This window comes from Vicia villosa, linkage group LG6, assembly GCF_029867415.1.
Source record: "Vicia villosa cultivar HV-30 ecotype Madison, WI linkage group LG6, Vvil1.0, whole genome shotgun sequence".
Lineage (NCBI taxonomy): Eukaryota > Viridiplantae > Streptophyta > Magnoliopsida > Fabales > Fabaceae > Vicia > Vicia villosa.
Window position 1 is genome coordinate 37,353,494 of NC_081185.1, and position 72,089 is coordinate 37,425,582.

A 72,089-nucleotide genomic window follows, 5' to 3' on the forward strand; every position below is an offset into this window, starting at 1 on the left:
ACATGAAAACATATTTCAGAAGGGAGTAAAGTTTGAAGAACACCAACCTCTCCCTGTCCAAATTGGGGAAGCCCTTATCCCAGATATTTCAAGTCACCCCCATTTTGTGACGTTTTATGGTTATTATTTCTTCAGGTAGCTGAATGAATGCTTAGAATTAAATGTGATTTTCATGTAAACTAAGCATTTATCATAAGGTGGCTTAGTTTTGGTGGTAGATTAACTCTTTTGAAGTCCGTTCTAGGAAGCTTACTTATTTTTACCCTTTATTTTTATAAGACTCCGAAGAAGGTTATTCGCAAGATTAACAAGATTCAAAACAACTTTCTTTGGAGTGGGGTGGAGGATAAAAGGAGTATTCATTGGGTGTGTTGGGACGACTTGTGTCGGCCGGTTGAAGGGGGAAGTCTTGGATTAAGGAGGTTGGAGGATTTTAATTTGGCTCTTCTATTAAATTGGAGATGGAGGATTTTGGTAGGTTCAAACTATTTAGTATGATGTGTTGAAAGCGCGTTACAGAGATATAAAGCTTCGGGTAGCCGGTAAAGGAGGAAGTTTATCTATTCATAGTTCCAAGTCTATTTGGTGGTCGGACATTCTTTTTTTTAGAGAAGAGTATTCCAGAGGATTTTATTGATGATAATATTATTTTTCGTGTCGGTGATGGTTTCTCTATTTCATTTTGGCATTCTTTTTTGTTGATGGAGGGAATTATTAAGTCGTCGTTTCCTTCTCTTTTTGCTATTTCTTGTTTACAGGATGTCTCCATTGCCGGTATGGGAGGATGGATCGACAGGGTTTGGCATTGGAGCGATTTTGGTATTATGTTTTTGCCGGTTTCGAAACACGGGGCAGCAGTGCAGCTGCTGTTTTTGCTGCGGCAGTAGGCCGGCCCATCGCCTGGCCGTGTTCCCGACGTGCCTTTTTGGAAGCTTTCGGAGCAGAATTGCTTTATGATTTCTTCGTGTTACGAAGCTCTTTGTACAAGGTACGTTAACTACGGTCCTCCTAATCGCTTCGACTTTGTCTTGGACTTTATTTGGAAGATTGAAGTTTCATTAAAAATCAAAGCTTTTGGATGGAGGTGTTTCCTAACTAGAATTCCTACAAAAGATTTGCTTGCTTTTCGATGTATCTCTTTTTCTCCTCCAAATTTATGTTGTGTTTTCTGTGATGATTTTGGTGAATCTTCTACCCATTCTCTTCTTTTATATCGTATGGCGGATGAGGTTTGGATGGATATTGCTAGGTGGATAGGGATGTCGGATTACAAAGCGTGTGATTTTAAAGAAAGTTTTTGGAGATGGCATTCATTTTGTAATTATAAGAAAGTAAAAAAAGGGAAGTTGGGGTGTGTTTGGTTGACAACTCTTTGGAGTTTGTGGATGTATAGGAATGGTATTATTTTCAAGAGTTTTCTTTTGAACACCCGGGATGTGGTTTGGGGAGTTAAAGCGTTAGTTTGGAGGTGGGCGTTCATTGGGAATATTTCTCAGGTCAATTGTAACTTTTATGAGTTTGACAAAAACCCTTTGTTTTACTTAAGTTAGGTTTCAATTGATGGACAATTTTCCACCGCGGTTTGGGCCTTTTCTTTGTAATCTCAAATTGAGAACTTTTGTTCTATTAATATATCTTGCTTAAAAAAAAATTAAGGTTAGAGTCAACACACTCTACAAAGAAGCCAAATCTGCAAGTTAAAAGTTGGACGCGACATATTCCTAAATAAAGAGAAGATTTGCATACTAGTCACATAAGTAGTTGAAAGAGACAGCATTTTCTTTAAGCCACAATGTTATGGTTAGTAGGATAATTTTCTCATTAAATATCACATTTTAAAAATTTATTTTATACATCTAATAAATTAAAACTAACTTTATCTATTTTATTTTTCTTTATTTTTTATGTATTTTTTAAACTGGTAATTTTTTTTTTCAAAGAGGGCAGAGCCATATATATATATATATATATATATATATATATATATATATATATATATATATATATATATATATATATATATATATATATAAAAGAAAAAGGAAGAAGGTATAAAAATGAGGGGGCAAGAACCTGACCTCAAACCTATCTAATTCTGTAATTAGGTAAACCTAATTTGTTTCTATTGTAGTCCAGCTCAGCATCTTTGTGGACAACATTCCACCAAGTAAAACTAGAAACCTTTAAACCTAAGTTAGATAATTTATCTGCACAACGGTTACCTTCCCGAAAAATGTGAGAAGCAAAAAAAATTAAAACTGGTAATTCGACTTCTCGTATTCATATTTATTTTTTTTTAGAATAATTTAAAAAAAATGATAAAATCCTCTTAACCGAACTTTGATGATACGAGATAGTAGTAACAACAAAAAAGTGAAAATTAGCGTTTTAAATTAAAAAATGTAGGGTTAAGTATGATATTGGTCCCTATAAATATTTTAAATTTCATTTTTAATTCCTATTAAAAAATGACATATTTTGATTCCCACAAAATTATTATGTACGTAGTTTTAGTCCCTACTGTTAAACTGATGTGCATTTTTGAATGATTATTTTACAGACATGTTAAGAACATTATAAAAAGTTCCTCGAAAAAAAAAGAATTCGAAATTTGATTTCTAAGTCGAGATTTTTTCATTATTTGTATCATTATCTTTGAAATTTTAAAAAAATTTATATTTAATTTTTCTCATTTTAAAAAATTGTAAAATTTGGTAAAGAAATATTTTATAATATTTTAAACATTTATGAAAAAATTATTCAAAAACTTAAAATTTTAAAGGTAATTAAACAGTATTCAAAATTTTAAAAAATAGTTGATATTAAAATTGCATACATAAAATTTTTATAGGAACTAAAATCTGTTAATTTTTTTAATATGGATTAGAAACAAAATTTAAGATATTTATACGGATAATGTATAGGGTATGTTTTTGTAGGAAACAATTGTTATTTGACTTTGTTGTTGGTGTTTGAATATGTTTGGGCTGATTTTACTGCTTTCAAGTTGTTTTGCTGTCATTCTCAAGATGTGACTAGGGGTGGCAAAACGGGCCGCCCGCCCAGCCTTATGCTCGCCTAAAAACGAGCGGGGCGGGCATGCCCGCCAAGTAAAATGGGCATGAAAGTCATGCCCGCCCCGTCAAGATGGCAGGCTGGCAGGCGGCGGGCTTACCCGCCTATTTTTATTTATATATTTTTAATAGATTAATAGGTTTTTTTTACTTTTTAATTAAACTTTTCACTTATTTTTTAAAACAATTTTTTATAAAAGCAACTTTTTAACAAATTTACTTAAAAAAATATTACATATATTTATAAATAAATGTATAAAATAAACCATCAAAAATTAAAATTACTAGAATTAACTAAAAAAAGAGTGAGTTTTGGAGGAGAGGTGGGTTTTGGCGGGCGGCGGGCTTTGGCGAGGCGAGTATGGCGGGCGGCGGGTTTTTGCGGGGCGAGCTTTGGCGAGCGGCGGGCCTAAAATCCCAACCCAACCCGCCATTTTTTTGCGGGTGGCGGGCCGGCCCGGCGGTCCACGGCCCATTTTGCCACCCCTAGATGTGACACAATATTAGTTTAGGTGTTTTAGCTTTTGAACTGATTTTGACCCTGTTGGTAGATTGAGTATTGTATTTTCAGGCATGTCTTATGCCTTGTTTTTGATTTTATTAATTAATTTTTGCCTTTTGAAAAAAAACATTACGAAAACAACAATTTAGATTTAATTTGAATAAAAATAAAAGTTTTGTTAGCCTAAGTTTTAAGTCACATGTTTAGGAATCATCAAATAAAAACTACATCTCTTGAATTTGTCTTTTTTTAATTTATTTTTAACACGTGGATGACTGCTGCAGCAGAACATGGATTGAAGCACATTCACATCCACTTGTCTTGGATTTTCTATCAACTTGGTTTCATTTTTAGTTTAAGGCTAAAGTTTGAAGGACAAAGTGTATCGGTGAGGAGTTGGGATCCTGATTACAAATGTAGAAGCAGAAGCTTATCCAAGTTGGTTGGGGCAAACATTTCGAACTTAGATGATTTTAATATTTCTTTTGACGTCTTTTCAAGTGTTTGTGCTTAAAAGAGGTATGTATTTTTCTATTATCATACTTTAATATGTTTTCAAGATTGTTCTAAATTCGGTTGTACTAGTAGATGCAAATGCCACAATGATGACTTGTATGTTGCACGAACACATTTCAGCAAACGTGTGTCTGGTATCTGACATATGTCACTACACGACACGAACACACTTGATTACCTTTAATTTAATTTTGAACTGCCCATGGATCAATTTTTCGTCCGTTCATTTACTCTTTTTCCCTATTTCTTACATATTTTCCTGAAACATGCAGATGTATTCATCTTCCAGTATTTTCCAATTTAACTAGGGTTGAAGTTGTAACGGTTTATTGGAAGTTGGTATTTGGGGTGTTTGAGAATTTTCCCCAGCTTTAAGAATTGTTTCTTGGGAAGCTATAGATTTTAGTATCAGAAGACATTTTATGGTATTGTCCCAAGTGTTGTTCCTGAATGCCTTTCTTTACCGTTTAAAAAGTGCACTGTTATGACTTACATAGGTGAAAAATACGGAAAAAGAGTTTGTAAAATATATTGTGGAGAACTCAACATCTATACAGGAGATGGTAATGCACAGTTGCACACTCTGACTTCGTTGGATCCGCAAAGAAGGTATGAATTGCAAAACGAACTAGAAAATGATTGTAACAACAGTAGCTAGCAGTAGGCATAATCAGAAGCTTTAATGGTCAGTTTTTGTCGGATTTTCTTTCAATTCAAAGTTGCTAATCAAGCGACTGGCTAGTGCAAGTCTTAGATATACAATTCCCTCATACACTATTTCATGAAACATATAACCATGATAACAAAAATATAATACAAAAATATAATGCAAAAGCAGTGGTCTCTCTTAACTTGAAAGAAATTCAAAACAAGCTTCCGCGCAATTGCGATGAGAATGAAATTATGTGGACCTCTTACTACTTGAAGTTTGCCTGGCAAGTTACCAACAGTTGGATCCTGGGGAAAAAAATTATGAGGCAACAAAGGACTTATTTTGGAGATTGTATTGTAGTGACAGTTTGCCGTTAATCCAGCAACAGTTTTCTGGGTTTGCAATAGTTTGTCCTTTGTTGGAGCGGTTTCAACAAAGTTAGTTGGAGAGTTTGGTTAGCAGCGGTTTCTCTCTGGTTTGGAGATTTGCTCTGAGATAGGAGTATTTAACTCTAGGTTACCTCTTGCATTCTGTTATTTTCCATTGTATTGTAGTGCCTTTGTACTATCAAATATAATAAACTCACATAACAGTAGAAAATGAGCAAACAACCCAAATATATATTCTAAATGACAAGGTTAATGGTACTTAAAAAATATATATTCTAAATAAATATTTGAGGCACACAAACCATATAGATGCGCAAACAAACCAAAGATACTCCATAACAGTAGAAAATGCAGAAACAACCCAAGAACACTAACAAAATCAAACAAAACTCCAAAACACAAGACAACAAAGTTCTAGTTCAACCCACCTAATCTAACAGTTGCATGGTAAAAGCTTGCGAAATGACAGGAAGAATAGAGTAAATGCAACTTGCATGGAATAATAGAGTAACTAACTACAATTTACATGGAACATGATAAACTGTTAGTTTACACGTTGATGAAGCCCTTGGGCATGATTGTAATAGTCTTTCTATTTCAGGCTGTCCACCATTCCAGATTTTCATTGTTTGTAAAACTGCTGCATTCTTCAAAATATACTTTGCTAGCAAAAGCTCACCTTGTAGGCCTAAGAAGCTCAAAAGATGGCAAGTTTTAAGGTGCAACGAAAGGCACTGTGAAACAAAATCAGGGTCCACCCAATTTTCTCTGTCATCTTTTCTCGTCCATCTGTCCTTATCTTTGCCCGCCTGTTAATAATGCAAATAACATAAAATTATAAAGCATAAAGGTGTGCTATGAAAAGATAATTAAGATATGATCCGGAACAAACCTCGTTAAGTTTAAGTGTTTGAAGGTTAGGAGAGTGTTTGAGAAGTTGAATTAAGAAACGCCAACGGTAATTGAAGGAGTTAAGATCCAGGGAGGTCAAATTATGAAAGGTAGGAAGTACATGATTATTATAGGAATCCATCTAGAATAGGTAGAAAGCAAAATGTTAGAAATCATGGTAAGACTCCCTGAAGCAAAAACAATTAAACAAAGATGATATAATCAAACCTTAGCCATTGAAATGGAAAGAGAATGAACATTATGAAGTGGTTCCAATGGAAAGCGATAATTCGGCGAATCAAGACTTGCTCGGGTCAAGTTAGTTAAGGTAAGTCTTTTCCATTGTTCACTGTTTAGAGAGTCCTCAGAATTGAACCCCAATAAATAAGATACTAATAAATCCTCAAGATTGGGACATCCAGCTAGAAACATCATAAAACCATCATTTCTTGGGAAAAATATAAATCGTAAGTTAAGAGTTTTGAGCGAGGGAAGATCAACAGAAGGAAAAGTAAAGTTTATACTGAAAAAAAGAAGATGAAGAGAAACAAGAGTTTTGCAAGTAAGAATGGTATTAGGCAAATCAGGCACGCCCGGTGAGCTTAGCATTAGAAAGAGATCAAGATTCTCAACACCGCGTTCTACCAAAAAGTTGATCCATTTGTAAAAACTGTGAATGCCAAGATTGTTATCTTCATTATAATGGTATATAAGAGAGATTTTGAAAGCCTTAATGGGAAGTGCGGAAACTCGTGAGAGTAAAACGTAGTAGATGAAATCGGTAACGCGAAAATTGGCGTTTTGGTCTGTTAATACAGTGTTGGTGAAGTTCAAAACGGGAACAGAACGCCAGAGATGCTTCCACCTCGTTGAGAGAATGCTTGTGGCAACTGCGTCTTTGGTTTGGAGAAAGGAGAGAATGTGACATACAACTTCGTCTGGGAGAGCGCTTAGTATATCCGCCATTGAAGAAAAACGAAAAACAATGATCCTTAGAAAATAATAAGCACCGGAATTTATAGGTGTTGATACAAAATTAAATAACAATCATATCAATATCATTAAATTTAATAAATTATGATTTTATTTATATATAAGGAATAATCTGATATAAATTTAATAATATCATTAAATTTAATAAATTATTAGCTTATCCATTTCCTCAAATGACTAGGAAAGGAGCAGTCTGTAGTCTGTGACAGTGTATTAAATGGGGTAAATCTGTAATTAAGTTAATCAACTTTCAAATTCAATAAAATCAAAAAATAAACCGGAATAGTTAGGATATGTTTGCAGGAAAATTCTTAGGTACGTGGAATGAAGTTGAAGAATGTATGTTATCACAGGTGGATCCACATACTAGATGATGGGGCGCTGGCCCCCATTAGACTTTTGTTTTTATATGTATTGATTTTATTTATGCTTAGCATTTTAATTATTTAATAACTCCATTGCATTTAATTTATTAATTATACGACACAAATCAGATTTATATACGAAAGGTAGCTTACTAATATATAGATTCATATTTAAAAGATAATATATATTTTTGTCCTAGAAGTTCTTAATAAGTTAGTTAGGTTAAATATTATAAAATAATTATTTTCAAATATACATGTTTTTATTTTAACATATTTTTTATAGATTACTTAAAATAAAAAATATTTTTCTTTCAAATTTTAAAATCTCGAGTTATTCTTCATTTAAAAAAATGTGATTCTAAATATTTTATTATCAGATAAGGATGATGCATCTGATTCTAAATATTTTAATATTTCATAAAGACAAATGTATTTTTTAATAACCAAAGTGTTTACTCTCAATTTTAAACAAATTTTATTATTTTTTTAGTAAAATAAAATTTTGTTCTATTCACTTAAAGAATATTAAAAAATTTACAGTAATAATTATATTAATTAATTAAATTAAAAAGTAAAATAGATAAATAATCTCTCATTTTTAAGACTTTTTAATTAATTTTTTTTTTAATTTTTTTTTTGATTTTTTTAATTCACCACAAGATTATTATGTACTCATTATTAATTTTTTATTTTTTTAACATAGTTTATATATTATTTTGTACTATATTTTGAAATTAACTAATTTTATTATTTAGTTTAAGTGAATAGAATATAATTTAATTTAAAGAAAATAAAAATAAGAGTAAAATTTCTTTGGAAATAAAAATAAACTATTATTTTATTAAAGATTTGTAATTTTCTTAAGAAATATTTAGAATCTTGCTTTTATTATTAAAATGAAGAATTACTGGAGTTTTGAAAAAAATTTAAAAATATATTTTATTTTATGACAAGAAGGTATTATGATTTGATAAAATTAAAGTTATTTGTAACCAAAATTGGAAGAGACTATTTTTTAGGAAGAATCATGTTAATACATAGATTCTGGTTTAAATACATATCACATAAATGTAGACTTAACCATTGATTTTAAATCGTATGGTTGTTATTAAAAATTCTCAATTCTCATAATAACCAAAGTTCTCATTTGATACGTCCATATATATATATATATATATATATATATATATATATATATATATATATATATATATATATATATTTATTGGGGACGACTCAAATGAAAATACTTGGTTATTATGAGAAATGAGAATAATGAATCACGACCTTTAAATTTTGATTTGTTGATTTTAATGAACTGATTTGGTTTCTCTTTCTACGTTGATTTAAAATAAATATTAAGGTTCATAGAAAAAGAAACCAATCCAATTCATTAAAATCAACAAATCAAAATTTAATGGTCGTGATTCATTGTTCTCATTTCTCATAATAACCAAGTGTTCTCACTTGAGTCGTCCCCATATATATATTAGGGGTGATCGTATCCGAACCAATCCAAAAGCAAAACCGCAAATCGAACCAATCCAAACCGAAACCGCAAAAAACCGCGTTTGGTTTGGATGATTTTGGATGGTTTTTGGACTGAACCGCACGGTTTGGTTTGGTTTGCGGTTTTTATTTCACGAAACCGAACGGAACCGAACCAAACCGCATATTTAACTTAAGTTTTAAATTTTTATAATTAATTTATTATCTTTCCAAATTCAATTGAACATAGCCACATCTAACGTTTTGAATTTTAATAATTAATTTATTAACTTAAGTTTTGGCATAATCCACTTGGTTTTTGTATTTTATATATATATATATATATATATATATATATATATATATATATATATATATATATATATATATATATATATATATATATATATATATAATTCTCTCATGTCTAATATATGTATTTCATTTATAATGTATTTTTAGTTCTCTATTGTTCTTGTAATATAATTTCTTTTGTATGGTATAATATCATATATTATATTGACATTGAATTACTTTCCTTTTTCCTTTTATTTCAGTATATTTTTATTTTATAGTGTAAACCGCAGTCAACCGAACCGATCCTAACCGCATTGGTTTGGTTTGGTTTGGTTTGGATGACTTTTTAAAAATCAACCGAACCAAACCGAACCGCATGCATTTTTATCTCGTGGTTAGGATGACTTTTATGCCCAAAACCGAACCAAACCATACCGCGAACACCCCTAATATATATATATATATATATATATATATATATATATATATATATATATATATATATATATATATATATATATATAAGTTACACCAACAATTACACTACTTTTTAATTTTAATCTAACGATTAGAAACTCGCATGATTCTTACTGAAGATAACTTCCTCCACTGTTGATAATAAAATAAAAACACGATTCTTTTTAATATTTTTTAAGAAAACCTTATATATCTAAAAATTTCTCATAAATCTTAATGTAAAATAGCATAATTTTTATTAAAAATAGTTTATTCTTATTTATAAACAAACTTTAATTTTTTTCAATTTCCTTTATAAATAAATAACACAAGAGTCTACTCTTAAAAATGAATTTTAATATTATTTATAATTAGTTTAAGAACATCACAAAAAAATTAATTTTTTTATCCATAAACAGTTCTATTTTAGTTTTTAATTTTTAATTAGTTTTTTTCTTAAAGTTTAAACAAAGTCCTCATTATTTTCTTCAATTTTACTTAAATTTAGTTTTATATTTATAATGCTCGTTATTTTCATTATTTTAATTAGTTTCTTTTAGTTTTTAAACAAAGTATTCGTGTTTGGGATTAGGCTGACACTCGGCCTAAAACACAGTCTGACGCCCAATCCGAGGCTACTTGGCGAAAGGCCCAAATAGCACCTGCCAGAAGACAAGGCCAACAAGGTTATCCGAGCAGTAGTTGTCATGGGAAGGTGGTCCCTCGTGTAACACCCCATTAATACCCCAAAAGAAATAAGCATATAATCAGAGAATAAGCATGCATATAATTCAAAAGGGCGTCACATCGACATTTTCAAAAACTAAAAGCTTTTAAAAAAAACGACATCATTTATCCACAATATACAATACACCTGATCATTCCAAATAACACCTAAACATTTAATTACAATTCATATAGAATATGCATTCACAACGGAAAGTACTAAAAATACTCATGTATTTCATAAAATGATTCATGTCCCATACCATGATCATAACTCAATAACACTCTCAATATAAAATAAACCATAATCAGAATATTTGGCTTAAAGCCTCTCAAACAACAAGTAGCCAGATAAACAGGTTCACAAGTTGTAACATGATATATAACCAAATAGAAACATGAGTTCAACACGCCTAGTCTACCCAGTGTTACATGACCAGAGCATTGACTCGCTACTTAATCATCAAACAAACTCGGAAGCTCTCCGACTAAATCTCGTACGAACTACTAATCGCCAGAACCTGCATGTCGCCAAACGAGGGCAACATTAAAACAAAAGGGTAAGAATACGAATCACTATGAAGAAAATATAATAAGATACAATGATTCAATCAACAATTATAGGAATTCATCACACTTATATAACCATGTAAATCATACTAACCAACATTTATTTCACATGTTACAAGCATACATCAAAACTCAAGGAGTATAATATTAAATTCCAATACTATATTCCCAAATAATACACATAACTATAATTATCACATAATCATATATTTTACCAAGTCATGTGTCCAAACATCACCAAATCCAATTATCACATCTCATGTACACATAAAAATCACATAAATGCATATACTCAAACATCACATAACCTCAATGTGACTCAATGCAAAACATGTGACTCAATGCATGTGGTACCCAATGTGGACTCAAAGTTCCACCGCTTCCAATTCATATAGAATCTAGCCACGCTTCAGATCCGGACAAGATCGAAGCCACCAAATGTAACATATAGTTTACCGCTTTCCGAATTCACTCTAGAATCCAAGCCGCTTCCGATCCGGACAAGATCAAAGCCACTGCACATGTTTCCAATTAAGGATCAACGTAATCCACGTCTATTTCCATTCAAGGATCACCGTCTAATACCATGTGAACCCACAGTTTCACTGCTTCCACAATAAAGCCGACTATGCCATGAATGAATGTACAATTACCAACCAATTATATATGCAATTAAGATCATCTCTACCATCTTAACATTCCGCATATCACAATAATTCAACTCGATGAATTATCCACCAATTGTACACAACATTCACAACACATACATATCATTCACATATAAAAGGCCAATTAATCAATTACGATTCACAAAATCCAATTAACACTAGTATCCATACTATCTCATGTTAATTATCATTTTTGCCAATTATACATGAACAGACACTTTCCACATCAAGCAATTAATCATTAGAATTAATGCTATCCAACTACTCATAGAGAATCAATATTAGCACAACATCATGGCATATACATATATTCATTCTCAACATAAACATATTCAAGCCAAAACACAATTACGGACAAATTCCCAAAATACCATAATTTACCGATACACCGAATAATTTATCCAAGTCCAAGTATATTCCAATTAAATAGTCTTATCGAGATTAATTCAACTATTAATTTAATTAACCAATTAATAATCACACTATATTAATTTAATTCACTTCTATTTCTTCTCCATTTCCAATTTTTAGCATTCTATTGCTCAAGACCATTTTTTTTATTGAAAAGAATATCGTGCTAGCTTTCTAACGCTTCGAACGGAGACTCAAACGGAGTTACGGTTCAAAAGATATGAATTGTTAAAGTTTCAACAAAAAACAATACCGACATCATACACTGACAACTCTAAACATGTCAGAATAACACAAAACAATTAAAAGTATGACTCTTAATAACTCAACAACTCAGACAATTTATTGTCAACTCTAACAACTCTATTAACAACTCTATTGACAATTCTATTAAATTATTATAATTATTTATAAAGAATATTTAAATCAAACACAATTTCGGTCGATTTGTAAAATATCACAATTTCAACAAAATAACACCACCACGTTATTCTAGTAATTAAACTTAGCTACCACGTAATTTTTCATCAAATTCCGAACAACTAATTATACCGCTTAATTCTGCTATTCGGTCAAACGGGACTGTTTTGAATTACATTTTGTTCTACTACTGTTTCACACTTTATTTTCTACTATTTCCAATTAGATATTTTTAGTCGCAAAGGAAAACCGCGGCCTTATAATTTTCACTTCAAACTGTGGCCCAACCCTAAAATAATTTATCCCTCCAAAATTTCCCTTTTTTTTTTTTGTTTTCCCTCTCATAATTATTTTCTTTTATAATTTTTTTAGATTAAAAAATTAAAAGAAAAATTGAAAAGATAAATACACAAACCCTAAAATCAATCAAGCTCTCTCTTCTTTCTCTTTCCCAAACACATGGTGCCGCTCCTTCTCCTCCAATCTTCTCTCGGCGTTTACACATGCCGGTGAAATGACGACGTACGCTGGCATCATGAACAAGCGACGAACACCGAACACCAATTTACACCGATTCAACCGATTTGAGTTTCAGAAAACTGTTTCTTTCACGAACTGATTCTTGTGTTTGTTTTTCAGGAACTGAAAGCTAGTTGGAGACTTGCTTTGACGGACAATTATTGGTTTTTTAAGATCTGCGTTTGGAACTGTTGGTGGTGGTGGTGGTGGCATTTTTGTTCCTATGCTTACTCTTATTATCGGTTTCGATACAAAGTCTGCTGCAGCTCTTTCCAAATGTAAGAATTCAAACCATATCATTGTCCATTTTTAAATTGCAAAAATGTCTTCAACCCTTCATTCAAATTGCAATCCGGTGAAACACCACACCATCGTTTCTCCACCACTATTTTCCATATGTCATTCTCTTTTCTCACATATATGGATTGCTGAAACAAAACAACATCCATTGTTCTCTCTTTTTGCAACATCCGTTAACAATCGAACGAGACAGCGGTCGTTCCGATCTTTGTTCTTTGATTGTCCAGATTCACGCTTCTCCTCTCCTAACAACAACTGGTTATTAAATTCTGGTGAGTCCTTAACCTTTAATTTCTTCTAAATGTGAAAATACCAAAAATGATTTCAAAACCCTAATCTCCTATTTTACCCCAATATTAGAGAGAGTCTGAAGTGAGCGGGAAATATCTGCATTTGAAGCTTAGAAGAAGTTCAAGGATGGGAAAGAGGTTTTTAATGGTTGACAACTCTTGTTATCTTGTATCACGCGTTGGGATAACGTTTCCCTTCACTAAGGTCTTGTCGGTATTAATATTAGTTGCGTAGCTTCTGATCGAGACAACTTTCCCCTCAATGTTTTTCTAAGTTTTTGTACTTTTTGTTCTGATTTCTGTTTAAAATTTATATAATCTATGCTGTGTTCAAATTATGCGGTTTCATAGATCCGTTATCTTGTCAATGCTTGTATTGGACGTTGAAGGATGTTTCTATACATGGGAAAACATATGAGATATGAATATGAAGTTCTAATATCTTTTAGAAATTATTTATTAATTATTTATGTTTTTTTGTTGTTTTTTTTAATTTATGAGATTGTTGGTCATAAGGTGCAACTCGGTCATGGAGATACCATTCAACATTTCAACATGATAGGTTAATAATGGTATTTGAACAAGTTTATTGTTGTCAGATTCTTCTTATTGTAGAGGATATTATATTTTATTGAATGCTTAATTGGCATCATTTAATTATTTAATGGAGTTAAATTTCCCTTTTGGTTCTGCTATACTTCAATGCAATCCACCAATGTTTAAGCATGTTTTTCTTTTTTGTGTTAATTAATTGCTAATATAAAAGATTTAGCCAAAAGTTTGCTTAATTTGTTACAGGTCAGTGAAAGTTGTTACTTGTGAGTCATTGAACAATATTGTTAGGATAATCAATGGAGTATCATCACTTTTGCTGGCATTAGTTCCTGCAAATGCAAAAATACTTGAAGGTATTCATGGTTGGGAACTCATACCTACTTTTCTAGGACCATATTTTTCGCATTGGATGGAGAAGACTTTTTCATTATTGCAAGAACATATCTTGGGAAATTTTGCGGTTTGGTTTCCAGAGAACATGTCAACAAGAACATATCATCGCGTCAGTAAGTTCTCAAAACGAATCTCATTAATCAATTTCAACTATAGATTGTAAAAACTTTTTATTCAAATATCATTTAAACACACTCTCTTTCCACGGTTAGAGAAGCTAGATTTATTTTATATGTTGTACTTTTTGTCTTTGTTATTTTTTAAGCAGTAGCCCGAGTTGAATGTGCTGGAATAGAGTTACTTGTGTTTATGAATGCGATAATCTGTCATGTTTTGTATAATTGGTTGTAATGTGTGAGACGGTTCTTGATTGGTAGTTTCTTAGCCTGAGTTGAATGAGTCATACCTTAACTTCTTGTGTCGGCAATTCTTAGGTCAGGCTCGGAACCGACTTAATAAGTTGTTTTTAACCTACTTAACAAGCGTTTTTTCCACTAGTGCCGACGAAAGATGTTCCGATATTGGATTATGATTTAGCTCTTCTTTTTCAACCTATGCTTATGTTTGGTATCATTGTTGGTGTTGCTCTTAGTGTTGTTTTTCCTTACTGGCTCATCACTGTCCTTATCATTATTCTCTTCATAGGTAGGTTTTCTTACTTTTTCTTGCTTTCATTTAATCACTTTTTAGTTTAAGTTCAAAAAATTGAAATATTGACTGTTTTTTCTGATAGGAACTTCTTTAAGGTCTTTCTTTAAAGGAACTGAGATGTGCAAAGAAGAAACTCTTCTCAAAGTAAAAGTTTCTTTCTATTTTATGGAAAGAATACTTATACCAAAATGTTGATTATGTATACTCAGTGGTTTTTTCTTCGATTTTGTTAATTGCAGAAATAAATGGCTCAAGCGCAAACAAATTTTGTTAATTCTCGTGGCGAACGTAAGAAAATTTTACTTATTTCAACTTTGTGTTGGATTCATTAGGTGTATTGTATTAGTGTTTTCCAATGAATCTGGATCAATATTTGGTAACTTTATTTCCTGAATTATGCAGTTCTAATTGACACGGAATATGATCCATTGGTACCTAGAGAAGAGAAGACACCAATGGTATTAAAACTTCTTAGTTTATACAAACTTATACAAACTTATACCAACGTGGTATGTCACTGGAAGTGAACTAGAGTCCTTGTCATTGTAAGTAACTATGAATAGTTTTTTTTATTTTCTCTGTTAAATTTTACTGAGTTCAGCTAGGTCATATTCAAATGGATTATAAAACACATATTGTCAACAAAACATTCACAGATTCAGGTTGTTTCAAAATTGTGTTTTCATTCTATTGTACCCGTAGATTGATTGGTTAATGATGATGATGCATAGTGATAATGTTTATGTATAATACCTCAATTTCTATACGACTAATCTTATCTTATGTTTGCATCATTCAGACCTCAATTTCTATAATACCTCATTCAAGCCAAGTCTGCCAAAGGATTTTCAGGCGACTACTCTGCTATAGCATCATTCAGACCTTGTCGCTTTTGCATCTGAGTCGGCAACCAACATAAGGACTATAGCATCATTCTGTCACTGTTCTTGACAATTTCAGTTTTCTTGAAATTGAATATTGACTTCTGATATGCATGTAATGTATATAGATAAGACACTAATGTGTTATGGTTTAGGAATGGTTTGAATTGAAAGGGTGGTTGCAGGAAATTTATGAAAGAATATTGCAAAGCATCTTAATTTGATGATTTAATATAATTTTGACACAGGGAATGATTCTTATATAGAGAACTTTAGCTTTCTTCAAATATATATATATATATATATATATATATATATATATATATATATATATATATATATATATATATATATATATATATATATATATATATATGATACATAAATAAACCGTGGCAAGATTAATGGTTTAGAATGCATAAAATATAACCACGGTTTTAAATCTGCGGTCATAACCAAACCGTGGCTATACCTTGAACCAAAACTGTATGCTAAACGTTAAATTGAAACTGTGGTTTTACCATATGGCCACAATTCTGTAATCATGGCAAATATAAACCGTGGCCTTAATCAAACTACCAAAACCGTGGCCTATAAAAGCCACAGATGTCAAAAAAACGTGGTATATACCAAAAAACCGTGGACTATACTTTAGGCCACGCCCGCATATCCCACAGTTGGATTTTCGTGGCCAAACCGTGGCCTCGGCGTTACGCCACGGTTATTTTACATATAGCCTCGGTTTCTTGGCCGTGGCAGGAGACCTTTTTTTTGTAGTGATAGTAACCTCTAAAATCCTAACCTTCTCTTACTATATCACTTATGTCAATTGGGCTTAACCCACTAATCCATCCATTATGTTTCTATCACTTAGGCCCATTTAGTTATATATCTCTAATAACTAAATTAAGTCAAACAACACAAACACTCACATAATTAAGTACTTAAATAATTATTATATCACATAATAACTAAATAAATAATTAATTATTAAAAACACCAAATAATATAATTACTAATATAATTAATAAAAATATTAATTAAAATCAGGATGTTACAACTCTCTCCCACTTAGAATATTTTCGTCCTTGAAAATACAATCGACACAACCATCTCATCGCCAAAACTACACTTACTCTCTCCAGACTCACACGAACACAAAGGCGTTCCACACCTTCGACCATACAAAGCTTCAAAATACAAGCTCTCAAAAGATCCTCAAGCTACTGAATCGTCTTCTCCGTTTGACCATCAGCTTGCGGATGATAAACAGAACTCAAACACAACTTAATAATCAAAGCACTCTGCAAAACTTTCCAAAATCTAGAAGTAAACTTTGGATCTCTATCAGAAACAACACTCGACGAAATACCATGCCAACTCACAATCTTTTCAAAATACAACATTGCAAGTCTCTCCATCGGATAAGAGGAGTGCTAGCAACACTCTCTTTTGAACACTCTCTCAAGCACTCACTTTCTTATTGGTTGAAACATGTGTGGGCCCCTCATTTTGAAAATAGGTCTCACATAAAATAGTAGGACCCACACATGTTTCAACCAATAAGAAAGTGAGTGTTTGAGAGAGTGTTCAAAAGAGAGTGTTGCTAGCATTTCTCATCGGATAATCCATGCTTATCGGAATAGAGTGAGCAAAGTTCGTCAATCCGAAATTGCCTCACAATTACTCGATGTCCTCGACAAAACCAAAACAAATTCCATAGAAATGCTATCCCACTTCCACTCAGGAATGGACAACGGTTGCATCAAACCAGACAGTTTCTGATGTTCAATCTTTGACTTCTGACAAGTAAAACACGAATACACAAATTCCGCAATATCCTTCTTCATACCTCGCCACCAAAATAACTTTATCAAGTCTTGATACATCTTAGTAGAACCAGGATAATTACTCAACCACTTCGATGCCCTTCATAAAAATTCTCTTTTTCAAATCCGAAACATCAGGAGTACAAATTCAATCACGACATCTCATGACACCGTTCTCATCAATCCGAAAATTATCACCTTATCCTCGATCAATCAATGTCATCTTGTCAACCAATTTCAAATCTGATTTCTGACCTTCTCTAATCTCATAAAGAATACCACAAGTAAGCTTCAACATACCAAACTCAAATCTCGAAATTATTCCAACAATTCCAATTCTTGAATCATCAACATAGACATATGCAATTATTTCCTACTCAATGCATTGGCTACAACGTTCGCTTCTATCGGATGGTAATTCAAACTAAAATCCTAGTCCTTCAAGAATTCCAACCATCTTCTCTGTCTCATATTCAACTCTTTCTGACCAAGCAAATACTTCAAACTCCTGTAGTAACTATACACATCGAATCTCGATCCAAATAAGCAGTGCCTTCAAAGTTTTAAAACAAAAACAACGACGGCCAACTCAAAATCTTGCATCAGATAATTCCTCTAATGAATCTTAAGTTGCCTTGAAGCATAAGCTACAACTTGTCCTTTTTGCTTCAACACAAAGCCTTGCAAAACCTTCCTTCTTCTTAACCAACAAAAACAGATGCACCTCACAACGACACACTCGAACGAATCAACCTCTCCTCAAACAAATCTTCAAGTTGACTCTTCAACTCTTTCAACATCAGAAGCAGGCATCCTATATGGAGCCATCGATACAGGACTAGTTCCAGGAACTAAATCGATCGAAAACTCAACTTTTCTTTCCGGCGGTAAATCACTTACATCTTCAGGAAACACTTATGCAAATGCGCCAACTATCGACAATTCCTCAATCGTTCTTTCCTCATGAACATCCAAAGTTGCAAACAACCTAAACAACATCGCACCTAGAGGGGTCAAAAAAGCCCAAAATTGTAAAGCCCTAACAATTAGGCCCCTATAAGGCCCCTCTTTTTTAGGCCATTTACTAAATAAATAATTTTTTGGCCCCATATTTCAAAGCCCCTTTATATTTTTGTTTTTTATGGCTAAGTAAGGGCCTCAAATTATAATTTGCTTGAAACTAAATAGTTTGAAACAGATATTTTCGGGAAAAAAAAAGTCTTTTTGTCGAAAATATAAAAATTGACTTTTCGAAAAAAATAACCGTTTTATTTTTGAAAATAAAAAAGTCGACTTTTTCCGGAAAAAAATTGATTTTTTTCGAAAATACAAAAAGATGATTTTTCGAAAAAGATTTTTTAATCGAAAAATCGATTTTTTTCAAAAAAGTAAAAAGTTGACTTTATGGAAAATATCGATTTTTTCGAAACTGTAAAGACTCGACTTTTCTTAAGAAAAAAATTTTTAATCGAAAATATAAAAAGTTGCCTTTTTTCGAAAAAATCAATTTTTTATCAAAAATATAAAAAGTTGACTTTTTCGAAAAAAAAACCAATTTTTGTCGAAAATATAAAAAATTGACTTTTCCATAAATAAATTTGATTTTTTTGTCGAAAATACAAGAAGTCGATTTTCCGATTAAAAAACGTTTTTTTTCAAAAATATAAAAAGGTTGAATTTTGTGAAAATAAAATAATTAATTTTGTTTATTAAAAATAAAATTAAAAAAATCATTTTTTTAGTGAAAAATTAAAAAGTTAATTTTTTATCAAAAATATTTTGTGAAAAAGTTTGGGCCTTGAGGCCTTACTTCAAAGGGGCCTTTATTTTTTAGGACCTATTTATTTTTGGGCTCATTTACTTTTAAAAATTTAAGCCCTTTATATTTTTAGGGCTTTAAATATTAGACCCTAGCCCTTTAAATTGACACCTGTATTTATGGGCCATGCTACGGACCATCTGATAGGGGGGTGTAATTGGAATGGTTTGGACCGGTTTTTGGTCAAAAAAAGGTCTGAACCAATGATATTTCAATCGGGTTGGTTTGGTTCGGTTTTCAACTTTTTTTAAAATGGAACCAAACCAAACTAACTGGTTTGGTTCGGTTTGGTTTGGAGGATCGGTTTACCATGTTTATTTTTTAAAACATTATATTCATTACTTTTTAAAAATTTAAGCCCTTTATATTTTTAGGGCTTTAAATATTAGACCCTAGCCCTTTAAATTGACACCTGTATTTATGGGCCATGCTACGGACCATCTGATAGGGGGGTGTAATTGGAATGGTTTGGACCGATTTTTGGTCAAAAAAAGGTCTGAACCAATGATATTTCAATCGGGTTGGTTTGGTTTTCAACTTTTTTTTAAAATGGAACCAAACCAAACTAACTGGTTTGGTTCGGTTTGGTTTGGAGGATCGGTTTACCATGTTTATTTTTTAAAACATTATATTCATTACTATATTCTCCACTACCGTGTTTTTTTTGTCAATTTTGTGCTATTATTTTTTAAATTAATACATTTCATGTCATTATTGCATGCTCTATTTTTTCAAACAAATTAGAAGTTGCCCTTAATCCATACGAAATAGTGACATGATTTCTATTGTATCATGAAATAAGTTGACAATCAAATATAAAAGTTAACACTTGACATCAAAATTTTGGAAAGGGATTTCAAAGCTTAAAAAATAGAACACAACAAAACACACATCAATTATTATGTTTCATACCTCAAACACGCATAAAAACTATTTTATAACAAGACTAGAAGGAATTTTGTTGAAGAAGAAGAAACAAAAAAGGTTAAAAAAAATGAAAATTAACAAAGAGAACATGAACACGAAAAGACGACCATATATCAAAATGATAGTAGTGAGAGAAACAATGGTTGCAGGCAGCCAGAGCAGCAGTTTAGTGAAAACATATTTTTTGTGACTTATGGCTCCTACTTTCTATATTTTAGAGTTTGGTTTTAGCTACGTGTTATGCTGAAAGAAAATGTAAACAAAAATGGGTAATGGTTGGACCGATAAAAAATTTGAGCTTAATTATGGGTGAAATAAAATAATTAGAGTGTCATTATTTCCATTCGTTCTGTTCATCGGTTTGGCGGTTCCTAAAAACTAAAACCGAGAACCAAACCAAACCATATCGGTTTTTATTAGTCTGGTTCGGTTTTAGAACTAAACCAATAAAAATTGGTTTTATTTCTGTTTAGTTTGATTTAGGTTGTCGGTTTAATTGAATTTTTCTGATCCGCTTACACCCTTGTTGTCTTTTCAAATAAAACTTTATTCGTAATCAATGTGAAATTTTAGTTTTTCTTAATATATGTTTAGTGATATATCTTTAAATTTATTTATAAAAAATTGAAATTTGGATAAAAGAAACACAATGAACATTTAATCCAACAGTTTAACAAGAATCACTCAACAAAAGAAGACCCTAAATTTACCCACTAATCCAACCACGAAAGATCTCTGTCAAATATATTTGAATTAATAAGCCATTCTCAAACTAACAGTTTAATCATCCCTAGTATTTTGTTAAGGATCAATATCCAACCAAAGATGCGAACTTTATTACGCACCTTTGTTTTCAACAAACTTGACAGAACACAAGACATTTCAGCCTTCAACACCAGTCCGCAATTAATAGACTCTTGCATCCTTAAATAACAACTTTTATGCCTTCGCCAAACATACGATTCCTTCAAAATAGGATCTGACTTCACATTCTGCATAATCATTAACAAATTAGCAAGCATTACTGTATCTACATCCGAAATATGATTAATTGTAAGTCAATTATCCCAAACTCATCTATCTTCAATCCAATCGCTTAGATTAGGGGTGAGAATAGGCCAGACAAAACTAAAACTTAAAAGCCTTGAGTCTAGACTATGATAAAAAATTTAAGGCCTGATCCTCACCTATGTCCTATTATAGGTTCGTTTGCATGGCCAGACTTATTTAAAAGTGTGTTTCACATTAAGACTTTCAACTATACCATTTTATCTAGGATTTTGCATAGACAACAAAGATTTTTATAGACTATTTTGTAGGAGTGAAATTGAATCCATTAAGTCAAAATTCATTCAATACATTTACTGATCCTATGGATTAATTTTATCATATACTTTAAGACAGTTAAATTATTTTTCAAAAAATTAATAATGTTTTTTCAAAAATAAAAAAATTTATTTTTTTCGAATAAGCAAAAAATCGAGTTTCTCAGAAATACAAAAAACTTATTTTTGAAAAAACAAAGAGATTTTTTCAGGAAAAAAAAACTTTTTCAGAAAAAGGAAAAAAAATGATTTTGTTTCGAAGAAAACGAAAACTCGAGTTTTTTAAGGAAAAATGAAAAAAAGCGAGTTTTTTAGAAAAACCAAAAATTAAGTTTGTTTAAAAAAAACGGAAAAAATCGATTTTTTTAGGAAAAACTAAAAATCATTTTTTTCGAAAATATAAAATATCGGGTTTTTTTCTTCGTAAAAACGAATAAAAATCAATTTTTTTTCAAAAAATTGTAAATTGGGTTTTGTGAAAAAATCAAGTATTTTCAGAAGAAAATATCTTACCCCACCCCCTTGGATCTCTCATACGCCGTGCGAGTTGCCTAAAATTAGGGGTAGCAAAACGGGCCGTTTGCCCCGTCTAAAGCCCACAACAAACGAGCGGGGCAGACAAGCTCGCCAAGTGAAATGGGCTTAAAAATGATGCCCGCCCCGCCAAGATGACGGGTTGGCGGGCAGGGTGCTTGCCCGCCTATTTTTTATTTATACTTATTTTTTATTTTTTTAATAGATTAATAGGCTTTTTTACTTTTAAATTAACTTTTTCACTTATTTTTTAAAACAATTTTATAAAAGCATCTTTTAAACAAATTTTAATTAAAAAAATAATACATATATTTACAAATAAATATATAAATTAAAACCATCAAGTATTAAAATTACTAGAAATAACTAAAAAATGCAAACTTAATACGAGACGGGCTAAACGAATAGGCAAGTCGGATTTTGGCGGGCGGCGGACTTTGGCGGGTTGAGCTTTGGTGAGCGGCAGATTTTGGCGGGGCAAGCTTTGATAGGTGGCGGACCCAAAATCCCAACCCAACCCGCCAATTTTTGGCGGGTGGACGGGCCAGCCTGGAAGACCACGACCCATTTTTCCACCCCTACCTAAAATGCCCTCTGCTTCCGTAGATGTACCTCCGGAAGCACCCTTTTTTGTTTAATGTTGCTTTGTTCCGTAGATGTACACACAGAAGCTTCCTCTCCCCCAATTCTCAGTTTTTACAAACTCTCCAAACCTCCAAACCTTAAATATCAAACTTCACAAAATTTATTTTCTTCATCTTGAGTTCGGCTGATAACGTCAACATCAACTATCATCACATTCCAACAACTTTTAAACTCAATTTAATCGGGTAAGTATTCAAATTTTAGAGTTATTTTAGAGTTTTTGTAATAGAGTTTGAATTCAATTTTTAGGTGTAGAAATGATTGAGTAGTTTTATAAATATAGTTTAGAGACAATGTAGGTAGTGTTTAATGTGTAAAACGGACGACCAAGCCACCAAAATGGGGTTTTTAACCCTCTGCAACAGTGACTAGACGCCATTGTTGCATTTTGGAGGTTTCAGAATCTTCCGTAGATGCATCTACGAAAGACTGGAACGTTGGGTCATTTCGTAGATGCACCTACGGAAGAAACTCAATTATTTAAAACTTAAGGTACTTTCGTAGACGCATCTACGGAAGAACAAATATATTTTTTTCATTCTTTTCTTGTTATAACTACATAGTATCTAACTCAATTTTATTTGTATCACAGAACAAACATTATGGTCGACCATCCAGACCGTATTATACATAGGAGGACTGCACAACATGCATCTGTGCGGCGTTAACGAATGCGTGTAGCATCACAGGTGAATGATAGAGTTGTTGTTTCATCTGATGTACCTGCTACACCCGTTCCAGCTAGGCCTTCTCCATTCGTTCCAGTCAAGGGGCCTTCACCATCCGTTTAAGCTGAGAGCCTTCTCCATCTACTACTTCATCACGGAGGCCTCAGGATGATGCTGAGGGTTCCTCACAGATGCCATCCTCCCAAAGATGTCGACGAGGCAACTCTTCTACTTCTGTGCCAGTTCCAGTGACGGCAAGGCAGGATCTTCGATGCCACCTCCTGAGCTGCACGAGGATGATCCGGTGCCGGAGCCTGTCTTGTACCTGGGGGTTCTTGTAGATGCATCCCTGTTGACAAGGTATGCAGATCATTTAGCCAGGCGTATCTGTGATAGGGAGGTAAATTTTCTTTAGTTATTACTTATTACTTATTTTATTCAGTTTATGAATTTTCTTGAAGGTAACCGTCTTTTTTTTTGGAAAATTTAGGAGAGGGATCCCCAGAGGTTCTACAACCATGACTAGGAGATTTCCGCTCTCGCGCATCCTAACGAGTCGTGGTTCCTTGATGCACTCGCAACTTCTGAGCTGAGGGACCTCTGTCAGGTCGACTTCCAAACGATCCACAATGGGATGCTGATGGCATTTGCAGAGATGTGGCATCCAGAGACTTTGTCCTTTCATCTTCCTCACGGTGAGATTACCATTACTCTTGACGATATTGCATGCCTCTTGCATCTACCTATAAAGGTACCCTCCTTAGTCATAATATGTTGCCGAAGGAGGAAGCGATGGAGATGCTGATTGAGGAGCTAGGGGGATGATATTGTTAACCCGCTTGAGGAGGTAGAGAGGACCCGCGGGGCGCACGTGAGGTTTCATCCTTGCATCTGATACATGATGCAGACCTTCTTGCGACACATGAGGCTGCTGATGACAAGGCAGGGGCAGATATACACAGAGAGTGGGTGCTGAGATGTTACTTCCTATATTTGATAGACACTCAGCTCTTTGTGGACACGAGCTCGACGTACACAAACATTGTTTACCTAACGTACTTATCAGATGTCGCACGTGTCCATGAATATAACTGGGTAGCAGTTACACTGACGTACACCTACCACTAACTTGGAGAGGGATGCCCGTGGAAGGCAATGTATGTGGCTGGCAGTTGTACCCTCTTAGTGGTAACAATCTTATATCCTTCTAAAATTTCTAAATTTATTATATATTTGTCATAGTATGTTTGATCACCGTGTTTTTTCCAAGATATGATACTACAACACTTCCCTGACATTATTGGCTGGGGAGAGGTGTCGGGTTACACAGAGGCCATGTCGCGGACCAGAGCCTTCGCCCCCTCATAGAGAATCAGGTGTCGGATCCTTATAGGCAATATCTTGACCGCATGGTTGATGAGGAGAAAACGTCCACTACGACTACTACGCTGATCACCATGAGACAGTTCCGTTTGATGATATCGTACTATATTCTTGATGGTTGGCTGCCAGTTCGACCATCGTTGTTTGTTATCTTCCGGAGCGCGTCATGCAGCAGTTCGGCTACCAGAAGACAATACCTCGCCACCTTTCAGACTCCGCTCCTATAGCCATGACCCCGTCGACAATTAGATGAGGTCTTTGCAGACGTAGAGCACAACATGGTTCCTGTCGAGGCTCGGGCGACCATATCCGAGAGGGACTGAAACTGCATCGACGGGTATCCCACCTGGTACTACAGAGTGTCATCCCATACATGCTTCCCACCGCACTTGGATCACCGCCTTGACCAGCCCACGAGGAGATTTTGCGGACTCCTCAGGCTCAGATGGACCATACTCAGGATGTTCTTCCTCGGTGTCGTGAGATAGTTGACATGGCGCGGACATGCATTGCCGATGGTTTATTCCCTGAGGGGTCTAATGGAAGACGTTTAGTTGAGGGTATCCTTAGAGTGGCAGAGGAGGCATTTTTTACCATAGAAACCGTGATAGGACAGATGTGGCATTCGACGGATTGCATGGTGGACGCAGAGGCGGAGTCAGAGCCAGAGGTAGAGGAGAGGTGCATGATGATGTCCGACACACAGAGTAGTGATGCCTATGATTTATTTGATATATGTATTTTGATTTCATTTATGTACGTTACTTTGATATATGTATTCGACATTTTTGGCCGACTATTTATACGATGTATTTTTTTGGTGTACTATTTACTATTGTCTTTAAATTGCATTACTTTAATTTATTGTAATTGGGTTTTTCATTGTTGTTATAAAAATTGAGTTTTGGAATGAAATGTATGTCATTTGAAAATATAGCAGACGGTTCCGTATGTGCATCTACGAAACACTCTATTTTAACACGTTCCGTAGATGCACTTACGAAAATAAATAAATTTTTTGAAAAATGTGTTTCCGGATGTGCATTCATCAAAGAAGGGGGCATAATTAAAATTTCGCCAGATAATTAAGAGATTCAAGAGATGAATTGAGATTTACTCTTTTAGAACTAAAAAAACCAATTTTTTCAAAAATAATTTTTTTTCTGAAATAAGAAAAATCATGCGAAAATTTGAGTTTTTTTCTTGGGTAATGGATCAGGGTGATACTTCGTGTATTTTATGTCAAAATCAGTTTTAGTTGACCAATCATCTATTTGTTATGTGTAAAGTCGCGGCTTCAGGTGGTCCGGGATTTTTAAATTGTGAACTAGTAGAAGACCCGTGCGTCCGCACGGGTAATTCAAATCTTAAGATGAATAATGTATTACAAACGAAAAAAAAGTTTAAAATTCGAATAATAAAAATTGAAGAGTCTTAAAGACAAGTAATAATAAAAATTGTGTTGTGCAAAGGGCCCTAAAAATTAAAGAGTCTTAAAGACAAGTAATGATAAAAATTGTGTTGTGCAAAGGGCCCTAAAAATTGAAGAGTCTTAAAGACAAGTAATGATAAAAATTATGTTGGGCAAAGGGCCCTAAAAATTGAAGAGTCTTTTTTTTTTACAGAAACCAGGTTAACTCATGTAATGATAAAAATTGTGTTGTGCAAAGGGCCCTAAAAATTGAAAAGTCTTAAAGACAAGTAATGATAAAAATTGTGTTGTGCAAAGGGCCCTAAAAATTGAAGAGTCTAAATTGTTAATACTTAGACAAGTAATGTTGATTTCAAATGTAATGATTATAGCAAAAAATATTTTTTGTTAATGATTATAGCAAGCTATAATTAAATGATTCAATGTTTTGTTCTCAAAATTGCGAATTTTTTTTTTACTATGCAGGTTTAAAAAAATGCAAAAAAAACCCGTTTTTTTAGAAAATTTATCAAAGTGTTTATGTTTGTATATTTTTTTAAATATGGTTATTTAATTTTTTCTTGAAATTATAATAATTGTGGTGTTTGTATTTACACTTATACAAACACTCAAGAAAGTAGAATTATAAAACATGGAACTATTTAATGCAGCAACAGTTATTATTTTGACAATCTCCGTGTAGGGGACCTAGATATCTCGCACAAGCCGTTGAACATGCTCGGAGATTACACTGAAACCCTATCCCTATTCCCTGATGCCTTCCAACAACGATAATCTTTACATTCCTCAGGAGGACCTGTAAAATTATTTGGAAAGATGGTAGAACTAGTGACACCCGATGCCAATACTACGACAATGCATAGAATGGCAAAGGTATAAGATTTTTGTTATGTAAGCTACTCCATGTGTTTCTATTTATAAGAAAAAATTATTTTTTAATTTATTGAATAATTGATATATCGGTATTATTAAAATATCTCTATAATTAATATAATTATTAGAATATCTTTATAATCAATATAATCATAATGGTATATTATTAGCTTCTATATTACATTGACACACTTGTATATTATGGAAGCTAATAATACACAATTATGATTATATTGATTATAGAGATATTCTAATAATTATACTAATTATAGAGATATTTTAATAATTGTTTAAATACATTGATTATTTAATAGAATTTTCTTCTAATAAAGAATGGATGATGTATGTTTTTTTAATGAGGGATATATTTATTACAATAGTAAGTTATTGTAACTTACTCCACATTTTGACCATTAACTCTTTTCAATCTATTGGTTAAAATAATAAGTAATTAAATGTGGAGAGAGAAAACCATTATTATATTTATCTATTGGCTAAATATAATAAGTAATGGTTTTCTCTCTCCACATTTAATTACTTATTATTTTAACCAATAGATTGAAAATAATAAATGGTCAAGATGTGGAGTAAGTTACAATAACTTACTCTTGGAGTAAATATATCCCTCCTCTTTTTTAATATTTAATTATTTGGTAAACATTTATTTTTATTTATAAAATATTAAAAATATATTTCTTATATTATAAACAAGTTTTGCCTTTTTAGTATTATTAAAAAATTAATTAATTTGATTTATATATATATATATATATATATATATATATATATATATATTGATAGGTATATTAATTATTCAATTAATTAAAAATATCAAAATGTGATTATAATATAGAACGGAAGTAGTACTACTCTCTATATCAAACAATAATTGTTATATTTACAAATAAAATAAAGAGTTAAGTTTCATTTTAGTTCAAAAAAAATTGTAAAATTCAATTTAACTTGTGAAAAATATTAAATACACTTTCGTCCAGAGAAAAATAAATCGGAATAACTTAGGGCTTATTTGAATAAGTTTTGCTTTTTAATTTTTAGAATATATTTATTAAATTGTTTTAGAAAAGTGTTTTTAAGAAGAGAGCAAATAAAAAAATTGTTTGGTAATATAACTTTTCAAAACTGTTTTGGAAATGAGAAAATGAAAAAAAATTATTTGATTATTTAATTTTCCAAAACAGTTTTAATGATAATTGAATAACTATTTTTGTATTATAACTATTCAAATAATAAATATTTTTTTAAAATTAACGTAACAAATAAGGATTCTTTTTTATGTATCTTTAATGCAAATGTAATCATATAATTGGAAAAAGGATGGGTAAATTACCCGAGTGATGTGGCATAACATTAACAATTTATATTTTATTTTTAATAATGATTATTAATATTTTTTTAATTTTTTCTTATTGATATATTTTGAAAAGACTTTTATCTCCTTCCTTCCCATTACTTCATCTTCATCCCTAGTTCTTATTTTATCGCTCACCTTCTGTTGTTGTCTTCTTTTTTTTTTTTTTACAATTTGGGATATATTATTTATTTCTCTAAAATTGATGTGGAAAAAAGAACAATTCCAATCACGCTAGTAGAAAAAACGATTCCGGGTGTGTTCGAAATTGAATTTTGTTTGGGATAAATTCTTACCGGCGAATTATCTGCAATTATTTCTCAATCTGAAATTGATATTGACAATTCTTTAATTATCAATTCTTTATTTTCAATTGGATGATTTCACTGCAAGAAATCCTCTCCCCAGCGACATATTTTAGCGACGTGGAAAACACGTGGCTCATTATTTCCTGTAGCGACGTGAAAAACACTTCGTAACCTGTTTTTAAATTTTAAATAACTTTATAGCCATAAAGTAATCAGAAGTCAGATATTGGGTTACATGAAAAAAGTTGCGACGTGGGATACAACGTCGCTACATTAAATTTATAAATTAAAATATAAAAAGCTATAACGTTCACATGGGGGGAAGATTCAAATTTTAAAAAATTTAGTTGTGACGTTACAAACATGTCACAACATTTAAAAGGAAAACACAATGTTACACTGAAATGACTAGGTGACAGCATTTATGGCAGAGACATTAATTAAATGTTACCGTTTTCAGGTTGCAACGTGTTTCTCACGTGGCAAATAGCGATGTGATGTTCACGTCGCTACATTGTGTATTTATGTAAGCAATTCACCTCACTCCACCACCATTCATCAGAACAACAAAACAATTCATTTTCGTTTCAATTCTGCAAAACCAGAACCTTCCCTCCCAAAACCAAAAATCCAAACCTTCTCTCCCAAAATCCAATTGCAATACCAATTCAATCGAAATATTTTTCTTATATCAAAGGTAATTAAGGTTACATCAGTATTTTCTTATAATTTCATTCTACATTCTGTTTTTAATTTTTGATTTTTTTTGTATAGATTTAGTAGATTGAAGAAGGTGGAGTAGATTGAAGAAGGAGGAGTAGATTGAAGAAGAGGTAAGTTATTTTTTTTTCTAATGTAGTATATTTTTAATAGATTTATTAGGTTATTTTTGTATAGATTTTAAAGAGATAAGTTTTATTGTATAGATTATAATGTGATTTTTTTAATAGATTTATTAGGATATTTTTAATAGATTTTTGTTTTTTGTATAGATTAATAGAATTATTAGGTTATTTTTAATTAGGTTATTTTATAAATTAAAACGAAATTATAAATTAAATAATTATTTATAAAAACTTAAAAAATAAAACAGAATATAGTAAATAAAATAAAAACAAAAAATTAAATATATTTTTTATTAATATTTTTAAAACTATTAGAAAAAAACTGATATATTAAAACTATTATTAAAATTATTATATATTAATATTATTAAAACAAATTTTTTGTTTAATATTTTACAATATATAAAATAGATTATTATAAATATTAATATAATTTTAAAACGAATATAATAGTTATATATATTATAAAGTTTTCATTTTTAAGAATATAATATAGATATATATATTATAAAGTTCTGACTTTAAAAAGTAGATTATTATAACTTAAACAAATTTAATATATTCAAAACTAATATAATAGTTATATATATATTATAAAGTTTTCATTTTTAATTTTTATTATATATATTATTTATTATAATAAGTAATATTATACTATATTAAAAAAAACAGAATATATATATATATATCATATTTATATATTTTAAAAAGGATTTATATATATATATATATATATATATATATATATATATATATATATATATATATATATATATATATATATATATATATATATATATATATATATATATATATATATATATATATATATATATATATATATATATATATATATATATATATATATATGTATATGATATATTTAATAAAAACAGTTTTTATTTTTATTTTTTATTTTGTTCATAAATAATAGATTTAAAATTGAATTTGTATATATGTTATAAAAACATAATATGTATGTGTTTGTATATTTCCAAACATAATAGTAATATTTCTTATTTCTTATTTTTATTACTATATATGTAACAAAAACATAATAGTAGTATTTTTATTAAATAATATTTTTAATATGTGTAGTTTAAAATGTGTAGTTAAAAAAAATAATAACTTTATGGTTAACATATGTTCAATATAACACGTGTAGTTAAAAATATTAGTAGTATTGTTATTAAATAATATTTTTAAAAATAGTAAATATTAACTAGTATACGTCTAAGAATAATATTAAGTTGATTAATATTACTAACTCAAAATGACAATGATTGTATAAATATGCAGTATGGAATATTATCGGTATTATCGTAGTTGGATGTACGATAGCACATTTCCAGGAAGAATGAGACTTAAACCCAATTTTATAGTAGGAGAAGAATGGGCGTTTGCTCAGGAATTATGTCGAAGCGAAGGAGGAGTTAGGTGTCCCTGTCTTAAATGTGAATGTAGACCAATAATTAGTGACCCACAGGAAATAACATCTCATTTGCATAGAAGGTATTTGATTGCAAATTATTGGGTTTGGACGTTTAACGGTGAAGAACTGCCTAGTAACGTACCAGAGACTAGCAACGCGCATGCTTCAAGTAGTCGGCCGCCTATGGAATATGAGGAAAACTTTAATCTGATTGCTGACATGGTTGAGGATGCTTTTGGTGTGAACGTGACCTATGATCAACCTGAAGATTTTGGTGGGGAAGAGTTGCCGAATGAGGAAGCGCAGAAATTTTATCAGTTGTTGAATGAGATGAATACGCCGTTGTTTGATAGATCGTCTGACTCAAAGTTATCAATGTGTGTGAGATTATTGGCTGCCAAGTCAAATTGGAATGTTCCTGATCAGTGTTTGAAATTCTTCGTAAAAATGATGGAGTGATGCACTTTTAGAGCAGTGAAAACAGGGTAGAAAAATCATGAAATACTTCACCGTCAATGTAACAAACATATGTAATTATCTTAAACTTTATAAATAGAATAGCTGACTGCATTAGAACAAAAGTATTCATATTTATTTATTCATTATTTTCAAAGATAGATAACTAATAGCTAATTTAATGCTATTTTTACTAAGGTTACTACCACTTCCCAATACTTTCACTTCATTAGAACAAAAACAAGCCAATACTACAAAGAAATTAAGAATCATTTATTAATTATTATGAGGATAATAAAAATACAAACAAATCACTGTTACTTCAACAAAAAGAAAATATGCTTCCTCTGTCTTGTATCTAAGCTAGAAAAAAAACCTTTAAGTGGATTATGTGCATTTAGGCCATGAGAAAAAAGCACACTCTTTCCAATTTCACTCTTATTTTTTGCTTTCATAATAGTTAAAAACACATAGAATATGAAAAAATTAGAAAACTTAATCAATTAATTTAAGTGTAAATTTGGAATAGGGACATTAACTATAATTAAATATAATAATTATAGTAGAATTTTACTTTATATTTGAGTTCATTGGGAAAAAAATTTGTTGCTTATGGGAGTAACTTTGCAATATTCACTACTAATTTGACTATAGATATGACGACATTTTCATAAGCCAAAAAATTTGAAAGTAACAAACCTTTAGCACTATGGGAAACTGGCCAAAACTAAAAGTGTCTCGTAAAATAGCAAGATCGCCCTCATATTGAAGACAAACTGTTGCCGATAACCTCCCTGAATATGTGAGTTTTGCCTGTCTGCACTGCTAAAAAAAAATCAACAGCACAATCAAACACAAAATCAACACAAGAACTAAAGTCTAGAAAGCTAAAGCATTAAAAATTTGAAATTTGCCTCAAACGGATACAACATAACGCTTGCCACGTTGTATTCGATATTCCATGCTTCTGAGGCGGATGAAGGACTGGATTTTCAAACGTAAGTAAGGTCCAAGTTAAAAACAAACAATATGAAACCCAGTTGGAAATAACTAACATAAGTCATCTAAAAAATCTGATTTCACAGCAATAACGAATTAGGAGTAGTAAGATTAAACCTAGAGTATTAACATTGTAAGTTGAAATTGATGGAGAAGAAGAAAGGGAAAGAAACCTTTTTGGCGACACTAATGGATAAATAGCATGATCTCGGACACGGAGGATTCCTGAGATAACTTCGGTGGTTCCTCGTAGATGATGAGTTACCGGTTAAACTCGGCGATGACATATGTATCAGCATCGGCACGTGGCCTCTTTCACCGGCACCGACATGATCTTGTGTGCCTTTGAATTGAAGAGATGCAGTGAATTAACATGGTGGAAGAGAGGATTCTTGGAAATTTAGATTGGTAACACGGTAAAAGCGGAGGTTGTTAGGAATTTTAGATGAAAGGGGAAAAAAATTAACGCATTTAATTTTCCATTAATCTGTTTTTCATTTTTTTAATTAAAGGATAAAATAGATAAACTGTAATAACATTAAAGATAAAAACAATTAAACATATATATAAATTAATTATTTAATAAAATAATAATAATAATCATTTAAAAAGAATTACAAATGGCGTTATTTTATTTGTCAATATAAACATGGGTAATTTACCCCCTAGTTTTGATGGGGTAACCTAGTCCTCACCATTAAACGTCTCTCCATTAAGTCATAATCAAATATGTTTTTAGAAAACTTAAAAATCACGCCATGGTCCACGCATTACTTGAATTATTTCTAAAATTCCTAATTTATAATTCACATTGAAATCAAATGCACTATCTATAGTTCTACTAAATAAGTTAAATACAATTTTTTTAAAAAAAATTAACTATTATAATTTCATTCTAACAACAAATTTCTACCAACAAATTTGTCATGTTAATAATGAATTAATTTTTTTTAAGATGTGATGTAGCATCTATTATAAATGTACAAATACTATTTTTTAAAGTATGCTTTCTGACTTTAGTGACATTCTTATTATTAATTTTAACTTCCTTGACATTTCGGACTTTTTAAAATATTATTTATAAATATAATAAAATTACAAAAACAATTTTACAACCGCTCTAATTCTTAATTATTATGAAGTGAAAAAAACCTCATATGTTTCTATTTTTCTCTTTTATTAGTAGTTGTTATTTTCACAAACGGTTAAATACTAAAGCAATATTGTTTTGAAAAGAAAAAAAGGAATGCAAGATCATGCAGAGAATTGTTTTAGTTGTTGCATCCATGGAAAAATCATGCAGAGAATTTTATCCACAAGTTTCCAATAATGTACCATCCATTTCTTCGAAAACATGACAGGACAGATGACGTTCAAAAAATCATTGAAGAGCATTATACAACACGTTTTACTTCTCTAGTATCTGATTTGGTTTTTTCTTTTACCCACCTCCCTATGGGGTCACCCCCAGCGAAATCCCCCAATTGCCCCTGCTTCGGAGATGCATCTCCGAAGTTATTTTTTTTTAAGATTTTTTTTGACTTCGGAAATGCATCTCCGAAAACACCAAAAAAGTGGTGTTTTCGGAGATGCATTTCCGAAGTCAAAAAAAATTCAAAACCGTGAATATTTTGGAAGTTCATTTCTGAAAACATTTATGCATATACAATTTTCCCTCCTTCACTATTTCATCATTTTTTTCTCCAAAACTTCTCCAAACCCTCTCCAAAACTCAATCAATCTCCATTCATTTTTCGTCCTGAAATCAAGTTTCAAACCGTTGATCACGTTAAAGGGAGCATAGAAAACTACAATTTGAGGTAAACATCTCTCATTTCATCCCCTATTTCACTACATTGATTCAATAAAGTTCTGCTGAAACCTGCGATGGTTCGGAAGTTCATTTCCGAAATATGTTACCTAACAAATTCCGGAAATGAACTTCCGAAATAAGCCCTGGCAGTTAAAAAAAAATTGTTTTGGCCAATTTCGCTAATTTTTGCATATGTTGGGTATGGTGCATCCGGACAACATTGTGCAAGACGATGACGCAGTAGTTCCGAAAATTGTCAACGTTAATAACGATCCGGTTATCGACGTTAAATCTATGATCAATGCGGTTGATGTACGGCAACAATTTACAAATGATCGGAGCTTCGGTAGTCGTGAACAATTGCTTGAGTGGGTTCGTAACGAAGCTAGTAAACTTGAATTTGGAATTGTTATTTTAAGGTCCGACAATGGAAATAGTAGGCGGAAAGCTTTCGTAGTTTTGAATTGCGAACGGGGTGGGAGTTATGTACAATCAAACCGGGTGCTAAAACACGAAGGCACGTGATCGAGAAAGCGCGGGTGTCCGTTTAAGTTGCGTGCTACTCGGAGGGTTGATGATTTGTGGCGTTTAACGGTCATTTGCGAAACTACATGATTCACTTGTTCCATCACTTACCGGTATCGCTCCGGTTTCGAAGTGGATGTCATTCCCCGATATGGGTCATCTAATAGCAAGTGCATATGATCGGGTCTGTGTCGATTTGATAAGCTTTGGACTAAGTGAGACATTCTTTCCACTTCATAGTCGACCGTTATTGGACGCGTCGAGCCGCATCATATGCATCGGGTATCTAAGATCGCGGCACTTCGTCCAAGTGTTTTTGAAACCGGGGTGTCCTATACCGGCTACTTCTTGTCAATGGACGGAACATCATTCAAATGAGGTGGAGACTTGGCCGGATCCTTTCGTTTCAAGAATGGCGGAGTTTGAAGAAATGATGAGCCAAGAGCGCAAGCAAAATAGAGAGCGGTCGAAGAACATACCTATTTTGGATTTAGGATCCACCGATTGGTTGGTTCGGTGAATTTTAGTTTGTTCTGAATTGTTTTTTGTTTGTAATGACCATTTTTGTATGTATTGTTGTTTATCATGTAAAATCGGACTGATTCAATACATATATAGTATAAGTATGTTTTATGTAATCATTGTCTAATTTATGTCTATTTTGAATTCCTTTTGTATTTTTTACACAAAACACTAAGCAATCAACAAAATGCAAAATTTACCTCTGTTTCTGCATAATTCGGAAATGAACTTCCGAAATATACTTGTCTGCCTCCAATTTTCGGAAGTTCATTTCCGAAAAGACCACTGAGCAGGATAAGGTTTGTTGGGCCATCATTGCTCCAATAAGTCTATAAATACAACACACTCTTCTTCATCCTCTTCACACCAGAAAACACAAATGACACAAACCTACCCCCACCTAGCATTCGTCTACTTCACCACCGGCTACCTGATGCCGTTCCAATTTCGCTTCTCGCGCGACACGCCTTTTGCGGAGTTGATAACGTCACTCAACACGCTATTGCAATATCCCGAAAATCGAAAGGTTGTCAAGCTCGAGTACCGCTCGCCATCGCTTAACGACGAGGGAGACATTGAGTTCACACCTTTTGAGATGAAGAACGACGAAGATTTAGCGGTTTTGTGGACAACTTTCGACCGATTTTCTTTGAAGGGTCCGATCGATTAGACGCGAAACTTCAAAGATCGGAGGACGACGTTATCAAAATGTTGACTCATCCTCACCTACCCGTGTTTAACAATATGTAACTTTAATCTTATGTAATGTGATCGATGTAATCTTCATCCGATTAAATAAAGCGAATCGTTCTTGTTTGTTATTTTTCTTCTGTCCAGACCTTATTTCGAAAGTACATTTCCGAATTCCTCCAAGGGGGTGAATTCGGAGATGAACTTCCGAATACACCAATTTTCTGAAAAACACCTTTATTTCGGAGATGCATCTCCGAAATCAATGTTTTTCATTAAAAAAAACACGTTTTCGGAGATACATTTCCGAAAACACCTTTTTTTTCAATAAAAGTACGTTTTCAGAAATGAACTTCCGAAACAAGGGGTATTTTGGTAAATTCACCAGAGGTGACTAAGAAGGTTAGGAGGTGGGTAAAGAAATTTCCATTTGATTTTATGATACAACTCATAAAGACAAGTAATGGTAAAAATTGTGTTGTGCAAAGGACCCTAAAAATTGATGAGTCTAAAGTGTTAATACTTAGACAAGTAATGTTGATTTCAAATGTAATGATTATAACAAAATATTTTCTAGTTAATGATTATAGCAAGATAGTAGAGAACTCTCAAGGAAGACTTGGAAGTCTGAGTAATAATTCTAATGGAACATTGTATGAGTATTCCTAACACATTGTAGGGTCACTTTGTGAGATTGAAAATTATGCACCTGCAATGTCAAGCTATAATTAAATGATTCATTGTTTTATTCTCAAAATTGCTTTCTTTCTATTTATTATTATTACTGTTTGTAATTCAATTTGACAACAGTTTCATTTAGGGTGGAAGATAATATTTTATGGAAGGTTGTTTATAATACAGTTCTATTAGAAAATTGAATTGAACTCAACAATTATATAAGGTCATTCGAACCAAATCGAACTACACTTCAAATATAGTAAAGGATTATAAGAAGGCTAAATTTCAAATTTTTAATGTGGTTGAAGGAATCATTTTCACTTAGTTTGATTGGTTGGAAACCGCCTCTGAATAGTATGGTTAAGCTAAACACAAATAGTGCGTGTTAGGATAATAATAACTTGCGTGTGGTGGAGTTATCAAAGATAGTAGAGATAACTGGATTGATGGATGTGCTAAATTCATTGGTTGGTGTAATGCTTTTGAATAGGGTTGAGATTAATGTGGATTCTATGGTGGTTATGAAGGTGTTAATGAAAGGAGTATCGAGAAGTAACACATGTCATGCTCTTTTTAAACAAATTCGTCGATTAATTGAGCCCCATAAAGAGGTTAAATTGGTTTTCTCGAATGAGAAAGCAAACAAGTTTATTGATGCGCTAGTTAGTTAATGTTTAATGTTACTTAGAGATTAATATTATCTTACTATGTCATTGTTAGATAATGATTACAAGGGTTTAGTTACCATTAGACTGGCGTCTGTGGTTAGTTTGCTTGTTGTTTTCGGCTTTATCCCTCTTTCTTATAAAAAAATTCTTATTTAATATTCACATAACAATCTAAAATAGGAATTTTAAATAAATATATTGCATGTTATTCAATATCACTAACTAAATTATATTATTTGTACACTTATCTCTAATAATTTATTCATAATTTTTTAACATAAATTTTCAATAAAATAAAATAGAAAATATCACACGTTTCTCCTATATCTTCAATTTACCTATAATAGGTTATATGATGCAGAAAAAATATATAAATCATTCTATAACTAATTTTAAATAATTCAAAATATTTTCTCTCAAAATATTAACAATAAAATTGTATTGATAACCTATTTTAATATTACAAATTTTCATATATTAAATATTTTATAATATTCATATAACAATCAAAATAGGAGTTCTTTATAAATATATTTAATTTATATTCAATATCATAATAATTAAATATTATTTTTTGAACAAAACAATATATATTGATTCAAAAAACTAATTACAAGCGTGGGGATCAAAAGATTCAGCCCACACAATGACAAAAAAGAATAAAAAGAAACAAGAATTACAACATCAATTTTGTAATGTGAGCTCTAAGCTTGTTACTATACCACCCCCTATATATTATTTGGAACCTATGTTCATATCATATACGCTTTTACCAAAACACTTAGTATTTCTATAGTTCCAAACCCCGTAAAATGTGTTAGTAAACATGACATATATGGAAATAGGGAGAGAAAAGCTTCAACACTTTGTATTGATGATATTAGAGTCTTACAAAGTGAATGAAAAAATTAGATTTTAATGAGGTGGTTACATCTATATATATTATTATCTAACTAGGAATAATATGTAACTAGTCTCTATTTCTAATACCCTCCCGCAAGTTGGAAGTTGTTTTTGTTCTCCTTTTCCCTCTGCTTCTTGTTTTTCAACCTGTGTTGTTGTGGTTGTTTCCCCCAAAATGGAGAAATGGAAGGAGTTTCAGCTATCAAAGGAAGAAGAAGAAGGTGTCACGACAGAGATTGAGGAAGCATGTGAGGACGAAGTCTTTCAAAGGACTTTGGCGGCGAGACTATGGACCGACAATCCCTTCAACTCTCGAGCCTTTATTAACACAATGCTAGGAGCCTGGAAACTCAAAAACCCAGCTAAAGTGCAGGAGCTGAGTAAAAATCTTTTTCTCTTTCGTTTTGCTACCAAAAGAGATCTGTAAGGGGTTTTGAAGAATGGACCTTGGAGTTTTGACAGGAACCTCTTAGTGTTGGCTAGAGTGTCCGGAGAGGAACAACCTTCAGAAATCAATATGCATTTCGGAACCTTTTGGGTAAGAGTTTACGAGCTGCCCCTGATGCTCAGAAAGGAAGCAATGGCCAAGAAGCTTGGAGGAATCTTGGGGGAGTTCGAAGAAATGGATCAAAAGGAGGCTCATAGAAATGGGCGGTTTCTGAGGCTAAAAGTGAAAATGGATCTAAAGAAACCACTCAAAAGGGGGACAGTGGCTCGATTTAAAGAGAAGAACCTAAGAGTACACTTCAAATATGAGAGATTGCCCACTTTCTGCTTTGTGTGTGGAAAGATTGGCCACCAACTGAAAGACTGTGAGGAAGTAGATGAGCTCAGCGAAGAAGGCTTTGAAAACTTGGAGGAACCAGACTTATCGTACGGAGCGTGGCTTCGTGCATCTCCCTTGCCCAGGACTCATGAAGAGCAAAAAAAGAAGGAGTCTAATTCAAGTTCTTGCAACAAAAGCCTATTTAATTTATCTTCAGGCCAGAGCAGGTGCGAAGAGAAAGGTAAAGGGAAGGAAGGAGACGAAGGTGAGGTAAACCAGAAGAATACTTGTCTAACTTTGGAAGCTGGTGATAAGGAGGGGGATCCAAAGGCACATGAAGGACATCTAAAAAGGAATGTGTTGGAGGTAGAGGCAATGGCAGAATCCTTTGGTGCAGTTGACATCTCAAACATAGGACAAACATCGGGTAAAGCTCAAAAGGATGGTGCTTTGAAGAAAAAGAAATGGACACGCAGGCAAGTTGTTAGGAAAGGTACTCAGGAGGCGAAAAAGAAAGTGGAGATGGAAATTGGGAAAAGAAACCTGGTGGATGTCATGATTATCGATGGAACTGTTGAGAGCCATGGTGTTATGGAGAAGAGGATGAAAGGAGTAGAAGGGCAACAAGGAACCGCTACAACAAAACCAGAGGTGGTGTTGGAGGACCAACACCGCCTAGACAAATGAAGATCCTGAGTTGGAACTACAGGGGGTTGGGGAGTCCCCGTGCAGTTCGAGCCTTGCTAAGGCTCACCCTTTTGGAAAATCCCGACCTCATGTTTATCATGGAGTCTCGCTTAAAGAAGGATGAGGTTCAGAGAATCAAGTTCAAAAGTGGATACAAGTGTTGTTTTAGTGTGGATTGTCGAGGAATAGGGAGGTAAAGAGCTGGAGGTTTGATTCTCTTTTGGAAGGAAAGCATTCAGCTGCATATCCTCTCCTACTCTGCAAACCACATTGGTGGATCGGTGGGGGATGAGGTGGACCAGCAAAACTGGTTTTTCAATGGTGTTTATGGACACCCTGAAGAGCCAAACAAGAAGCTTACTTGGGATCTTATTCAGGAGGTGGTCAGCAAAGGTGGTGATAGAGTTGTTTGCTTTGGGGACCTGAACGATATTGTATCTGAACAGGAGAAGGTGGGAGGGAATTCTAGGACATCTTCTCAACTCTTAATTGGTAGACAAGTGCTGGAATTGTGTGGTGTAAGTGATCTAGGTTTTCAAGGGCATCCTTATACTTGGACTAATGGCAGGAGGGGACAGAATAATATCCACTGTCGCCTAGATAGGGCTGCTGCTTCCCAAAGCTTTTCAAATAGATTCTCACCAGTTAAAGTCTTACATTTACCAAGGTTTGGCTCGGATCATGCAGTGCTCAGGATCGACTTGGAGGTGGATTTAGGCAACAGTAACAATAGAAGGAAACACTTATTTCACTTTGAAGAGGTCTGGAGCAGAGATAAAAGATGTGAGACAAAGGTCCGTGAGATGTGGAATAGTGTCCCTGGGAATGGTGTCTCAAAAATTGCAAGTATTCAAGGCATTGAGGACTATTTCAAAGAGTATAGGGTTAGTGCTATTAAACAAGAGCTGAGACGTATTGAAGCCATGTTGCAGGAAGATTCCAATTGGGACTCTAGTGAGGAAGCAATTGCTTCTCATAAAGCACTAGAATCTCAACGAAATAATCTGCTACATGCTGAAGAAGTCCTTTGGAGGCAGAGGAGCAGGGTAGTCTGGTTACAACACGGAGATAAAAATTGGAAATTTTTCCATAAGAAAGCGGAGCAACGAAGGAAGACTAATGCGATTCAGAAACTTAAAGATGATGCGGGTTTTTGGTGGCGTGGAGACGAGAATGTGGAAAGGTTGCTGCTTAATTATTTTTCTGACTTGTTCATTTCCTCTTTACCAGATAACACTACTGAAGTGTGCTCTGTTGTGCGAGGAAAAGTCACTAAGGAACATTTCAGGTTGTGTGAAGGTAGATTTACAGCCATGGAAGTCCAGGAAGCCCTAAACCAAATGAGTCCTCTAAAGGCACCTGGACCAGACGGTCTTCCGGCTTTATTCTTCCATAAATACTGGCACATAGTTGGTCAAGAGGTGTGTAGTTTAGTGTTGGACATTCTCAACAACAACAGGGATCCAAGCGACATCAATTGCACTCACATCGTTCTTATCCCCAAATGTAAAAATTCTGCTACACCAAAGGATTTCAGGCCAATCAGTTTGTGCAATGTGGTGATGAAGTTGGTTTCCAAGATAATAGCTAACCGTATAAAAAGGATTCTGCCGGATATAATTGATGAAGAACAGATCGGATTTGTCAGCGGGAGGCTTATTACGGACAATGCGTTGGTGGCCACGGAATGCTTCCACTGGATGAAGAAAAAGAAAAAAGGAAAGAAAGGGGTGATGGCTCTGAAGTTAGATATGTCCAAGGCCTATGATAGATTGGAATGGACCTTTGTGGTGGATGTTCTCTCAGCGATGGGTTTCCCAATTAGTTTAGTCAACTTGATTAGCCAGTGCATCTCTACCGTGTCCTACAAGATTCTTATAAACGGTCAGCCTAGCAGAACCTTCACTCCGGAGAGGGGTCTTAGGCAAGGAGACCCACTCTCCCCGTATTTATTTATAATTTGCGCTGATGTTCTTTCAGGTATGTTGAAGAAGGAAGCTATGGCGAGAAGAACGCATGGAATTCAAGTTGCGAGACAGGCTCCAATTCTCACACATCTGTTTTTCGCAGATGACAGCCTTTTGTTTTCAAGAGCCACGCTACAAGAAGCTGATACAATTATGTCAACTCTCATCTCCTACCAGAATGCTTCAGGTCAAGTTGTCAACCTTGATAAGTCAGAAGTATCTTTCAGTCAAAATCTTCGTGAAGAGGATAAAAATATGATCCATGCAAGGATGGGTGTAAAGACTGTTGCCAGCCATACAAGATACCTCGGCTTACCGGTGATATTTGGTAGATCGAAGAAGGAAGTGTTCTCACTCGTAGTTGATAGAGTGTGGAAGAAAATTAAAGGATGGAAGGAACAATTCTTGTCTAGAGCTGGTAAGGAAGTATTGATTAAATCAGTTGCCCAGGCGATACCAACTTATGTTATGAGCTGCTATAAACTGCCAGAAACCATTTGTAATGAGATTGAAGCTATGTTGGCAAGGTTTTGGTGGGGGTCTAAAAATGGAGAGAGGAAGGTTCATTGGCTGAGTTGGGATAAACTGTCAAAAGCTAAAAACAGTGGCGGATTAGGTTTTCGTGGCATCAGTGACTTTAACAAGAGTCTCCTGGGCAAGCAATATTGGAGATTGATGGAATGTGAAAATTCTCTAGTGGGAAGGGTTTTCAAAGGGAGATATTTTCCAAGATCATCAGTGGATAGAAGCTGTAGTGGTTTCTCCCCAATCTATGCATGGAGAAGCATACTCAGCGCAAGGGAGATAGTTCATAAGGGATCGAGATGGAGAATAGGGGATGGCAACCAGATAAAAGTTTATGAGGATAGGTGGCTGCCTTCAAGTACTGGATTCAAAGTTCAATCACATAGAAGGATGCTTCCAGAAGATAGCAGGGTTGCGGATCTGATTGATGAAGACTTAAAAATTTGGAAAAGAGACATAATTTTTCAAGCCTTTGATCATGAGGAAGCTGTCCAGATTGTTAGTATTCCCCTGGCAAGAGGTCCTTTGAGAGACAAAATGATTTGGCACTTTGAAAAGTCTGGTGAGTATACGGTTAGATCTGCTTATCATCTCAGTCTGCAGGTAAAAAATTCTTTGATGCCTGGACCGGCTAGTCCTCCTTGCAAGCTGTGGCAGCAAATATGGAGAATTCCAGTCCATATCAGAGTGAAGAACTTCCTCTGGAGAGCCGCTAGAAACATTCTGCCCACAAAGCATAATCTTATGAAAAAAGGTATCAGTCTCGATCCTACTTGTTCTCTCTGCAATAAGGATGTGGAATCTGTCCAACATCTATTCTTAGAGTGTGACTTTGCTAAGGCTGTATGTTTCTCCTCAATCCTAAGTTATAGAATCCCTTCTCATCTGGAGTTCAATGTTTGGCTTCTGAGTTTTCTTACTTGTGGAGACGTGTTTAGCTTGCAAGTCCTCTGCACCCTGGTGTATAGAATCTGGCTGGCTCGTAACTCCAAATTATACCAAGCTAAGGTCTCTTTGCCAGTCTCAGTGGCGGCGGAAGCTGTGATTAGCGTAGGGGAATTCAACAATTGGAACGTGGCTAGCAGAAGGGAGAACCTGGATAGTATTGCCCTAGAGCAAAGCAAGAAGGAGGTCCATTTCATCCATGTAGATGCAAGTTTTTCTGTTTCTGGCACTTTGACCATGGGATGCATTATTAAAGATCTTCATCATAACATCTCCTTATCTGCCTGCAAAAGAGAAAATGTGTCAGTTGATGTAGTAGTTGGGGAGGCGATGGCTATCAGGTGGGGTCTTGATTTGGCAACGGCGCTGCGGCTGGAGAGAATAGTGATAAAGTTTGATGCAAAGGTGGTTATGGACTGTGTCAATGATATTCAAAAGTGTGCAGCTTTGGATCCTGTGGTTGTTGATATTAAATCTATGCTCTCTAGATTTAGTTCCTCTTCTCTTTTATTTCACAGCAGAAACTGTAATTTTCAAGCCCATAATTTGGCTAAATTAGCTTATGTGGTAGGTTCTAAGACTTGGATTGGGGTCTATCCATCTTTGGAGGACCCTCATGGTGTTCCAGCTGCTGTTTCTTAATGAAATTATTTTCCCATAAAAAAAAAATCTAAGATCGCGGCACTTCGTCCAAGTGTTTTTGAAACCGGGGTGTCCTATACCAGCTACTTCTTGTCAATGGACGACACATCATTCAAATGAGGCGGAGACTTGGCCGGATCCTTTCGTTTCAAGAATGGCGGAGTTTGAAGAAATGATGAGCCAAGAGCGCAAGCAAAATAGAGAGCGGTCGAAGAACATACCTATTTTGGATTTAGGATCCACCGATTGGTTCGGTGAATTTTAGTTTGTTCCGGATCGTTTTTTGTTTGTAATGACCATTTTTGTATGTATTGTTGTTTATCATGTAAAATCGGACCGATTCAATACATATATAGTATAAGTATGTTTTATGTAATCACTGTCTAATTTATGTCTATTTTGAATTCCTTTTGTATTTTTTACACAAAACACTAAGCAATCAACAAAATGCAAAATTTACCTCTGTTTCTGCATAATTCGGAAATGAACTTCCGAAATATACTTGTCTGCCTCCAATTTTCGGAAGCTCATTTCCGAAAAGACCACTGAGCAGGATAAGGTTTGTTGGGCCATCATTGCTCCAATAAGTCTATAAATACAACACACTCTTCTTCATCCTCTTCACACCAGAAAACACAAATGACACAAACCTACCCCCACCTAGCATTCGTCTACTTCACCACCGGCTACCTGATGCCGTTCCAATTTCGCTTCTCGCGCGACACGCCGTTTGCGGAGTTGATAACGTCACTCAACACGCTATTGCAATATCCCGAAAATCGAAAGGTTGTCAAGCTCGAGTACCGCTCGCCATCGCTTAACGACGAGGGAGACATTGAGTTCACACCTTTTGAGATGAAGAACGACGAAGATTTAGCGGTTTTGTGGACAACTTTCGACCGATTTTCTTTGAAGGGTCCGATCGATTAGACGCGAAACTTCAAAGATCGGAGGACGACGTTATCAAAATGTTGACTCATCCTCACCTACCCGTGTTTAACAATATGTAACTTTAATCTTATGTAATGTGATCGATGTAATCTTCATCCGATTAAATAAAGCGAATCATTCTTGTTTGTTATTTTTCTTCTGTCCAGACCTTATTTCGAAAGTACATTTCCGAATTCCTCCAAGGGGGTGAATTCGGAGATGAACTTCCGAATACACCAATTTTCTGAAAAACACCTTTATTTCAGAGATGCATCTCCGAAATCAATGTTTTTCATTAAAAAAAACACGTTTTCGGAGATACATTTCCGAAAACACCTTTTTTTTCAATAAAAGTACGTTTTCGGAAATGAACTTCCGAAACAAGGGGTATTTTGGTAAATTCACCAGAGGTGACTAAGAAGGTTAGGAGGTGGGTAAAGAAATTTCCATTTGATTTTATGATACAACTCATAAAGACAAGTAATGGTAAAAATTGTGTTGTGCAAAGGACCCTAAAAATTGATGAGTCTAAAGTGTTAATACTTAGACAAGTAATGTTGATTTCAAATGTAATGATTATAACAAAATATTTTCTAGTTAATGATTATAGCAAGATAGTAGAGAACTCTCAAGGAAGACTTGGAAGTCTGAGTAATAATTCTAATGGAACATTGTATGAGTATTCCTAACACATTGTAGGGTCACTTTGTGAGATTGAAAATTATGCACCTGCAATGTCAAGCTATAATTAAATGATTCATTGTTTTGTTCTCAAAATTGCTTTCTTTCTATTTATTATTATTACTGTTTGTAATTCAATTTGACAACAGTTTCATTTAGGGTGGAAGATTATATTTTATGGAAGGTTGTTTATAATACAGTTCTATTAGAAAATTGAATTGAACTCAACAATTATATAAGGTCATTCGAACCAAATCGAACTACACTCCAAATATAGTAAAGGATTATAAGAAGGCTAAATTTCAAATTTTTAATGTGGTTGAAGGAATCATTTTCACTTAGTTTGATTGGTTGGAAACCGCCTCTGAATAGTATGGTTAAGCTAAACACAAATAGTGCGTGTTAGGATAATAATAACTCGCGTGTGGTGGAGTTATCAAAGATAGTAGAGATAACTGGATTGATGGATGTGCTAAATTCATTGGTTGGTGTAATGCTTTTGAATAGGGTTGAGATTAATGTGGATTCTATGGTGGTTATGAAGGTGTTAATGAAAGGAGTATCGAGAAGTAACACATGTCATGCTCTTTTTAAACAAATTCGTCGATTAATTGAGCCCCATAAAGAGGTTAAATTGGTTTTCTCGAATGAGAAAGCAAACAAGTTTATTGATGCGCTAGTTAGTTAATGTTTAATGTTACTTAGAGATTAATATTATCTTACTATGTCATTGTTAGATAATGATTACAAGGGTTTAGTTACCATTAGACTGGCGTCTGTGGTTAGTTTGCTTGTTGTTTTCGGCTTTATCCCTCTTTCTTATAAAAAAAATTCTTATTTAATATTCACATAACAATCTAAAATAGGAATTTTAAATAAATATATTGCATGTTATTCAATATCACTAACTAAATTATATTATTTGTACACTTATCTCTAATAATTTATTCATAATTTTTTAACATAAATTTTCAATAAAATAAAATAGAAAATATCACACGTTTCTCCTATATCTTCAATTTACCTATAATAGGTTATATGATGCAGAAAAAATATATAATTCATTCTATAACTAATTTTAAATAATTCAAAATATTTTCTCTCAAAATATTAACAATAAAATTGTATTGATAACCTATTTTAATATTACAAATTTTCATATATTAAATATTTTATAATATTCATATAACAATCAAAATAGGAGTTCTTTATAAATATATTTAATTTATATTCAATATCATAATAATTAAATATTATTTTTTGAGCAAAACAATATATATTGATTCAAAAAACTAATTACAAGCGTGGGGATCAAAAGATTCAGCCCACACAATGACAAAAAAGAATAAAAAGAAACAAGAATTACAGCATCAATTTTGTAATGTGAGCTCTAAGCTTGTTACTATACCACCCCCTATATATTATTTGGAACCTATGTTCATATCATATACGCTTTTACCAAAACACTTAGTATTTCTATAGTTCCAAACCCCGTAAAATGTGTTAGTAAACATGACATATATGGAAATAGGGAGAGAAAAGCTTCAACACTTTGTATTGATGATATTAGAGTCTTACAAAGTGAATGAAAAAATTAGATTCTAATGAGGTGGTTACATCTATATATATTATTATCTAACTAGGAATAATATGTAACTAGTCTCTATTTCTAATACCCTCCCGCAAGTTGGAAGTTGTTTTTGTTCTCCTTTTCCCTCTGCTTCTTGTTTTTCAACCTGTGTTGTTGTGGTTGTTTCCCCCAAAATGGAGAAATGGAAGGAGTTTCAGCTATCAAAGGAAGAAGAAGAAGGTGTCACGACAGAGATTGAGGAAGCATGTGAGGACGAAGTCTTTCAAAGGACTTTGGCGGCGAGACTATGGACCGACAATCCCTTCAACTCTCGAGCCTTTATTAACACAATGCTAGGAGCCTGGAAACTCAAGAACCCAGCTAGAGTGCAGGAGCTGAGTAAAAATCTTTTTCTCTTTCGTTTTGCTACCAAAAGAGATCTGTAAGGGGTTTTGAAGAATGGACCTTGGAGTTTTGACAGGAACCTCTTAGTGTTGTCTAGAGTGTCCGGAGAAGAACAACCTTCAGAAATCAATATGCATTTCGGAACCTTTTGGGTAAGAGTTTACGAGCTGCCCCTGATGCTCAGATCGGAAGCAATGGCCAAGAAGCTTGGAGGAATCTTGGGGGAGTTAGAAGAAATGGATCAAAAGGAGGCTCATAGAAATGGGCGGTTTCTGAGGCTAAAAGTGAAAATGGATCTAAAGAAACCACTCAAAAGGGGGACAGTGGCTCGATTTAAAGAGAAGAACCTAAGAGTCCACCAAATATGAGAGACTGCCCACTTTCTGCTTTGTGTGTGGAAAGATTGGCCACCAACTGAAAGACTGTGAGGAAGTAGATGAGCTCAGCGAAGAAAGCTTTGAAAACTTGGAGGAACAAAACTTATCGTACGGAGCGTGGCTTCATGCATCTCCCTTGCCCAGGACTCATGAAGAGCAAAAAAAGAAGGAGTCTAATTCAAGTTCTTGCAACAAAAGCCTATTTAATTTATCTTCAGGCCAGAGCAGGTGCGAAGAGAAAGGTAAAGGGAAGGAAGGAGACGAAGGTGAGGTAAACCAGAAGAATACTTGTCTAACTTTGGAAGCTGGTGATAAGGAGGGGGATCCAAAGGCACATGAAGGACATCTAAAAAGGAATGTGTTGGAGGTAGAGGCAATGGCAGAATCCTTTGGTGCAGTTGACATCTCAAACATAGGACAAACATCGGGTAAAGCTCAAAAGGATGGTTCTTTGAAGAAAAAGAAGTGGACACGCAGGCAAGTTGTTAGGAAAGGTACTCAGGAGGCGAAAAAGAAAGTGGAGATGGAAATTGGGAAAAGAAACCTGGTGGATGTCATGATTATCGATGGAACTGTTGAGAGCCATGGTGTTATGGAGAAGAGGATGAAAGGAGTAGAAGGGAAACAAGGAACCGCTACAACAAAACCAGAGGTGGTGTTGGAGGACCAACACCGCCTAGACCAATGAAGATCCTGAGTTGGAACTGCAGGGGGTTGGGGAGTCCCCGTGCAGTTCGAGCCTTGCTAAGGCTCACCCTTTTGGAAAATCCCGACCTCATGTTTATCATGGAGTCTCGCTTAAAGAAGGATGAGGTTCAGAGAATCAAGTTCAAAAGTGGATACAAGTGTTGTTTTAGTGTGGATTGTCGAGGAATAGGGAGGGAAAGAGCTGGAGCTTTGATTCTCTTTTGGAAGGAAAGCATTCAGCTTCATATCCTCTCCTACTCTGCAAACCACATTAGTGGATCAGTGGGGGATGAGGTGGACCAGCAAAACTGGTTTTTCAATGGTGTTTATGGACACCCTGAAGAGCCAAACAAGAAGCTTACTTGGGATCTTATTCAGGAGGTGGTCAGCAAAGGTGGTGATAGAGTTGTTTGCTTTGGGGACCTGAACGATATTGTATCTGAACAGGAGAAGGTGGGAGGGAATTCTACCTGAGGCCCCAATTAGAGTTTTTGACCTAATTCCACTAGGGGGTTGACTTTTAATTAGGACATGGCTCCAAGCCTCAAAACCCTAATTTGCTCAGTCTCCTCTTGATCAGTCTCCTGTCTTGGAACACAAGTAACAAACAATAGTTTTTTTTGTATTTTTGGGTTACTACAATTTGGATAATGATAATGATGATGGTCCTACTATTTGGAATATGGTGGGATCTCAGTGGTCAAAAATTGGGGTACAACACACACTTTCTATAATTGAAGACAATTTAGGAAAGGTTGGATTGAAAACCTCTTTTCTTGGAGATCAAGTAACAGATTTTGTGCACCCTCCTTGCTGCAGTTTTAGGCCCAATTCAGTCAATACTAATTCTATAAATAGACTGGCATAAATATAGTTTTAAGTGGAACTGATATTTCTATTTTTAGGGTTCTAGGAATCCTTATTTTGGTTATGCTGTAAGTTCCATGTTTGTTCATTCACAAACCTGTAGGTGTTGAATATTTTAATCTCCAAATCTATTAAGCAAGGAGAGTAGTGTCAGTTCTCATAAGCTTTTAAGCATTGAGAATTGTGTGCCGTGGAAGAGTGTCTTCTACTATTAATTTTTTTGGTGTTTATCACGGGTTGTGACTGTGGGGATTTGAGGAGGACCTCATACCTAGGTGAGTCTTTAGTAGAAATCATAGAAAGGGTAGTTATTAAGTGAGAAGTTGTAAACGGGGGAGTTTAACTTCGAATTGATACTATCGTATATTGATTTCATCCCTGGCTTGGTAGCCCCTAGAGTAGGAAGGTTGTTTCAAACTGGGTAAACAATTATTTGTGTCTTTTACCTTTCTGCACTATTTTTCGTTACTGCTACCATCGTGTTCCATAGTAATTAATCAACAGATATTTGGGTCGTGACTTCTCATTCGACATCACATATTTGATACCAGAATTTCACCATGGTTTTAGGATTGGCAGCAATTTTGCTTAAACATAGTTCATGACAAATGCTGAGCAAGATGTCTTAACATCTTGATCAAATTGATATAGTAAAGTGTGAAGGTTGGATTGAAGACATATTTTTAGACAGATGTTCTGACATGCTAAACTAGAACAGCAGTGCATACTGTTTTAAATCTTAACATATTTGATTTGATTTTATAATATTTTTTTTGGATATATCTCAAAAATCTACGTTAGACGTCGAGACAATTTAGGAAACTTAATGTTTTGTTCAAATACTTAAGGAGATTTTTCTGCATAATTGGAATAACCCTCATCTTGTGGATCAATAAATATTTGGGTGAAGATTTAGATTAGAAACCCATGGATTACTGAGGAGTATTTAAAGAGAATCCTTGAACTAATTTAATTTAACTTTTTACAATTGTAAAATTAGGGGAAGTCAAAAGTCTTAGGTTTTGAGAGTCTTATAAGTCACCCATGTATCTTTTGATATAATGAGGTAGACTGATTGTTACTTGACTGCTTGTCAAGTTATTGTTCTCACTCATGAGATTTTAAGCAAGAGTTGAGAATTGTTCTTGGTTGAAGCTTTTAAACAATACTAAGTATTTGGTATTGGAAGTGTAACCTTCTAGTTTGTTATTTTGATACAGTCACTGGGATAGGGACTGTTTTATCACTTGGTGATTGGTTGTAGGAAGTGAGAGGGGTATCCCATAACTAGAGGGTTCTAGATAGAAGTTGCACAAGGTAGGAATTAGGCAAGAAGTTGTAAATTGGGACAGTTTAGGCTTTGAACTAATACTAACATAGTGAATTTTCTTCTTGGATTGGTAGCTCCCAGAGTAGGTGACATTGCACCGAACTGGGTTAACAATTATCTATGTGACAAGAATTCAGGTTTCTTGAAGTGCGGTACGGTTCACAAGTTTTCTCAAGCTCTCTCATCAAGGACGAATCAAATCCCGGTCATAGCAAGTATTCTCGCACTCCGGTGTGCTTCAAATAAAGAGTTTCCATTGTTTCAAAATGGTTCGGTGCAAAAGTCAATTTTACGGTGCAAGTGTAAATTTGTAACTTCTGACTGAAAGGTCGTATGAGCCCGGTTATCATATTGCCAAGACTTTGTTGCCATTCTCTACATTTTTCGTGTTTAGGCAGGAAGCTAATTATTTAATGAAGATGCGCAAAAGTGCAAATTTCCTGAGATTCAGATATACTGTCGAACTGTCTCATGGATGTTGGAAAATTCACAACTTCTGATCGGAACATCATCTTGAAGTGAGCCATATGCCAAAAGTTCCTTCTTGAGGTCAACCATATTTCATGTGTTCGGGTTAAGAATTGATTCTTTGAAGAAGATCTCTGAATTCGTGATTTATCTGAAGTTATATAGTGGAAAATTATGCTGAACCGCTGTCTTTTGGACGAACAAAAATTCATAACTCTCGCACCGTTTATTGGATCGGGCTGAAATTTTAAGAGTAACTCTGTCTCGATGTCCCCGGCATTTTGTATGTTTGGCTCGAAGGCTAATTATGAACCAGAAATTCCAAAAAAATACAAAAGCATCGAGATTAAATTCCGGAAATGCGTTTTCGGGCACTGTTTAACGATATTCAGAAATCCATAACTTCCTCAATTTGTATCCGATTGAAGCCATTTTGGGGGCATTCTTTCAAAAAATTTGCTGGCTTCGATTTATTAATTTTTTAAATTTAAATTATTATTGTATTAACAATTAAAGTTTATAAAAATAATTCATTTTATAATAAATTAAAATAAAAATATTTTTTTTTGGAGATAAATAATTAAATTTTTATAATAAATAATAAAAGTTCATTAATATTTGATGATTCTTTCACTACAAAAATCAAAATTAAAAATAATAAAATTTTAAAATAATGAGATTTAAAATGATATTTTGGTAGATAATATACAATAAGAATAATTATAAAATAAATATTTTTCAATATTGTAAGGAGATATTTTTATAGGGACACTTTTTTAAGTAAGATTTTATATTGATAGTTGGTTCATTTTAAAAAAAAAAATCATAAAAGTTAATGGAAAGATCTTTTCAAAAGTTACCTTATTTTATTATTAAGAATAGAATTTTACAAAAGTGAATTATTTTTGAAAATAGTAAAATAAGAGCTAAATAAGGTTTAAATTAACGATTTTTTATTATGAAAGGTGAGAACTAAAAGTAATTAAATTTAAAGGTATATAATAACACAATATATACTTTTATATATATATATATATATATATATATATATATATATATATATATATATATATATATATATATATATATATATATATATATATATATATATATATATAATTTAACAAGTAATAAGAGTTTTCTATAAAGCTATATATATAAAATAGGTTAATTTAAAAAGGTGAGGGTCAAATTATAATTTAGGAATAAAGAAAAAAATTAAGAGCATTCTTATCATGTTAAATGGTAATATATAAAATATATTAAACTTAAAACGCTGAGAGTTAAAGTTATATGTTGTAATTTAGGAATAAAATAAAAAATAAAGAGCGTTCCTATCATGAAACATAAGCAAACGGTAAATTCCTTATAAGTATGTATTACCTATATTCAATAATAAGTAAATATTGATTTGTTTTATAATCATTCATGTAATTGCTATATAAATATATCAATTATTCAAAAAAATTATAAAATAATTTTTTTTCTTAAAATAAAGTAGGAACGAAGTTTATATATACATATAGATAGATTAGATAGATAAACATATATACATTAGTTGACCTCTTTTCTACACAATGACTTTTCGTTTCGATCGCTTATCTCTTTTCTGTATTTTTAGCATTGCTATGGTTTTGCTTTCAGCAGGTAATGAAATAATGTTAGCTTTAAATTTTTAGATTTCTTAACCATATAGTTAATTAACTCTAATTTGATTGTAGCATCTGTGAAGTCTCAAGATCCTCCGGGATATAAATGCATTGGTGGATGTATAGATGCAGGAAGTACTCCAACTTGCAATCAAACTTGCATTGACAAGGGTTTTAAAGCGGGTGGCAAATGTGTTTATAACACTCCAAATACTGCGTCTTGTTGTTGTGCCAACAACTAAGAAAAAATTATTGTAAAATTATAACCATCAAAATAATAAATAAATATCTCGCCCTTTTCTATTATAGATTGCTTGAAGAAAAATGTTTGTGTGAAATAATAAATTATTTACTTTAATTTTTATTATGTTTTGAATTATTTATTATTCTTTCTTTATAATTTTTTAAATTCATATTTCTGGTATTATCGATGAAATATAATCTTGTAAAATAATTTATAGTGTTGCTTAAAATAAATAAAAAAATATGCAATACAATTTAGGATTTTGAAAAATTTTATACTTATCAATTTATGTATTGATGATAGATATTTAGCTTTTAAATATCCATATATAGTTGAGATGTCAGATTGAACTTGATAACAAAAATTATATTCTTTTATTTAATTAGAATTTCACCCGCTTCTCCTTCATTCATGATTCGTACCTTGTATGTTCAGATGAATAAACCAAGGCATCGTAATGGCTCTAGAGCATGGGGCTAGAGGTGTTCGCGGTGCGGATTGAGCGGTTTTAACGCTAAAAATCATCCGAACCGCGAGAGAAAAAAACATGCGGTTCGGTTTGGTTCGGTTGGCTTTCAAAAATAAAACCAAACCAAACCAAACCAAACTAATACGGTTTGGATTGGTTCGGTTGGTTCGGTTTTGTACAAAAAAAATATTGAGCTATACATATACATATAAAGGAAAATATAATTTTGTGTTTAGCCATCATACATTACTATAAAAAATTTATAATTGTCAAAATAAGATTATAATTTGATACATAAAAATGCTCTTACAATTTTATCTTAAGTCTAAAGAATGATATACATGGAATTGCATTCATAAATAAATATTATACAAAGAATACAATAAATTATATTTTGTTAAAATAGTATTTATACATGAATAATATTTTATTTTTTTATGATATATAAATTAAAATAAATATCATACAAAGAATATGATAAAATATACACATAATACTAGTTGATTTCTCTAAAAAAATTAAAGAAATATATATTGGTTAGTAAGATTTTATAACATAATGCGGTTTGGTTTGGTTTGGTTTGGTTCGGTTTGCAAATACAAACCGCAAACCGAACCAAACTGTGCGGTTCCGCTAGAAAATGACCCGAACACATCCGAACCAAATGCGGTTTTTTGCGGTTTCGGTTTGGTTCGGTTCGGTTTTGCGGTTCTCTATTGGGCTGGTTTGGTTTTGAACACCCCTACATGGGGCAGCTCTTTTGAGAATTATTTATATTCTTCTTGAAATGTTGTATCATGCCCATCCAATTAAATCTGACATTCTCCATTATATATAAGTTTATCAAAATATCTATAACATCTCTAATTCTCCAAGCATGAGAATAAAAATTAAGACGGAGGCGAGATGGCCTTAAAAGATGAAGAAATTATTGTCCATTTATTATGTTTTCGATGTGTTTGTTTATCATTTTGTTTTGAAATTCACTTTGTAGATGCACTATGTTATGAAACCATGTATTGTACATGTTTTGGATGTCATATAAACTCTATGATTATACTTAGTTCCTTATATGACGTTTTGAATAGTATTATTCTAAATGAATATTATTCGGGTGTTACAGTTTTTTAACTGTTATATTATCATGTTATTAAAAATAGGAGTTTCTTAAAATGAATTATTATTTTAGATATTAAAATTAGTGCTTTTAAAATAAAACTTAAGTTTTAATACTTAAAAACATTGAGAATTAAAAGTAATAAAATTTTTAAAAATAAGTTGAAAATTAAAGTGATATTTGTGTAGATAATATGATATGAATAAAATTAAATAAAAATAATCAAAAGTAAATTATTTTCCAGTATTCGAAGGCGTTTACTTATAGGGACACTTTTTAGCTAAGATTGTATGGAGACATTTTCTTCAATTTTATGATATATAATTAAATAATGTAATTAAAAAATAATTTTGAAAGTTTAATTATTATCATTATTATGATTTGAATCAAAATTACTTTATTGATTAATTGGAATAAAAAATCAATGAATCACAAGTGACCCAAAGGTCCAACAATTCAATCTTACCTAGAACAGACCCTAAGTTAAGGCAATAATAAAAAAAACAAATGCTTTCTCAACTAAGGGATATTTTTACATCTATAAGTTGTTGAATCAATGATTCTTGATACAACACTTCCATGGTCAATCTTCTCGCCAAAGCAATTTTGTTTCCGATATTTCCAACATTCATATATCGTTTCCATAATGGCACATTGGCTAATTCTGGTCAGAGCCCCTTTTTTTCTGCACAAGCCAATGATCCAATTGCTCTCTTCATTCCATTCCACGAGCCTGTGGTTAATGTGAAGCCAAGCTAGCACATTACTCCAAATTTTGTTGATATTGAGACAAATAAAGAAGAGGTGGCCAATCGTTTCACACTCCCCATAAAAATTGCAATTAAGTTCCGCCAACATACCAAATCGTTGTAATCTCTCCTTCATTGGCAATTTCCTAAGGTATGTCATCCATAATATATGTTTAGCACAAGGACGTGCCATATTCCCACGAATCACACTCCACCAGTCCACATCTTTGTTAATCCTAGCACTAGTATTATATAGAGCTTTTTTGGAGAAAGCTTTTTGACGCACCATGTTATTCCAAACCTGCAGACCGCCAAGATCCACCCTACATCTCAGAATTTTCTTTAGGATCCACGATGTAGAGTGTCTAATGGGGATTTTCATCAGATCTTCAACTTTTGTGTAGTAGGTATGTATCCAACTTATCCAAAGGTTGTCCGCTTTCGTATTCAGATTCCAAAGGTTCTTAGCAATACAGATCTTACTCCAGCTCTATAAAGATATGATCTGCAACCCACTTTCTTTTGAGAATGACACACATCTTTCCAAGCAATAGGAGATTTGCGAGAAATTTTATCAGTTCCCTCCCATAGGAAGGATCTGCAAACAGCTTCCACTTTATTGATAATCCTCTTTGGCAAAGGAAGACTCTGAAGCCAGAAGTTACTGATAGAGAAAAGCACACTTTGGATAAGCTGCGTTCTACCAGGAAAGCTCAACAGTCTCGAGCTCTAATGCTTAATACGATAAACAAACTTTTCAACCAGTTCCAAACAATTGTGGATAGTTAACCTCTTACTTGTGAGTAGAATCCCAAGATACCTAAAAGGTAATACTCCCTCCTCAAACTTTGTGAGTCCCAGGATATTACTTTTCTTAGTGGCCTCCATATTCCCAAAGTATGTTCTACATTTGGAAGGGATTAGAGACAGACCTATTGTGGATGCAAAGTCCTGCAAAACATTCACGACCATAGTTACAGAGACACTATCTCCTCTTGTGAATAAGAGGAGGTCATCATCAAGGAATAGGTTGATGATCCTCAACTTCTCACACTTAGAGTGGTAGTTGAAATTATGATTTCCCCCATCTATTGTAGTGTTCTATGCAAGTATTCCATAATTATAACAAAAGGAGAGGGGACAAGGGGTCCCGTTGTCTCAAGCCCCACTTGGCTTGGACATTGGCACACATCACATTATTGACTTTGTATCTATATGAAACTATTTTCACCATAAGCATTGTCCATCTAAAGAATTTGTTTGGAAAACTTAATTCAGCCATAATATATTCAAGAGCTCTCCACTTCACACTATCATATGCTTTCTTGATATCCATTTGAAACATACAACGAGGAGCCCCTCCCTTGGTGTTATAAGCCCTCACCAATTCATAAGCTAGAAGAACATGATCCTGCAAATGTTTGCCAAAGACAAATGCAGCCTAACCAACATCTATATTCTATACAAGATGGTACATCAGGATTAAAAGAGCTATTAATGTTAGAGTTAAAGATTTCCTAAAAAAAAAGAAATAAAAGTTAATACAAATTTCTTTTCAAAAGCGGATTTTTCTATGGGACATTGATTTTATCTAAAATTTTATATGAAAACTTTTCTCATTTTTATTACAAATAACTATCAAATTTCATTAATTTTTTAAATTTAAATTATTATTGTACTAAAACTTAAAGTTTACAAAAATAATTAGTTTTATAATAAATTAAAATCAAAATAAATCTTTTTTGAAGATTTTGACGATAAATAACTAAAGTTTTATAACATATAATAAACGTTCATTAATATTTGAAGATTCATTCACTATAAAAATCAAAACTAAAAGTAATTAAATTTAAAATGTGAGATTAAAAATGATATTTTGGTAGATAATATACAACAAAATTAATTAAAAAATAATTAAAACTAATCATTTTTCAATATTGTAAGGAGATATTTCTATATGGACACCTTTTTTAAGTAAGATTTTATATTGATGATTTGTTCATTTTTATTATAAAAAAATCATAAAAGTTAATGGAAAGATGTTTTAAAAGTTACATTATTTTATTATTAAGAATAAAATTTTACAAAAGTGAATTATTTTCCAAATTAGTAAAATAAGAGATAAATAAGGTTTTAATTAAATATTTTTTATTATGAAAGGTGAGAACTAAAAGTATGTAAATTTAAAAGTATATATTAATACAATTTATATGTATATATAGAATTTAAAAAGAAATAAGAGTTTTCTATAAAGCTATATATAGAATATGTTAGTTTAAAAAGGTAAGAGTCTAATTATAATTTAGAAATAAAGAAAAAAATGAAGAGCATTCTTATCATGTTAAATGGTAATATATGGAATATATTAAACTTAAAACGGTGAGTGAAAGTTATATGTTATAATTTAGGAATAAAATAAAAAATAAATAGCGTTCTTATCAGAAACACAAGGAAACCGTAAATTCCTTATAAGTATGTATTCCCTATATTCAATAATAAGAAAATATTGATTTTTTTAAAATCATTCATGTAATTGGAATATAAATCAATATATCAATTATTCAATGAATTTATAAAATAATTTATTTTCTTAAAATAAAGAAGGAAGGGAGTATATATATATATATATATATATATATATATATATATATATATATATATATATATATATATATATATATATATATATATATATATATATATATATATATATATATATATATATATATATATATATAGATGGATTGGATAGATAAACATATATTCATTAGTTGACCTCTTTTCTACACAATGACTTTTCGTTTCGATCGCTTATTTCTTTTCTGTATTTTTAGCATCGCTATAGTTTTGCTTTTAGCAGGTAATGCAATAATGTTAGCTTTAAATTTTTAGATTTCTTAACCATATAGTTAATTAACTCTAATTTGATTGTAGCATCTGTGAAGTCTCAAGATCCTCCAGGATATAAATGCATTGGTGGATGCATAGATGCAGGAAGTACTCCAACTTGCAATCAAACTTGCATTGACAAGGGTTTTAAAGCTGGTGGCAAATGTGTTTACAACACTCCAAATACTGCGTCTTGTTGTTGTGCCAATAACTAAGAAAGAGTTATTTTAAAATTATAACCATCAAAATAATAAATAAATACCTCTCCCTTTTCTATTATAGATTGCTTTAAGAAAAATGTTTGTATGAAATAATAAATTATTTACTTTAATTTTTGTTATGTTTTAAATTATTTATTTTTATTTCTTTTATAATTTTTTAAATTCATATTTCTTGTACTATCGATCAAATATAATCTTATAAAATTATTTATAGTATTGTGTAAAATATAAAAAATATGGCTTACAATTTAGGATTTAGAAAGATTTTATACTTATCAAGTTATGAATTGATGATGGATATTTAGTTTTTAAATATCCATATATATCTGAGATGTAAGATTGAACTTAAAACAAAAATTATATTATTTTATTTAATTAGAATTTCACCCGCTTCTTCTTCATTCATGCTTCGTACCTTGTATGTTCAGATGAATAAAGAAGCCATCGTAATGGCTCTAGAACATGCGGCATGTCTTTTGAGAATATTTTTGTTCTTCTTGAATTGTTGTATCGCGCCCATCCAATTAAATGTGACATTTTCCATTATATATAAGTTTATCAAAATATCTATAACATCTCTAATTCTCCTAGCATGAGAATAAAAACTAAGACATAGGCGAGATGGCCTTAAAAGTTGAAGAATTTCTTGTCCATTTATTATGTTTCCGATGTGATTGTTTTGCATTTTGTTTTGATATTCACTTTGTAGATGTACTATGTCATGAAACCATGTATTGTACATGTTTTTTGGATGTCATATAAACTCTATGATTATACTTAGTTCCTTATATGACGTTTAGAATAGTATTATTCTAAATGAATATAATTCGGGTGCTACAGTATTTTAACAGTTACATTATCATGTTATTAAAAATAGGAGTTTCTTAAAATAAATTATTTTTTTAAATATTAAATTAAGTGCTATTAAAGTAAAACTTAAATTTTCATACTAAAAAACATTGAGAATTAAAAGTAATAAAAATTTTAAAAATTAGTTGAAAATTAAAGGGATATTGGTGTAGATAATATTATATGAATAAAATTAAGGGTAAATACCTATTTTAACCCCTGCCATGTCGGCTTGGTTTGAAAAATCCCTTCCAAAAAAAGTTGCAAGAATGGCCTCAACAAATTTAAAAAGTTTTATTTTGGCCCTTTATCAGGCCACATCATCAAAAAGTCTGACGTGGCAGTGTTTTTTTTTTACTTTTTGATGAATGGAATTTCCACATCATATATTCCGTCGGTGCAATGACATTAATACCCTTAGTGATTATATCAACAAAAACCCATATGTTCTTGTGCCCTAACCCATTACATGCTTCTTGTATCTTCTTCTTTCTACATTTATGTGTTTTCATTCCTCTTCAACTTTTCTTTGCAAATTTTATGTTTTCAAGTTGTTTTAGTTGAACAAAGATGATATGTTATTTAAAATTGAATATTGGTATTTCGCTGCGTAGTTGATAAAAAGTTGTTTGGTTTCAAAGACTAAAGCATGTTGTTATTGGTTCATCCGAATGTGATGTGTTATGTATTTGTTTTACATGCGATTAAATTATATGTTGATTGTTTTTAAAAGTTGACAATTGTAGCATCTCATTGTATATTGTACTCAGATTTTATTAATATTCGTTGGGTAGAAATGTGGTGTTTCAATAGTGGTATCAGAGCAAGTCGGTCTGTCCGACCAAGTTGTCGAGTCAATAGAGTTATGCGATAGTTGAATACTGTCAGAGTGTTCTAAAGTACGCGACATGTGGGTGGAACAATGTCGATACTTGTTTGCTTTTCTAATCACTCGTATGCAGAAGTTAGTTTGAGATAAGTGGGGGAGAAGCTTTGCTTCTCGGATATCTTCTAGTTGTAAGGTACTGGGTCATTGTGCTGCTGATGGAGACAGTGCAAGTATCGCTGGAGTTTCATTGTTTCCCGATTCCGAAGAAGACGTGGATTCAAGATTTTGTTTGTAATCAAGTTTGAGCGGCTTGATAGAGAATGATCAGACATTGTTTATGAGTACTTCTCAGAGGATGAAGGGAAATGTAATGATTGTCGAGGTACGAGTAGAGTGTAAATCCCTAATGTTTTCTGAAGGTGATTGCTAAGTGGAAAGGATAATTTCAGAAGATGGAAGTTATGAAGTTGCAAAGTTTCATCGCTGCTGGTTGACCGTAAAGTTGTCGGTTTTGGATTAACCTTGCGTGTAATGTCGACACTAGAGCGATGTTAGAATGACAAAATTTGTTGTAGACTTTGTCGTGGGATTCATATGAGTGATTGTTAAAGGTTGATGATATTGTTGGATGGTTATGGATCGCAAGTCAGAGTCAGGAATTTGAAAAGATAAGTACGGATTTAAAAGTGTTGGTGATTATACAACGGGAAAAATTTCTGTTTTGGTTGATGTTGTAAGGTGTGTTACGGTATGACGTCGGTGCTGGCATTTACGGATAACTTGGAAGATTCACCTTTTGTGTTCCGGGTATCGGATTGATGTGCTGTTTGAACCTACGAAGAGGTGAAAATATATTATACCTTTTGGAAGCAGTTTAAGTACACTAGATGCATTCCTGCATGGAGGTACTCAGAAGTCGGTTACGGAATCATGAGACTTTTTGAATATAAACAGTTATTATCGTAGTTTTCCGTGGCTTGATAGTTGGTTAGTCGGATGCGAGAGCGTATCCAAGTTTGTTTGCGTTTGGGATATTTCCGAGGACGGAAATCTTCTAAGTGGGGGAGGGTTGTAACGCCCCGAAATATAAGTATATGCTTAATTTGGACGTTTGTGACGTTTATTGGAATTTTACCGTTTTTGGAGTCGTTTCAGTCGGTATTAGTTCGGGATGGCGGGCTAATATTTAATTGAAGGTTTTCATATTTTTGGTACTGGAAATATTATTAAGGTAATATTCTGCGTTTTGGGGTTTTTCTGAGCAATTGAGTTTAGACCGTAAAGTAGATATTTTGTTGAGATATTTTGGAGAAGTATGGGGGGAGATAGAAAACAATATAAGAAAAGAAAAGAAGAAAGAAAGAAGAGAAAGAAAGAAAGAAGAGAAAGAAAGGAAGAGGAAAAAGGAGAAGAAGGAAAATAGGAGGAAAAGTGGAGATTGGTGGTTTTTCATCCGAATCGAGTTCCGATCGTCGCTATAGTCGGGTAAGGGGGTGAATCTAATTTATCTTGGATGTATGATTCTTATAGTTTTGTTCTTGTTTTTGTTCTTGTTCTTCTTGTTCCAATTTCCATAACTTTCTTGTGTGGTCTTTGTTTGATCTAAGTTTGTTTGAGAATGATTGTATGATGATTAAATGATATCCTTGTTGTGTTATGGTGATTGATCATGCTTTCTTTTCCATTTCCATGGCTTGATTGAGTTTGAAGAAAAGGTTAGGTTTTGAGAAAGATTGATGAATCATCCATGAAAAGTTTGATGTTAGGTTGTTTCTATAGTATGTATGTGTTGTATTGGTGTTATAATGATGTTTTGGAGTGGTTTTGGTGGGTATAAGGGGCTTGAGGCAGTTCGGGTTCGTGCTGGTTTTTTCTGGGTTTCCGCAGGTCCGCTGAGCGGAGGGGGGTGCGCTAAGCGGAGGTTCTTTTGCAGAAAAATCTCTGTGAGGGTCCGCTGAGCGGAGCTCAAGCGGACAACAACATTTTCTGTTTTTCCAAAACTTTGAAACTTCGTAACTCTTGGACCGTAACTCCGATTTTGTCGCCGTTCGAAGCGTTGGAAAGCTAACGCAATGAAATATACTATTATCTAATTAAATGATGCATAGGATGTGGTCTCCTATTATTTTTATTAGGATCAAGTGATGAATTGTGTAGTATGTTCAATTATCCAAACTTTGAAACCTTGTAACTTTTAATCCGTAGCTCCGTTTCATACGCCGTTTGAAGCGGTAGGAAGCTAGTTGGATGTTCTATAAGATAGTATAGGCTTGATTAGCTTGTGATTAATTGGTTATGGGGTGTTGTTGATAAAAACACATAACTGTTTATATGCGCGATATGATTGGTAAATAATCATAGTGCTTGGTTGCAATTGTTGTTGATGTGAGGATTAACATGAAATCATGTTCGTATGTGTTATGCATTAATGAATATTCATTCTTGATATGTGACGATGTTTGGTTGTTTGTTGTTAACATGATGTGTGGCCTTATGGCAAGTAATTGTTGTTATGAGAATGATGTATTATCATTGTTGAATTGTTGTTATTACAACTTGTTGATGATGTATTGATGAAGTTGTGGGCCGATGGCCAATATAAATTTGATGTGTATAAGTGTGTTATGCGATCATTTATGCCGACGTGGCCAGTATGTTTTGACGGTGAATGTGTGTTGTGTGCTTATTTATGCCTGTGTGGTAGTTATGGTGTGATGTAATTGATAACGATGTTACTAATTGGTGATGTATCCTTTTGGATAGAATATAAACGATGTAACGTGAGTGTATGATCGTGTTATATTGTTGATGATGTTGTTGTCGTGTAATAGAGTCATATATTTGCACAGCATAACATTTCAATACGTTAATGGCGGAATGCTGTTAACAGATGGCCTGCGGGCATTGGTTACTAGTAGGAGCTTAATGCTCGGTAACGGTATATTAGCCTGAGTGGCAAGAGGTCATCAGTGGGAGCTAAATGCTCGATGACGACAGCCTGCGGGCTTCCTGAGTGGAATAAAGTCCCAGCATAATGCTCGGCAGGTGTATTTGTCATAATGACAAGGAGGAGTTTTACTCCGGATTTGGTACCACATGCATATGCATAGTCGAGTTTCATTCATCATTGTCTGTCTATATAATTTATGTTATCATTCATGTGTCACATTACTTATATATTGATTGTGGTTAAATGAGTGGATTACTTTGTTGTATGATTCTTGATGATACTTGTTGGCATTACTATATTTATCATGCTTCATTATAAATTATATTCTCACCCTTCTGATGATTTGATGCTTGAGTGGCATCCTGCAGATTAGCCGCTTTGGGAGTCTTTTGGAAGAGGTAGTCCTCCAGTTGGTCTTGTCGGTCGCTCTGATATGTAACACTGGGTAGTCGGGAGTCTGTTGTTATTTATTTGTATATGACTCTTTTGAACATGTATATGTGATAACGTGCCATTGTGTATTGTAAACACTTTATTTTGGAAAACTCCTCTTTGAGAGTGAGAGCTATATGTATATATATATATATATATATATATATATATATATGTTCACATCTTCCGTGTGTTATGTATCGTTTTATTGGCAGGTGTGTATGCTTTTGGCATCGCTGATGTCCGTTTGTTTTCTAGGTGTTTGTTTGGTTACTTAGTGTAACATCCTAATTGTGTTGTATGAAATTTTAATACTCTGATATTTTCTTGCCTAAATCCTTTGGGTAGAATTGGGGTGTTACATTAGTGGTATCAGAGCAGGTCGGTCTGTCCGGCCAGTGTTGTATAATGTTGTTTAATTCCTCAGTACGTGATAAGTGTGTGGAGCACTGTCAGTACTTATTGTGCCTCTAACCGGTTGTGTGCAGGAGTGGTTTTAAGCTAAGTGGGGGAGAAGATATGCTTCTCGGATATGTTTCAGTTGCAAGATGTTAGTATGCTACTGAGGGCAGCAGTACTAGTGTTGTTGGAATTTGTTATTTTCTGAAGTGAAGGCGACTTGGACTTAAGACTTTGGTTGTTAATCAAGTTGGAGTGTCTCGGAGTAGATTTTGGTTATTTCTAAGGAATGGAATTTAGAGAGTTGTGATGTTCTAACGCTACTGATGCACTATGAAGTTGTTGTTTGAGTAGCCTTGTGTGAAGTGTCGTTGTTGGATCAATGATTAAGGAAAGTATTGTGGTAGACTTTGTTGTAGGAGTTATTGACGTTGTTGGAAACGTTTTGGAACTCGAGTAAGAATTAGGAGTATGAAGAGTTGAGTAGGATCTCAGGTATTTTGTTTTGAGATATTGTTAGAAGTGTTTTGGTACGTAGCTACCGGACGTCGGTGTTAGCTGGTTCAGATAATCTTGGGAGATTTGTGAATTATGGAATCATAGTGCTTCTATGCTATGAGCAAAAGTTGGAAAAGAATATTATTAATGTTAGTACTGGTAGTTTATACTCTATTATGATTGTCGGCTACCTATTGACAAATTGAGGACTTGATCACCCTTAATCTCTTGTTGATAGTAGACGGGATCGTATTGGACGTGATAGGCTTATCTGGCTAGTTGATAATATTGGAAGTGAATGAGTCGGTGCAAGGTGGTACGATGTTGTTTATGTTGTCAACGACTTTGGATGTTCTTGAGAAAGAGCAATTGTGGGAATTGCGGATAGTTGCGCATTTGTATAGGTGTTTCTTGAAGGTTTAATTGATTCATCGTCGAAAAGAGGTTTGTTCGTTCGAGTGTGTCGCCGTAGGGTGCACGTGTTTTGTTGGTTAAGAAGGAAGGTTCTACGAGGCTTTGTGTCGATTTTAGACAATTGAGAAAAGTGACAATTAAGGAAAAGTATCCACTTTCGAAGATTGATATTTGATGGATCAAGTTGGTTTGAGCTTGTTCGTTTTGCAAGTTTGATTTGAGGTATAGGTATCATCAGTGTGAAGATGATCATGCCAAGTATTTGAGAATTGTTTTATCCATGTTGGGAAGAAGAAGTTGTTTGCTAAGTTTCCTTATGCGAGTTTTTGGTTGAGTGAAGTGAATGTTCAAGAGGTAAGTGGAGGTCTATGCTTTTATGCAAGTTAATATTTCTGAAAGGATTTATCTGTCACAAGATTTAGAGTTGGCAGTTGTTATTTCTGTTTGGGAAATTTGAAGGCACTAATTTTTCGGATCTAGATTTGTGTGTGTAAGTGACTACAAGAGTTTGAAGTATTCGTTTGATCAGAACGAGTTGAATATGAGAAACCATTGCATACGTCTATGTTGATGATTCGAGTATTGTGATTGTTGAAACAGTTGTGAGATTTGAGTTTGGTTCGTAAAGCGACTTCTTCAAGTGTTGAGCTTTATATGTGAAAGCTTACTTATGGTATTCTTGATGAGATTAGAAAAGGTCAGGAATCGGATTTGAATGGGTTGATAAGATGACCTTTATTAGTCAAAGATAAATATGGTGATCTTCGGATTGATAAGAGCAATGTCATGGGATCTCATGATCAAGTTTGTATTCCTAATGTTCGGATTTGAAAAGAGGACTTTGGATGAAGTGCGTCATAGTGATTTGAGTATTCATCCTGATGCTACTAAGATGTATCAAGATTTGAGAGGGTCATTTTTAGTGGCAAGGTAATGAAGAAGGATATGAAGGGATTTGTTTATTTGTGTTTGACTTGTCAGGAGTCGTCTGGTTTCATGTAACTATTATCCATTCCTGAGTAGAAGTGGAATAGCATTTCTATGGATTTTGTTTCTGGTTTGCCGAGGACGTCGAGTAATTGTGAGGCGATTTGGGTCATTGTGGATATATTGACGAAATCTGCTCACGTTATTTCGATAAGAATGGATTAACCGATGGAAGTACTGGCGAGTGGTATGTTGATAAAATTGTTTGTTGGTTTGTTTGTTTGCATGGTGCTTCGAAAGGTTTTGTTCAGATTGAGATCCGAGGTTTATTTCCGAAATTTTGAGAAGGTTCGCAAAGTACTTTGGGTACGAAGTTGCGTTGAGTTTGGCGTCTCGTCCTCAAACGGATGGTCAGACTGAGAGGACGATTTAGTCACTTAAGGATCTATGAGGGCTTGTGTTGTGAAACAAGGATGTGTTTGGATTAGCTTTTTGCCTTTGATTGGATAATACAAAGACTTTTGTCTGGTGTGCGAGCTGACACAGCATATTAAGAGGTTGAGTCTGTTAAGAGAGAACAATGAGTTTCTGGTGAATACTAGAAAGGGCTGGAAGTTGGATATGTAATTGGTAAATCTGTTTGTTGTGGGAAATCAGAGTGCACATCGGAAGCGTGAATGACGCGGTTCGTATGTGTAGGAATTGTTAGAGTTCAAATTGTAGACAATGGATGTGGTAGGAATTATAAGACCACCAGATGTTTTGATTACATGATTGACTGCTATGTCTTGGCATGGTTATTTGGATGTTGTGCGACCGGGTTGTTGTTTGTGTCTTGATTATTTCTTGTGTTTTGGTGTTAGTCGATGAGTGCATTGTATGGGCATTGCATCTCGTTGTCGTTGTTGTGTTTTGGTTGTTTGGCATTTAGCTAGAGTGAATCTTTGTTGGTGCTGATTGTGTCGTTGCTTCCGTGGCTTGATAGTTGGTTAGTCGGATGCGAGAGCGTATCCAAGTTTGTTTGCGTTTGGGATATTTCCGAGGACGGAAATCTTCTAAGTGGGGGAGGGTTGTAACGCCCCGAAATATAAGTATATGCTTAATTTGGACGTTTGTGGCGTTTATTGGAATTTTACCGTTTTTGGAGTCGTTTCAGTCGGTATTAGTTCGGGATGGCGGGCTAATATTTAATTGAAGGTTTTCATATTTTTGGTACTGGAAATATTATTAAGGTAATATTCTGCGTTTTGGGGTTTTTCTGAGCAATTGAGTTTAGACCGTAAAGTAGATATTTTATTGAGATATTTTGGAGAAGTAGGGGGGAGATAGAAAACAATATAAGAAAAGAAAAGAAGAAAGAAAGAAGAGAAAGAAAGGAAGAGGAAAAAGGAGAAGAAGGAAAAGAGGAGGAAAAGTGGAGATTGGTGGTTTTTCATCCGAATCGAGTTCCGATCGTCGCTATAGTCGGGTAAGGGGGTGAATCTAATTTATTTTGGATGTATGATTCTTATAGTTTTGTTCTTGTTTTTGTTCTTGTTCTCCTTGTTCCAATTTCCATAACTTTCTTGTGTGGTCTTTGTTTGATCTAAGTTTGTTTGAGAATGATTGTATGATGATTAAATGATATCCTTGTTGTGTTATGGTGATTGATCATGCTTTCTTTTCCATTTCCATGGCTTGATTGAGTTTGAAGAAAAGGTTAGGTTTTGAGAAAGATTGATGAATCATCCATGAAAAGTTTGATGTTAGGTTGTTTCTATAGTATGTATGTGTTGTATTGGTGTTATAATGATGTTTTGGAGTGGTTTTGGTGGGTATAAGGGGCTTGAGGCAGTTCGGGTTCGTGCTGGTTTTTTCTGGGTTTCCGCAGGTCCGCTGAGCGGAGGGGGGTGCGCTAAGCGGAGGTTCTTTTGCAGAAAAATCTCTGTGAGGGTCCGCTGAGCGGAGCTCAAGCGGACAACAGCATTTTCTGTTTTTCCAAAACTTTGAAACTTCGTAACTCTTGGACCGTAACTCCGATTTTGTCGCCGTTCGAAGCGTTGGAAAGCTAACGCAATGAAATATACTATTATCTAATTAAATGATGCATAGGATGTGGTCTCCTATTATTTTTATTAGGATCAAGTGATGAATTGTGTAGTATGTTCAATTATCCAAACTTTGAAACCTTGTAACTTTTAATCCATAGCTCCGTTTCATACGCCGTTTGAAGCGGTAGGAAGCTAGTTGGATGTTCTATAAGATAGTATAGGCTTGATTAGCTTGTGATTAATTGGTTATGGGGTGTTGTTGATAAAAACACATAACTGTTTATATGCGCGATATGATTGGTAAATAATCATAGTGCTTGGTTGCAATTGTTGTTGATGTGAGGATTAACATGAAATCATGTTCGTATGTGTTATGCATTAATGAATATTCATTCTTGATATGTGACGATGTTTGGTTGTTTGTTGTTAACATGATGTGTGGCCTTATGGCAAGTAATTGTTGTTATGAGAATGATGTATTATCATTGTTGAATTGTTGTTATTACAACTTGTTGATGATGTATTGATGAAGTTGTGGGCCGATGGCCAATATAAATTTGATGTGTATAAGTGTGTTATGCGATCATTTATGCCGACGTGGCCAGTATGTTTTGACGGTGAATGTGTGTTGTGTGCTTATTTATGCCTGTGTGGTAGTTATGGTGTGATGTAATTGATAACGATGTTACTAATTGGTGATGTATCCTTTTGGATAGAATATAAACGATGTAACATGAGTGTATGATCGTGTTATATTGTTGATGATGTTGTTGTCGTGTAATAGAGTCATATATTTGCACAGCATAACATTTCAATACGTTAATGGCGGAATGCTGTTAACAGATGGTCTGCGGGCATTGGTTACTAGTAGGAGCTTAATGCTCGGTAAAGGTATATTAGCCTGAGTGGCAAGAGGTCATCAGTGGGAGCTAAATGCTCGATGACGACAGCCTGCGGGCTTCCTGAGTGGAATAAAGTCCCAGCATAATGCTCGGCAGGTGTATTTGTCATAATGACAAGGAGGAGTTTTACTCCGGATTTGGTACCACATGCATATGCATAGTCGAGTCTCATTCATCATTGTATGTCTATATAATTTATGTTATCATTCATGTGTCACATTACTTATATATTGATTGTGGTTAAATGAGTGGATTACTTTGTTGTATGATTCTTGATGATACTTGTTGGCATTACTATATTTATCATGCTTCATTATAAATTATATTCTCACCCTTCTGATGATTTGATGCTTGAGTGGCATCCTGCAGATTAGCCGCTTTGGGAGTCTTTTGGAAGAGGTAGTCCTCCAGTTGGTCTTGTCGGTCGCTCTGATATGTAACACTGGGTAGTCGGGAGTCTGTTGTTATTTATTTGTATATGACTCTTTTGAACATGTATATGTGATAACGTGCCATTGTGTATTGTAAACACTTTATTTTGGAAAACTCCTCTTTGAGAGTGAGAGCTATATGTATATATATATATATATATATATATATATATATATGTTCACATCTTCCGTGTGTTATGTATCGTTTTATTGGCAGGTGTGTATGCTTTTGGCATCGCTGATGTCCGTTTGTTTTCTAGGTGTTTGTTTGGTTACTTAGTGTAACATCCTAATTGTGTTGTATGAAATTTTAATACTCTGATATTTTCTTGCCTAAATCCTTTGGGTAGAATTGGGGTGTTACATTAGTGGTATCAGAGCAGGTCGGTCTGTCCGGCCAGTGTTGTATAATGTTGTTTAATTCCTCAGTACGTGATAAGTGTGTGGAGCACTGTCAGTACTTATTGTGCCTCTAACCGGTTGTGTGCAGGAGTGGTTTTAAGCTAAGTGGGGGAGAAGATATGCTTCTCGGATATGTTTCAGTTGCAAGATGTTAGTATGCTACTGAGGGCAGCAGTACTAGTGTTGTTGGAATTTGTTATTTTCTGAAGTGAAGGCGACTTGGACTTAAGACTTTGGTTGTTAATCAAGTTGGAGTGTCTCGGAGTAGATTTTGGTTATTTCTAAGGAATGGAATTTAGAGAGTTGTGATGTTCTAACGCTACTGATGCACTATGAAGTTGTTGTTTGAGTAGCCTTGTGTGAAGTGTCGTTGTTGGATCAATGATTAAGGAAAGTATTGTGGTAGACTTTGTTGTAGGAGTTATTGACGTTGTTGGAAACGTTTTGGAACTCGAGTAAGAATTAGGAGTATGAAGAGTTGAGTAGGATCTCAGGTATTTTGTTTTGAGATATTGTTAGAAGTGTTTTGGTACGTAGCTACCGGACGTCGGTGTTAGCTGGTTCAGATAATCTTGGGAGATTTGTGAATTATGGAATCATAGTGCTTCTATGCTATGAGCAAAAGTTGGAAAAGAATATTATTAATGTTAGTACTGGTAGTTTATACTCTATTATGATTGTCGGCTACCTATTGACAAATTGAGGACTTGATCACCCTTAATCTCTTGTTGATAGTAGACGGGATCGTATTGGACGTGATAGGCTTATCTGGCTAGTTGATAATATTGGAAGTGAATGAGTCGGTGCAAGGTGGTACGATGTTGTTTATGTTGTCAACGACTTTGGATGTTCTTGAGAAAGAGCAATTGTGGGAATTGCGGATAGTTGCGCATTTGTATAGGTGTTTCTTGAAGGTTTAATTGATTCATCGTCGAAAAGAGGTTTGTTCGTTCGAGTGTGTCGCCGTAGGGTGCACGTGTTTTGTTGGTTAAGAAGGAAGGTTCTACGAGGCTTTGTGTCGATTTTAGACAATTGAGAAAAGTGACAATTAAGGAAAAGTATCCACTTTCGAAGATTGATATTTGATGGATCAAGTTGGTTTGAGCTTGTTCGTTTTGCAAGTTTGATTTGAGGTATAGGTATCATCAGTGTGAAGATGATCATGCCAAGTATTTGAGAATTGTTTTATCCATGTTGGGAAGAAGAAGTTGTTTGCTAAGTTTCCTTATGCGAGTTTTTGGTTGAGTGAAGTGAATGTTCAAGAGGTAAGTGGAGGTTTATGCTTTTATGCGAGTTAAGATTTCTGAAAGGATTTATCTGTCACAAGATTTAGAGTTGGCAGTTGTTATTTCTGTTTGGGAAATTTGAAGGCACTAATTTTTCGGATCTAGATTTGTGTGTGTAAGTGACTACAAGAGTTTGAAGTATTCGTTTGATCAGAACGAGTTGAATATGAGAAACCATTGCATACGTCTATGTTGATGATTCGAGTATTGTGATTGTTGAAACAGTTGTGAGATTTGAGTTTGGTTCGTAAAGCGACTTCTTCAAGTGTTGAGCTTTATATGTGAAAGCTTACTTATGGTATTCTTGATGAGATTAGAAAAGGTCAGGAATCGGATTTGAATGGGTTGATAAGATGACCTTTATTAGTCAAAGATAAATATGGTGATCTTCGGATTGATAAGAGCAATGTCATGGGATCTCATGATCAAATTTGTATTCCTAATGTTCGGATTTGAAAAGAGGACTTTGGATGAAGTGCGTCATAGTGATTTGAGTATTCATCCTGATGCTACTAAGATGTATCAAGATTTGAGAGGGTCATTTTTAGTGGCAAGGTAATGAAGAAGGATATGAAGGGATTTGTTTATTTGTGTTTGACTTGTCAGGAGTCGTCTGGTTTCATGTAACTATTATCCATTCCTGAGTAGAAGTGGAATAGCATTTCTATGGATTTTGTTTCTGGTTTGCCGAGGACGTCGAGTAATTGTGAGGCGATTTGGGTCATTGTGGATATATTGACGAAATCTGCTCACGTTATTTCGATAAGAATGGATTAACCGATGGAAGTACTGGCGAGTGGTATGTTGATAAAATTGTTTGTTGGTTTGTTTGATTGCATGGTGCTTCGAAAGGTTTTGTTCAGATTGAGATCCGAGGTTTATTTCCGAAATTTTGAGAAGGT

The 72,089-nt window shown here is 33.5% G+C and overlaps 3 protein-coding genes and 1 long non-coding RNA gene across 11 annotated transcripts; 1 reads left to right on the plus strand and 3 right to left on the minus strand.

Moving 5' to 3' along the window:
• Positions 1-5,501: 5,501 nt before the first annotated feature.
• Positions 5,502-6,167, minus strand: LOC131609116 (F-box/FBD/LRR-repeat protein At3g26920-like). Its single transcript, XM_058880771.1, has 2 exons — positions 6,026-6,167; positions 5,502-5,942 (listed from the first exon to the last, which is right to left on the minus strand). The coding sequence occupies exons 1-2, from the start codon at positions 6,164-6,166 to the stop codon at positions 5,649-5,651; spliced, it is 435 nt and encodes a 144-aa protein (XP_058736754.1). The 5' UTR covers position 6,167; the 3' UTR covers positions 5,502-5,648.
• Positions 6,168-6,246: 79 nt separating this feature from the next.
• LOC131613543 (F-box/LRR-repeat protein At4g14103-like) lies at positions 6,247-6,990 on the minus strand. Its single transcript, XM_058885202.1, has one exon. The coding sequence runs from the start codon at positions 6,988-6,990 to the stop codon at positions 6,247-6,249; it is 744 nt and encodes a 247-aa protein (XP_058741185.1).
• A 5,839-nt stretch (positions 6,991-12,829) lies between these two features.
• On the plus strand, positions 12,830-16,232 carry LOC131611454 (uncharacterized). 3 transcript variants are annotated; one of them, XR_009286912.1, is made up of 7 exons: positions 12,830-12,943; positions 13,061-13,512; positions 13,601-14,102; positions 14,329-14,591; positions 15,212-15,273; positions 15,369-15,417; positions 15,929-16,232. It is a non-coding gene; the product is annotated as an uncharacterized LOC131611454 (long non-coding RNA). The 3 variants fall into 3 exon arrangements; XR_009286910.1 differs by having other exon boundaries at positions 12,836-13,512; XR_009286911.1 differs by having other exon boundaries at positions 12,836-13,512; positions 13,601-13,735.
• A 15,018-nt stretch (positions 16,233-31,250) lies between these two features.
• Positions 31,251-33,309, minus strand: LOC131611455 (uncharacterized). Of its 6 annotated transcripts, none has more exons than XR_009286914.1 (4): positions 33,028-33,309; positions 32,555-32,677; positions 31,542-31,793; positions 31,251-31,410 (listed from the first exon to the last, which is right to left on the minus strand). XR_009286914.1 is itself a non-coding variant. In XM_058883476.1 (3 exons), exons 1-3 carry the CDS (start codon positions 33,151-33,153, stop codon positions 31,602-31,604), a joined length of 441 nt encoding a protein of 146 aa, XP_058739459.1. In that variant the 5' UTR covers positions 33,154-33,309; the 3' UTR covers positions 31,251-31,601. The 6 variants fall into 6 exon arrangements, 4 of the variants coding, with proteins under 4 accessions (XP_058739459.1, XP_058739457.1, XP_058739458.1 ...); XR_009286913.1 differs by having other exon boundaries at positions 31,251-31,414; XM_058883476.1 differs by having other exon boundaries at positions 31,251-31,793.
• Between the last annotated feature and the right edge of the window lie 38,780 nt (positions 33,310-72,089).

What these genes read in the sequence shown, in the direction of transcription:
- LOC131609116 (XM_058880771.1), bottom strand. Translation starts at nt 6,166, where the DNA reads ATGGATTCCTATAATAATCATGTACTTCCTACCTTTCATAATTTGACC. An exon ending in AAACACTTAAACTTAACGAG is followed by an intron (nt 5,943 to 6,025) that starts GTTTGTTCCGGA and finishes CATTATTAACAG; the next exon opens with GCGGGCAAAGATAAGGACAG.
- LOC131613543 (XM_058885202.1), bottom strand. Translation starts at nt 6,990, where the DNA reads ATGGCGGATATACTAAGCGCTCTCCCAGACGAAGTTGTATGTCACATT.
- LOC131611455 (XM_058883473.1), bottom strand. Translation starts at nt 33,153, where the DNA reads ATGCTGATACATATGTCATCGCCGAGTTTAACCGGTAACTCATCATCT. An exon ending in CCATTAGTGTCGCCAAAAAG is followed by an intron (nt 32,681 to 33,027) that starts GTTTCTTTCCCT and finishes ATTTTTTTTTAG; the next exon opens with CAGTGCAGACAGGCAAAACT. An exon ending in AGTTTCCCATAGTGCTAAAG is followed by an intron (nt 31,818 to 32,554) that starts GTTTGTTACTTT and finishes AACACTGATCAG; the next exon opens with GAACATTCCAATTTGACTTG.